Here is a 72,089-nt window from a genome sequence, read left to right as displayed (position 1 = left end):
AGAAGCAGGAAAGAAACATGTTTTTTCTTCCATGCATTTGTTTCTAACGCATTTATAAGATTATCTCTTTGTTGTTTTGTATGTCCCTCCCCCACAGTATAACCCCTGCTTTCACTGTATTTGATGTCAGTATAACTTGTGGAGAAGATGGGGAAAAACAAGTCGTTTAAGGATACAGGTGGACCTGTTGCAACAATGAGAAGTACAAGGTGTCATGTCGAAAATGAGCTTTACAAAGTTGGTGCGGGGGTGGGGGGGGTGGGGGGAGGAGGATTGGGTGGGGGGGTTGGGGGAGGCTGGGAAGGGATGTGAAGGATAAACAAAGGAGGAGGCTGTGATGCTTGATAAGAAATTTACGCATTATCCTGCCCATGTTTTGTAACCCCTCTGTACAGTATGTTCACAAAAAAATAAAAATAAAAGAAACATTATTGACCCATCCGTGGTTCAAATTCAGTTCTCAGGATCCAAGCTCTAGCCCTGTTAGCAGAAAGAACTCCAGTGCAACACTGTATTTGAAGGAGAGAAAACAGTTGCAAAAGCCAGGCTAGGTTCAGAGACCTAGCACTGCAGGATTAGGAGGAAGAATGTACACACTGAACAGGGAAGTGAGCTGCAAAACCACTTCATTTATTCCAGGCATAGCCAGCAATGGGGGGCAAACCTGAAACATTTGTTAGAGGTACACCAGAGTCAGGCTTTTCTCAGACTCTTCAAACAATGACTAATTAACCTTCCTTCCTCAGGTAAAGGGAGCCTCAGGCTATCTTTGGTTACCAATAGAAAGCCAGTTTAATTGGGAGAGGAAAGGAACAGAGTAGAAAAACTCTGCTCTCTGGTCTTAGGGAGTGAGTTTTTGACTCTCCTCTGTCAGATTTGAAGGCCCTTCTATCTCTGCCAGTCCATTCTCCTGCTTTTATTTTCCACATCATTAATGCAAATTCCCAGTCCAAGAAAAGGCAGGGCCCTTTCTCTTCTGTCTCCAAGCACCTGAGTTAGAACCTGGCTCTGCCCTCTTGACTCCGAAGCTCTTGTCTGCCTGAGAAGTGGGACAAAGACACTCTTCCTGCTCTGTGTTTGGGTGAAGGTGATGTTGGTGTCCTGACACACTGCAGAAGGCCTCATGACTGGGAAGTGTTCCTTTCTTTCCTTCTGACGTCAAAGACCAGATTCATCTATCAACTTTGTTTCTTTGTTTCTTTGTTTCTTGGCTTCTTTCTTTCTTCTTTCTTTCTTTCTTTCTTTCTTTCTTTCTTTCTTTCTTTCTTTCTTTCTTTCTTTCTTTCTTTCTTTCTTTCTTTCTTTCTTTCTCACTCTCTCTTCCTTCCTTCCTTCCTTCCTTCCTTCCTTCCTTCCTTCCTTCCTTCCTTCCCTCCTTCCTTCCTTCCGTCCTTCCTTCCTTTCTTTCTTTCCTTCTTCCCCCTCTCCCTCCCTCCCTCCCTCCGTCCCTTCTTTCTTACTTTCTTTTTTCTTTCTCTCTTTCTTTCTTTCTCTCTCTCTCTCTCTTTCTTTCTCTCTCTCTCTTTCTTTCTTTCTTTCTTTCTTTCTTTCTTTCTTTCTTTCTTTCTTTCTTTCTTTCTTTCTTTCTTGCCGTTTCGCTCTTTTGCTCTTTCTTTCCTTCTTTCTCTCTACCTACCTACCTACCTACCTACCTACCTACCTAACTATCTCTTTGCCAGTTGTTGGGTTGAACTCAAGGCCTAGTCACTGCCTCTAGCACACTGCTTCTTGAGCCACAGCACCAATTCTGGCTTTGTCTGTGTACGTGTGCAATTCAAGAACCCAGGGTGTCTTGAATGCTAGGCAAGCACTCTCTCACTAATCCACATTCCCAGCCCCTTCATCTTTTTTAATGGTAGTTTTTACATGAGTATGCTACCATTTTATGTTCTCAAGTTTAATTTTCTGAATAGGAGTTACTTATACGAAACCTGATGTTCTATTCCCCTGCCTGATTATAGACTGTTCCTGCCTTAGCCTCATAATAAAATGTAAATAAAGGCTGCTGAGAGCTTCAGTGTGCATCATATAAGGACACAGGCCTGCAACCCTAGAAGAGAAAAGCTATGGGCCTGAAATGAAGAGAATGATTCAGTATGAGCAACTAGCGTATCTGAAAAATAAACCAGTAAATAAAAGCAGAAGCATTGCATAAGTCTGTTTGCACTCGGGGAGGTAATATAAATACACACATAAGTAGGTAGGGCACTGATACATAAACTTGGCCGTCTCTTTTTGAAATTTTTTGAAGCCATCCCAGGGATTAAACTCAGGGCCTGATGTGTTCCTGAGTTGTTTTGCACAAGGCTGAGGCTTTACCACCACCACAGCTCCACTTCCAGCTATCTGGTCATTAATTGGACATAAGCAACTCCCAGGATTTCCTGCCTGGTCTGGCTTGCATCTCCTGCTCTGCTTTCTCTCTCAAAGCTGGAGCTCTACCCTCTGGGCAACTGTTCCAATTCTGGTTCTCTGGTGGTTTATTGAAGATAAGAGTCTCACAGACTTTCTTGCTCGGCCAGCTTAAATGACGATCTCCTGAGGAGGCTTCAAGTGGCTTTCCTTAGGGATTCACCGAGGAGCCCTCTCCACACAAACCCTACGTATAAATCTCGAGAGGTACTAGAGAAAAAAGGAAACATGAAGATGCTACTAGTGTGTTCTAGATATTAAGGTTGGAGACTCAAAACACTCATAATTATTAGATCATTTTATAGGGAAAAGGAGCAATGCAGACAGTATGAGGATTGCTCCAGTTTTCAGTCCTCTCATCCTGAGACAGTAAATTCACAGCAGCTCAATGCTAAGTGACAGAACTGGCATGTCCTCTGGATATTTGCTCCCAAATCCTGTGACACTCATTTCTCAATTTTGGCCTCAAACCTGTGACCAGATGGTAAGATGAGGAAAGAAAATAAACATTGGGTACTTTACTTATAAATTCTAACCTTTGGAATGACCCTGTTAAGAAGTTAGATTGTCAAGAGTAAAAAATGAAGAAGAAAAGAAAGAAGGTACCAGTGGCTGCTGACTGTAATCCCAGCTCCTCAGGTGGCTAAGATGTAGAGAATCTTAGTTTGATTCCAGCCAATATAGGAAAGTCCATGGCACAGGTATTTCTAAGAGATCACAGAAAAACCCAAAAGTGAGGCTGTCAAGCTTAATGCACTACCATTGAGCAAAAGGAGCTCAGGGACAACACCTAAGCTCATAGTTCAACATCAGAACCTGCCCCCTCAAAAAGAGCCTGTACTTCCATGTCTTTGTCTATGTATGGATATATTCCTATAGGTGAAGCTCCCGAGTAACTATGATGAATGGCACCAACCTAGGAAATTTGTATTCAATATAATGAGTTCATAACACAGAGACTTCCTTCAAGACAGTGCATGTTCTGGGGCTCATCTCACTGTTCCCATGTAGCCTGAGGGTTTCTCTGCATCCCAGGCCTGCTGGAAAAAGTCTCTCTCATTGTGTGGACAGGCAGACAAAAGGCTTCACTCTTGTACAGCTAGGTAACAAACAACTCCAACCGGACTAGTTAGTGAGAATGAGTGTAGGTGGGCTCTGAAGGCCAGGAGAAAAAGTCCTCTTTGTACCCCAAGCTATCCCTCTCACCAGTGCTCTGTTTTAACAAGAAGCCTTCATCTGTGCCACCTTCCATGGCAGGCCAAGTTCTGTGCACTTATCCTGCCTTTGTGGACTATATTCCGGTGTTCAGATACAGTGCTCAATATAATTCAGGAGTCCTTCAGGCAGAGAACTAGGGCACTGAACATAATGAAATGTTTCATTGCTGGCAATGATGGGCCTATGATGCCTCTCCTAGGTTTCTGGAAGCTTTGGAAATCCAAACACATGTCTGATATCACAAAGCTTCTTATCATCTAGGACTGGTGAAGCTCAACAGGTTTTGCAACCTTTGACCTCTCCTAGTTGAAGGCTGGGTGGCTAGGTTTTGGGATTGAACCCAGAGCCTGGGTGCTGACCATGAGCTCAGTGCAGAAGCCCTGTGCTTTACCATTTTGTGTAACAACATCACTTCTGGTCTGTGAATGTGTGTGTATGTGTGTGCGCGCGCGTGTGAATGCTGGTGTGTGTGTATTCATGCACACACATACATGAGTCCTGGAGCTTGGACTCAGGACCTGAGCACTGTACCTAATTTCTCTTGTAGAAAGATATCCCTTTCCCACTTGAGCCACAGAGCCACCTCAGACATTTTCTAGTGATGTGGTCCTAAGAAATCAAGGCCAGGATTTCATATATGTAAAGCACTCTACCCCTAAGGCACATTCCCAGCCCTCTAATTCAGTTTTGTTAGTTTATTTCTGTCTTTTTTATTGTTGTTGTTGTTGTCAGTTGTAAGAGTTGAAGTCTGGGCCTGGGTGTTGTCCCTGAGCTCTTCAGCTCAAGTCTTGCACTCTACCACTTGAGCAAGAGCGCCACTTCAGGTTTTCTGATGGTCCATTGGAGCTAAGTGTCTCAAGGACTTTCCTGCCCAGGCTAGCTTTGAACCATTATCCTCAGATCTCATCCTCCTGAGTAGCTAGGATGACAGGCATGAGCAACAAGCACTCAGCTTCCACTTCAGGTGATTAGTGGTGAATTGGAGATAATAGTCTCATGGGACCTTTCATGTTTGGGATAGTTTAGAACCCAGATCCTCCGATCTCAGCTTCCTGAGAAGGCAGGATGATAGATTTCAGCTACCGACCCCTTGGCCACGACCTTTGCTGGAAGGGTGTCCATGGCTCCACGTTGTGGAGTGCTAGCCATGAGCCCAATAGGTAAGGGTCAGAGCCTAAACCCCACCTTCAAGGTTCATGACCAAGAAAAAACAAAATGAAACAATTGTCTGCAGGAGACAACTCATAGTCTTCAGTAATCCATAATTTTGTCCCTGCCATGGGGGCCTATTGGAGCCCTAATATTCTTGTCTGCATAATCATCGCAGTTGTGGAGCTCTTATAATGACAAGATGTAAAAATGCACCCGGGGAAGGACACAACACATGGCACTCTTTGCACACAGCATCCTATGAAAGACTCAGCACCCAGCACCCAATGTCGGACTCAGCACACTGCATATTCTGAAGGACTCAGCACATAGTACCCTGTGCAGGACTCAGAACGGAGTACCCTATGAAGGACTCAGCACATTGCTCTATTCCACAAGGTGTCATTAGAGTTAGGGTGCTTTCATCAGTATCACCAATCTTTCAGGAACATTTCACAAACCACACAATTTCATATCTAATGGTTTAGTAGGGTGTTTTTATTTGGGGAGGGAGGTTACCCCTGGGGGTTGAGCTCAAAGCATTGGGATACTGTTCTAATAACATTTGCTCAAGGCTAGAGCTCTACCACTTGGACCCACATTTTGCAGTGTCTCACAGACTTCTGTCAGGACTGGGTTTTAAAGCCCCCAAGTAGCTAGGATAATAGGCCTAAGCCACGATGCCATGGGTAACCCATGGAGCTGGATTACAGCAGTTTACATGTGGGTAAGTCATGTTAGGTGGCAGCTGTCAGCACCAGACTCCTAGCTTTCTCTATTATGAAATATTTGAAGTTCTGTCCTTCTATAATTACAGTTAGAACATCCTATTTTTTTTTGGCATCAGTCCTGGGGCTTGAGTAAGAGCTTAGACACACTCCCTAAGCGTTTGTGCTCAAAGCTAGCACTCAATTTATTCAAAGGCAACAGAACTCCTGGGTTTTCTGTTTATGTGGCACTGAGGAATCGAACCCAGGGCTTCATGCTTACTAGGTGAGCACTCAACCACTGAGCTCCAGGAGTGAACGAAGTATAAATATTGTTGTATATAAATAGTATATACACAAAAGAGATTGCTGCATATTATTATATTATAGATATTACTACCAATTATTAGGTATTAAATTATATCTCCATTTAATGATGTGTTCCAGTTAACAATTAATAAAGCATTAATTAATAATTACTCAATATCCTATTATTTTATCACATATGTACATATATCCATACATATTTCGTATTTCATAGAATGAGGATGATATATTATTAAATTCTGCATCATGTGCTACTACCAATTATTAGTTATTTAATTATGTCTCCATGTAATATTTGTTTTGTTAATGCTTAATAAAATATTAATTAAACTTAATGCACATCCTATACTTATTGTGTCTAATTTTTATTCTAGAATAATTCACTACTAATTCAATCTGTTTATCATTTATTGTAGAGACAATTCTTCCACCTATGACATTTTTTACCTTTATTACATCCTATTACATAGTATATAGATTTGCACCCAAATTATACATCCTACCTGACACAGAGCACTGTCACAGAAAAGGAAAATTTATGTGTCATGCTCGAGTCCTCCTTCCACGATTACATATTTGGCAATGCTGGGATCTAAACTCAGGGCCTAGAAGTCTCAGTTTATGAATGGGTGACTGTCAGCGCTGCAGCCTCTAGCCAATTCAGCTGCCAGGCAGTGCCCAAGCCCTGAGATGGAGCCCCATATGTTGACTGCAAATTGTGCTTAGTGTAGTTACTCATTTTATTTTTTGTTTTATTCATTAACCATTTATTTTATTGACTGCTATAACACGTGGATTTTTTTTACTATATTTATTACATAGATTATACATTTGTCTATGCATGAAACTTCACACCTGACACCCAGGACTTTCACAGAAAAGGAAACCATGTGTCACCATGGGCTTCTTACTGCATGATTCAATTTTTATAAGTGCTGGCATCGGAACTCACAGCCTACAAGGCCCAATTCATGAATGGGTGAGTGTCAGCATGCCAGCCTGGGGCATATGGAGCTGAAAAGCAATTCCCAGCACCTGAGATCCAGCCCCAAGGATAGACAAAATAACAGATTGACATGTAGGTGATAGTACACAAATACATGTAGATCTTTATAGAGTGTCAGATATTTCTATATATTACTCAGTTATATTGGCTACATTCCTACCAATTCTTGGGTATTTATTATGCCTCCATGTAATTAATATGATTGTTTTCATCCTTAATGAATTATTAATTAAATCAACCATTGTCCCGAAACTATTGTGTCCAGGTAATTAATAGAATTCTTTCAATGTGTCAAAAATGTTCATTAAATCCATTGGCCTCCTAAAATCACTCTCTAATTTTATCATTAGTATCATTCAGGAACAACTAAGTCAACCTTAACATTCATAACCTTCCATCGGTATTCCTATGAATATGAACTAGAATCTTAGGATCTCCCTCTATTGGTAGGGGTCAAGACCCAGCTTCAAACACAGGGCCTATGTTGCTGTGTTGGCCTATGGCTTCCCTGGAAGCCCATCAGTCTTCAGCACTACCAGGTTACTAACACTTTTCAGCCGTGTCATTCAGACCCAGTATGGTCACTTTGAAAAGAAAACAAATGTAAAATCAGCAGCCATCAGCAAGTTGCCGGATTTTTTTTCTGTGTCATTTTATTTGTTTTTTCCTGTCAGCCTTTGAAGCCCAGATATCCAGGTTCAGCTGTGGGTCCAGTGGCTGCAACCCAGCCTAGAGTGATCAAAGCTGAGGCAGAGTTGCCATGCCCTGAATTCAAACCCTGTGCTTCACAAAATAAAATTACCTACCTACCTACCTACCTACATATATATATATATATATATGTATATATATATATATATACATATATATATACATATATATATATATATATATATGTATATATATATATATATATACATATATATATACATATATATATATATACATACATACATACATACATACGTACATACATACATTAAAAATATTTAAAAAATTATGAGGCTCCTAGGCTTGGAATTCATGCCTTTTTTCTGCCGGGCCTGCGATTTGAACTCAGAGTCTGGATAAATCTGTAGCACTGTGGGGGAAGGGAAAGCTCACAGTGCTGGAAAACAAAAAAGACAGGCCAGTTCCCAGGAGTTGAATTCAAGCCCTAACACTCAACAAAATAATATTCGTATTCACTTTAAATACATGATTTCTATTTATATGCACATGTTTACTGCATTCATTTTATTTTGTGTTTTATTTAATTATTATATATTTTAGAGAGTATGATTACATGTATAATTTTTTTGATATCCTATTACATAGGACATAGATTTGCCTATGTATTATACATTATTCCTGAAACCCAGGACTTTCACTTACAAGGAAAACAAGCGGGACAATTGGCTTCTTCCACCAGGATTAAGTTTTTGGCAGTTCTGTGATTTGAACTCCGGGCCTAGAAGGCCCACTTCATGAATGGGTTAATGTTAGTACACCAGTCTGATGCCAGTGGAGTTGTCGGGAAAATTTGAGGACCTGAGATCAAGCCCTAGGAGTGGCCAATATATAAACAGATAGATGTGTAGATTGCAGTGTGTGTGTATGTGTATTTACATATGTATATGCATCTATAAATAAATTTATAGATTATTCCTATAGATAGGAATGAGTAGGTGGCAGTCCCAGGATCGAACTCAGGGCCTAGGTTTCTGGTTTGGGCTCAGGCTTCACTGACAGCACACCATCCTTCTGCTCTGCAAGGTCACATACAATTTTCAAGCCGATTCATTGAGGCCCAGGATGGTCACAGTACAAAGGAAACAAAGTAAAACTGTTGTGTAAAACTTCCTGGTTTAGTTTTTCCTCCCCCGTCTTGGTTTTTTTTTTTTTTTTTTTTTTTTTGCCAGAGCTGGGAGTTGAACTCAGGTCCTAGGATTCCCGGATAAAAGCTGCACCCCAGCCTAGGGTAACGAAGGCTGAGGCAGAGTTGTGACGACCTGAGTTCAAGCCCTGTGCCTACCCCCGCAAAATGTTAAAGTCCTGGCTAGGAATTTGGGCCATTTTATCAGCCATACCTGGGATTTTAACTCAGGGACTGGATAACTCTATTGTGCTCTGGGTGAAGTGGAAGCTAACCTCCTGGAAGAAAAAAAATTCAGGGTCAATTCCCAGGGCGTGAATTGCAGCCCCAGACCTGGCAAAAATAATATTCATATACATGTATATTATATATCATATATATGTATTTGTATAGATATTACACATTTTACCTAGGACACAATATTTCCACAGAAAGGAAAACAGGTCAACATTGGCTTCTTACTCTACCTATTGCTTTCGGCATTGCTGAGATTTGAACTCTGGGCCTGGAATGCCCAATTCATCAAGGGGTCAGTGTAAGCAAAGCAGCCTCAAACAAATTCACTGCCAGGCAGTTCCCAGGACCTTAATTCTAGCCCCAGGAGTGGCCAATATATAAATAGATAGGTGTGGAAATTGCTACAAATACATATACATCTATATATATATATGTATATTCCACTGTATATATAACTATTTACTTGCACTCTAAATGTTCTTAGAGTTCCTGAGCTATAGAAGAAGGAAAGAAACATCATTGACCCATCCTGGGTTCAAATGAAGTTCACAAGATCCAAGCCCTAGCCCTGTTAGCAGGATGAACTCCAGTGTAACCCTGTATTTGAAGGACAGAAAACAGTTTCAAAAGCCAGGCTAGGTAAGGAGACCAAGGCCTGCAGGATTAGGAGGCAGAATGTACACACTCAACAGGGAAATGAGTTGCAAAACCACTTCATTCATTCCAGGCACAGTCAGCAATGAAGGGAAACCTGAAATATTTGTTAGAGTTACACCAGGGTCAGGCTTTTCTCAGCCTCTTCAAACAATGACTAATTAACCTTCCTTCCTCAGGTGAAGGGAACCTCAGGCTATCTTTAGGTTACCAATAGAGAGCCAGTATAGTGGGGGAGAGGGGAGGAACAGAATAGAAAATCCCTGATCTCTGGTCTTAGGGAGTAGTTTTTTGACTCTCCATCTGTCAGATATGAAGGCTCTTCTTTTAACTTTGCCAGTCTATTCTCCTTCCTTCATTCTCCACATCATTAATGCAAATCCCCAGTTCAAGGAGAGGCACGGTTATTTCTCTTCTGTCTCCAAGCAGCTGAATTAGAGCTTGGCTCTGCCCTCTTGTCTCTGGGGCCTTTGGCTACCTGAAAATTGAGAAAAAGACAGTTTTCCTCCTCTGTGGTTGTGTGAAGGCGATGCTGGTGGTCTGGCACATTGCAGAAGGCCTCGTTACTGGGAATTGGTCCCTTCTTTCCTGCTGATGTCCAAGACCAGATACATCTACCATTTTTCTATCTATCTATCTATCTATCTATCTATCTATCTATCTATCTATCTATCTATCTATCTATCTATCTATCTGTCTGTCTGTCTGTCTGTCTGTCTGTCTGTCTGTCTGTCTGTCTGTCTGTCTGTCTGTCTGTCTGTCTGTCTGTCTGTCTGTCTGTCTATCTATGTATCTATGTATCTATGTATCTATGTATGTATGTATGTATCTATCTATCTATCTATCTATCTATCTATCTATCTATCTATCTGTATCTCTCTCTATCTATCTATCTATGTATCTCTCTCTCTCTCTCTATCTATCTAATCTATCTATGCATCTATGTATCTATGTATCTACGTATCTATGTATCTAGGTATCTATGTATCTCTCTCTCTCTCTATCTATCTCTCTCTCTCTCTCTCTCTCTCTATCCATCTATCTATCTATCTATCTATCTATCTATCTATCTATCTATCTATCTATCTATCTATCTATCTATCTATCTATCTATCTATCTATCTATCTATCTATCTATCTATCTATCTAATCTATCTATGTATCTATGTATCTATGTTTCTATGTATGTATGTATGTATGTATGTATGTATGTATGTATGTATGTATGTATGTATCTATCTATCTATCTATCTATCTATCTATCTATCTATCTATCTATCTATCTATCTATCTATCTATCTATCTACCTACCTATCTATCTATCTGCCTATCTGCCTACCTACCTGCCTAAATAACTACCTACCTACCTACCTACCCACCTACCTACCAACCTACCTACCTACCACCTTAGCTATCTCTTTGACAATTCTTGGGCTGAACTCAAGGCCTGAGCACTGTCTCTAACACTCTACTACTTGAGCCACAGGACCAATTCTGGCTTTTATCTGTGTATGTGCTACTGAGGAATCGAACCCAGGGCTTCTTGCATGCTAGGCAAACACTCTCTCACTAATCCACATTCCCTGCCCCCTCATCTTTTTTCTTAAAGGTAGTTTTACATAAGTATGCTAGCATTTTGCATAACACAGGTTATTCCTATGAACCCTGATCATCTCTTCCCCTGCCTGATTTGTGACGGTTCCTGCATTGGCCTCAATAAAATGTAAATAAAGGCTGCTGAGAGCTTTAGTATGCATCATATAAGGACACAGGCCTGGAATCTGGGAAGAGAAAAATGATGAGGTTGAAATGAACAGAATGATGCAGTACGCGCAATGAGTATATCTGAAAAATAAATCAGTAAATAAAAGCAGAAGCATTGCATACAGCCTGTTTGCACTCAGGGAGGTAGTATACACATGTAAGTAGGATATTAATACATAAACTTGGCCTTTGCTTTTTGAAATTTTTTTGGTGGCCATCCCATGGCTTAAACTCAGGGTGTGATACTTTCCTCAGCTATTTTGCTCAAGGCTGAGGCTCTACCACTGCCACAGCTCCATTGCCAGCCATCAGGTCGTTCACTGAACAAAAGCGCCTCCCAGGCTTTCCTGACTGATCTGGCCTGTATCTCTTATTTGGCCTTCTCTTTCAAAGCTGGAGCTCTACCCTCTAGGCCACTGCTCCACTTCTGGTTTTCTGGTGGTTTATTGGAGACAAGAGTCTCACAGACTTTCCTGGTAGGGCTGGCTTTCAATCATGATCTCCTGAGGAGGCTTCAAGTGGTTTTCCTCAGGGATTCACCTAGGAGCCACTCCACACAAATCTTTCATCTAAATCTCGAGAGGTACTAGAAAAAAACGGAAACAGGAAGATGCTTCTAGTGTGTTCTAGATACTTAAGTTTGGAGACACAAAACACTCATAATTATTAGATCACTTTCTAGGCAAAAGGAGCAATGCAGACAGTATGAGGATTGTTCCAGCTTTCGGTCCTCATACCCTGAGACAGTAAATTAAGTGCATCTCAATGCTAAGTGACAGAACTGGTATGTCTAGTGGACATTTTCTCATGAATCTTGTGACACTCAATTCTCACTTTTGGTTTCAAACCTGTGACCAGAAGGGATCATGAGTAGAGAAAATCCTTTTCAGAGAACGTAGCTATAAAGAACATTGGGTAGTTGACTTATAAGTCCAAACCATTGGAATGACCCTATTAAGAAGTCAGATTGTCCAGATTATAAAACAAAGAAGAAAAGAAAGAAGGTGAGAGTGTCTGCTGACTGTAATCCGTGCTCCTCAGGAGGCTAAGATGTAGAGATTCTGAGTTCGAATCCAGCCAGCATAAGAAAGTCCATGGCACTGTTATTTCAAAGAGATCACAGAAAAATCCAGAAGTGGGATTGTGACTCCACCTTAATGCACTACCCTTGAGCAAAAGGAGCTCAGAGACAAGGCCTAGGCTCATAGTTCAACCCTTGGACCTGTCCCCTCAAAAAGAACCTGCACACCTCCATGTCTTTGTGTATGTATAGATACATTCCTATAAGTGAAGCTCCTGAGTAGCTATGATAAATGGCACCCAAGGTAGGAAATTTGTATTCAATACAATGAGTTCATAACACAGAGATTGCTTTTATGACATTACATGTTCCAGGTCTCCCCTCATTGCTCCCAGTGTAGCCTGAGGGTTTCTCTGCATCCCAGGCCAGCTGGGAGAAGTCTCTTTCATTGCCTGGACAGGCACACAAAAGGCCTCACTCCTGTAGAGCTGTGTATCAAACAGCTCCATCTGGGCCAATTAGTGAGGAGGAGTGTGGGCGGGCTCTGAAGGTCAGGAGAAAAAGTCCTCTTTGTACAACAAGCTATCTCTCTACCCAGTGCTGTTTTTTGACAGGAAGCCTTCATTTGTGCCAACTCCCATGGCAGGCCAGGTTCTGTGCACTCATCTTGTCTTTGTGAGACTATATTCCAGGGCTCATATACAGTGCTCAATATAATTCAGGAGTATTTCTGGCAGACAACTAGGGCACTGAACCTAATGAAATGTTCCACGGAGGGCAATGATGGGTTTATGATGCCTTTTCTAGTTTTCTGGAAGCTTTGGAAATCCAAGCACATGTTGTATATCACAAAGCTTCCAGTCATCTATGGCTGGTGAAACTCATCTGATTTTGAAACCTTTGACCTCTCCTAGTTGGGCTCTGGATGACTAGGTTTTGGGGTTGAACACAGGGCCTGGGTGCTGGCAATGAGCTCAGAACAGAAGTCTAGTGCTTTACCATTTTGTGTCACAGCTTCACTTCTGCTTTCTCTGTGTGTGTGTGTGTGTGTGTGTGTGTGTGTGTGTGTGTGTGTTTGTGTGTGCATATTCTAGTCCTGGCGCTTGAACTCAGGACATGAGCACTGTACCTAGTTTCTCGTCTACAAGGATTGCCCTCTCCTACTTGAACCACAGAGGCACTTTAGGCTTTTTCCTAGTGATGTGGTCCTGAGAAATCATATATGCAAAGCACTCTACCCCTAAGGCACATTCCCAGCCCTCTACTTCAGTTTGTTAGTGTGTATATATATTTTTTTATTATTGTCGGTTGGAGGAGTGGAAAGCTGGGCCTGGGGGCTGTCTCTGAGCTCTTCAGCTCAAATCTTGTTGCTCTACCACTTGAGCCACAGAGCCACTCCTGGTTTTCTTGTGGTTCATTGGAGCTAAGTGTCTCAAGGGCTTTCCTACCCAGGCTAGCGTTGAGCCATGATCCTCAGATCTCATCCTCCTGAGTAGGTAGGATGATCAGCATGAGCCATAAGCACCCAGCTATCACTTCATGTTTCTTAGTGGTGAATTGGATATAATAGTCTCATGGAACCTTTTGTGTCTGAGATAGTTTGGAACCCAGATCCTCAGATCTCAGCTTCCTGAGAAGGCAGGATGACAGACCTGTGCTATAGAACCCTAGGCCGTGACACTCTGTTGCAAGAGGTTCCTTGGCTCCACGTGGTGAAGTGCTATCCATGAGCCCAAGAGGTAAGTGTCAGTGCTTAGGCCCTGAGTTCAAGGTTCATGACTGAGAAAAACAAAACAAAACAAAACAATTGTCTGCAGGAAACAACTCACTAGTCTTCAGTAAAACATAATTTTGCCCCTCCCATGGGGACATATCTGAGTGTCAATATTCTTGTCTGCATAATCATCTCAGTTGTGGAGTTCTTACAAGGACAAGATGAAAGAATACACCCTTTGATGGACAAAACATATAACACTCTTTTTTATTCTGTCGTGAGGCTTGAATTTTTGGCCTGAGCTCTGTCCCTCAGCTCTTCAGCTCAAGGCTAGTGTTCTACCATTTGAGTTACAGCACCACTTCTGGTTTTCTTGTGGTTTATTGGAGATAAGGTTTTCACCGACTTTCCTGCCCGGGCTGGCTTTGAACTGCGATCCTCAGATCTCAGCCTCCTGAGTAGCTAGGATGACATGCATGAGCCACCGGTGCCTGCCTCCACATAACCCTCTTTACAGGGTTCAGCAAAGAGCATCTTGTGAAAGACTCATCATCCAGCACCCAATGCAGGACTCAACACACTGAACTCGGTGAAGGACTCAGCACATATCCTGTGCAGGATTCAGCACACAGCACCCTGTGAGGGACTCAGAACCCCAGAAAGGACTCATCACATAGCTGTATCCCACAAGCTGTCATTAGTATTAGAGTGCTTTCATCAGCATCACCATTCTTTCAGAAACACATCACAAACTGCACAAAGTTCACATCTAATCATTTAGAGGGGTATTTTTTGGCGGGGGAGTCACCCACAGGGATTGCACTAAAATGTTGGGGGTAATATCCTAAGATCTTTTGCTCAAGGCTAGAGCTCTACCATTTTGAGCCACAGCTCAGATTTTCACAGACATCCTGCCAGGGCTGGGTTTTAAACCCACCAGTGTCAGGTCTCAGCCCCCATGTATCTTGGATGACAGGGGTGAACAAGCCAGCAGAATCTGGTTCCATGGTGCTTGGTTGCAGTGGTATACATCTGGCTATTCAGATTAGATTGCAGTTGTCAGCATCAGACACCCAGCTTGCTCTGTGATGAGGTATTTGAAGTCCTATTCTTATAGAGTTGCAGTCACAACATTCAATCTTTTTTGGTGCCCGTCCTGGGTCTTGAGTAAGACTCTAGACACAGTCCCTAAGATTTTATGCTCAAAGCTAGTGCTCGACTGCTTGAGCGACAGCACAACTTCCGGATTTTTATGTGCATGTGGTAGTGAGGAATCGAATCCAGGGCTTTGTATGTGCTAGCCATCACTATAGCACTGAGCCACAGGAGTGATGTGTATAAACAGATAAATGTGTAGATCGGCATATATATATGTCTACATATATATGTAGATGTATAAATATATATATATGTATAAAACAAGAGAAAGATAAGTGTATATTATTAAATTACATAAATTATATTATTGCCAATTATTGAAAAATTATTCCTTCCATTTTTAAGTATCATGGTTGAATACATAATAAAGTATTAATTGAAAATTAGTCAATGTAGTGTAGTTGTTGTGTATAATTTTATAGTATACTCATACACTAACTACTAATTTAATTGTTATTTTTATAACATTTGTATGGATGTATTTTGGAATGCGTTTCTTAGAATCGCCCGCCAATCATTAGTGGCAGTCCCAGGATTTGACCTCCAGGCTTAAGTTGAGGTTTCGGCTATGGCTATCATAATAGCCAGCCAAACATCAGCATGTAAGATCATGTACACATTCTGGGCCTTGTCATTTAGACCCAGGATGGTCACAATGCAAAGCAAAAAAATGTAAAACCACCTTCTTGAACTTCTCTGTTTTATCCTTCTCCTTTTTATTTTTTGCTAACGCCGAGATTTGAACTTGGGTCCTAGGATCCCAAGCTCAGCTGTGGCAGAGATGCCAAGACCTGAGTTCAAGCCCCATGTTTGGCCAAAAAACATAATAAAATAAAGCCCTGGATGGAATTTTTTTGGAATTTTTTGGAATTTTTCTGTCTGGCATGGGATTTGAACTCAGGGTCTGGGTAACTCTGTGGCATTGTGGGTGAAGGGGAAGCTCTCGGTCCTTGAAGACAAGAAATTCAGACCAGTTCCCAGGCTCTGAATTGACGCCACAGCACTGGAAAAAATAATATTCATATATGATCACTATTTACATACATGGGTTTAGTAAGTATGACATTTATTACCCTTATTTATTTATTATTATTACACATATAACATTTCATTTATTACATCCTATCACGAGTATATATTTGCATATGGATTATACATCATACTGAGACCCAGGATTTTTTTTTCAGGAAAAAAATGTGTCAAAAGTGGTTTCTTCCTACATGAATAAATTTTTGGCGATGCTGGGATTTCAACTCACGGCCTATAATGGCTAATCCATAAATGGGGTCACAGTCTTAGCACACCAGCCTCTGGCAATCTGAGCTGCCAGGAAGTTCTAAGGACCTATGATCAAGCCACAGTAGTGCACTATATATATATTGATAGATGTGTAGAAGGCTATGTATATATATATATATACATATACACACACATACACACACACATATATATATATACAGAGAGAGAATGTGAGGATATCATTAAATTATATAAATATAGTCACCCATTATTAGTTATTAAATTATGTCTCCATTTAATGAAGTATCATGGTTGAATACTTATAAAAATTTTAATAAAAATTAGTCAATATCCTTCCATTAGGGGAATCATACCATGGTGCTAGAATGGAAGATATAAATCCAATAATTTTTGTGTGGCATTATAAAATAGAATCACGAATTAACTGCAAAATTAATTGTTATTACACATTCCATTAACATTCACATAAATAGGAACTAGTCTTTTAGGATCTCTCTCCATTTGTGGGTGGCAGTCTTGGCATTCGAACTCCAGGGTTAGGTAGTTTACTTCCAATGAAAACCATTGGAATAATACTGTGAAGGTTTCAGATGGTCACAATGAAAAAAAGAACAACAAGAAGAAAAGAAAGCCAGCTGTCAGTGGTTCCTGCCTGTAATACTAGCTCCTCAGGAGGCTGAGATGTATAGAATGCCAATTTGAATTCAGCAAAGGCAGGAAAGTCCACGACATTCTTATTTCTAAGAGATCACAGGAAAATATCCCCATGGGTTGGTTCTGTGGCTCAAGGGCAGAGGACTACTCTTGTGCAAGAGGAGATCAGACATAGGGCCTGGGCTCATATTTCAACCTCGGACCTGCCAAAGAAAAAAAAAGAAGGCAATAACTCCATGTCTCTGAGTATGGATGGATGATGTATGGATGTCACAAAGGATTTACAATATAATCATCAGTGTGATGTCACATTGTCATTATGACATCAGCTCATTGTGACATCACAAATATGTAATGATATCACACCACTATGATATCACATTGTCATTGTGACATCATATATACATTATGAATGCCAATTATTTGATTTCATTATATTTCAAATGTGGCATGTGGGTTCATATAAAAAACACATTTTGACTTCATAATCATGGTGACATCACAATCCCTTTGTGACATAACATTGCCACTGTGATATCTCTAAACATCTGTGCCAACTCAAACATGTCCTGTCCTCATGTTTTGTGACATGTTGCCACTGTGTTAGGCTCATTGAGAGCTCAATCTATTTTTGACATATTATTTCAGGTATGACATGAAATATTAGCAATATACTGTGACATCATGAACATTGTGACATCACACTACTAGATTTAATGACCATTGTGTCACATTGTCACATCACGAATCTGTTCTGACTTCATCACATTTGTGCCAACAAATGCTTTGGAATCGTCACAAGCCCGTTCTAAATTTATATACTCATTGTGAGTTAATGACAATTGAGGTCTGGAATGCCATTGTCACATCACCAATCTACTGCGACATCACAAAACTAGTTTGAACTCATCTCTATTATGGCATCATCAAATAATTGTGATATAACAACACTATTATGACATTATAATTTGACATCATATTGCAATTGTGATATTACATACTTTCACAAACCTATTATGATCTCATCACATATAAGAAAATTCATGGCCTTTGGGATATCAAGCTCCTTCTGTGAATTGTATCATTGTGAACTTCTAGCAATTCAAATGTGAAATAAGATGTCACATTACAAACTAGTTTGGACATCATTAACTCATTTATTACAAACTAGTTTGGACATCATTAACTCATTTTTATATCAATAATTATATCATTTTTATATCATTAACACTTGAACAAACGAAACCTGTTAGCAACTTTAGCACTTGTAACAAAAAACATGGCCTTTGCATCATCATACTTCATTTGTGTATGCTGTGACTTCAATCTCATATCCTCACCATAAATTAGTGGCAATTAAGATCTGACATGCCATTGTGACATCACAAACCCTTTGTGACGTCATTACCAATGTGAAATCCGACTGTTGTTATGACACCATCAGCTCATTGTGACATCACCAAGCTACAGTGACATCATAGCATTATGACATCACATTGCCATTTTGCTGTCATAGACACATTGTGAATGTATATCCTGTGATTTCATTCTTTTTCAAATGTGGCATATCAGTTGATATCAGAAACACATTGTGACCTCATAACCATTGTAACATTACAAACTCTGTGTGACGTCATAACCAGTGTGACATCAAAATGTTGTTATAACATCTTTAGCTTATGACATTATAGCATTTGCCATTATGACATTATGACATCATAGTCACATTATGAATGCCTAATCATTGTATTTGAAATGTGGGTTGATATCAGAAATTCATTGTGATATCATAACCATTGTCACATCAAAATCCCATTGTGACATCAATTTGGCAATGTGACATCACAATGTCAATGTAAAGCTACTAAGGCATCATGATATCACAATGGTCATGAACTCACAATGGGCTTCTGATATCAACTGACATGCCACATTAAAAATAGAATGAAAAACATAATAGGCAACCACAATGTGTGTATGACATCAGAATGACAATGTGATGTTACAATGCTATGATGTCATTGTAGTTTTACACGTCAAAATGAGCTGATGGTGTCATAATGCCAACATGATGTCACAATTATGATGAAGTCAGAAAGGATTTGTTATGTATCAATGGTATGTCTGTCAGTTGTCATTAGTTCCCCATAAGAATATGGATACAAAAAAGGTTCTCTGATGTCACAGAGGCCATGTGTGTTTTCAAAGGTGGTAAAAGGTCGTAATCTGAATGGCACAATGTGATTCATCATGTCACAATGGAAATGAGATGTCCCATTGTGTTTTTGATGTCACCGTGGTGGGATGAGATCACAACGGTTTTGTGATATCACAATTTGTTTGTAATATCAGAATGATATATCCAATTTCAATTACTTAGAATTCAATATGAGGATACCAGGAGATAGAAGAAGCTTCATAGTATGAGGTCATATTATGAGAAAACCGAATGGGACAGTGATTTCACAAACACAATGTAATGTCTCAATATCTTGTTATAATAATGTTTTGATGTCACAATTGGTGACACCATACTGATGAGGTGGTCGTAATAGATTGGAGATGTCCCAAGGGGTTCATGATGTCACAATGGCATATGGGATCTCAATTGTCATTAACTCACCATGAGTATATGAGTTTGGGAAGGGATTCTGATGTCACTAATGTATATGTAGTCAAAAAGCTGAAGAACTAAAAGATCTGAGATGTCACAAAGTGACACAATGGTTATGATGTCCAGCAGTGTGATATCATTATGTTACACTGGATTTTAGATATCTCATGTCGTATCTGAAATATGAGGTCGAACACAGACTTTCCACTCACAAAGGGCCTAAGACATCACAATAGCATGCCACAAAAGTTGTGAGGAAAGGAGAGGTATTTGATGTCACAGTGAGTTAGTGATATAACAAAGGCAATGTGCTGTGACAAAGAGATTTTGATGTCACAAAAGTTATGAGTTCACAGTGGTTTCCTGATATCAACCCACATGGCACATTTGAAATAGAATGAAATCAAAGAATAGGCATTCACAATGGGTCGATGACATCAAAATGACAAAGTGATGTTAAGACAGCAATGTTTGATAGGATAGGAACTCATTACCTTGCTCATGTAAATGTAATCCCTCTGTACACTGTACTTATAATAAAAAAGACACAGAAGAAAAAAAGAGAAAAATGGTATGGTGTTATTGGGGTTTGGTGATGTCACAATGAGATGATGGTGTTATGATGACAATGTGATTTCACAGTCATAATTATTGCAGAAAGTATTTGTGATGATACAATACTATGTGTGATCACAATTTTCATTAGTTCACTATGAGGATATGGCTACACAAAGGTCTGTGAAGCCACAGAGGTTATGTGTTTCTTTAAAGGTGCTAAGAGCTCACAATAGCTTTGTGATGTCACAATGTGATTGTGAAGGCAAAACAGCAATGTGATGTCACAATGGGGTTGTGATGTCACAGTGGTGATGAGGTCACAATGAGTTTGTGTTGTCAATATGAGTTTGTAATATCACCATGACATGTCCAATTTTAATTTCTATTAGTTCACAATGAGGATACAATTTCAAAGAAAGAATCTTAAGCTCCAAAGACCATGTGTTTTTAGTCATAACTTGTGTAATATGCAGCCATTAAGATATTTTAGTCCTTCAGTAGGCTTAGAATCTGTTTTCAAACTCATAATAATTCAGGTAGGACATATGATATCTATCAGAAATTAACTGACATCATGACCATTGTGACATCATATGGATAGATATTAAGACCATGGTGTCACATTGTGAACTCACAAATCTGTTAGGACTTCAACACATTTGTGCCAACACATGACATTGAAGATAACACGGTCCCTTTGTCAACTCATATCTTCATTGTGAATTAATGACATTTGAGATCCAGCATGCCATTGTGACATTTCCAACCAGTTGTGACACAAACAAGACCACACTAAAGCTACCAGCACGACTATATTTATTTCATGATTATTTACCATATCTAAGATATGGAACCAACCCAGATGCCCCTCAGTAGATGAATGGATCAAGAAAATGTGGCATATATATATATACACACATACATACAATGGAATTCTATGCCTCCATCAGAAAGAATGATATTGCCCCATTTGTTAGGAATTAGAAAGACTTAGAAAAAATTATATTCAGTGAAGTAATCCAGCCCCAAAGAAACATAGGTTCCAGGTTTCCCTTATTTGCAATCACTAGTATATGTCTGAGTCAAGCAGAAAAGGTCAGATAAGTTGATGTTACTGGAATGAACCCTAAGATAAGTATTCCAATTTTTTTTGTTTATTTTCCTTTCATGCAATTTTTTCTATCATATTTATAAGATGATTTCTATGTTGCTTTGTATGTCCCTCCCCCACAGTATAACCCATACTTTCACTGTATTTGATGTTGGTATAGTTTGTGGAGGGGAAGGGAAAAAAATAACAAATCATTTAACTAGGGATACAGGAGGACCCATTGCAACAATGAGATGTACAAGTCGTTTTGTCGAAAAACAAACTTAAAAACTTTGGTGGGGGGTGGGAGGAGGATTGAGTGGGGAGAGAGGAGGAGTATGGGAAGAGTTTGGAAGGGGAAACGAGGAGGCATTAATGCTTGATAAGATATGTACTCGTTATCTTGCCCATGTAATTGTAACTTTTCTGTACGGTATTCTCACAATAAAAAAAAACCACAAGACATTACAAACCCCCTCCCAAAAAAATTGTGACAGCACAAACCTATTATAGTAGAAACACATTATTATCTAATAGCCATTGTGGTAGCACAATACCTTTGTGATCCCACATTTCCATAGTGATATCACTAACCCACTGTGAAATTCCAATCCTCTCACACCCAATCCAGGTATGAAATGTGATACCCGAATCCAGTGTGACATTTAGATCATAGTGACATCACACTGATAGATGTTAAGAGCATTTTGTCACATTCTGACAACACACACCTGTTAGGACTTCATCACTTTTGTGACAACGCATGCCTTTGGAGATACCACAGTCCCTTTATGAGCTCATATACTCATTGTGAGTTAATGACAATTGAGATCACATGTGTCATTTTGATATCACCAACCCATTTTGACATCACACACCTCTTGTAAACATCACTAGTGTGGCATCACCAATTGTGATATGAAAACCTTATTAAGTTATCATATTGCAACATCACATTGCCATTATTATATCACTGTTCCATTGTGTTTTCTAAAACCTAGTATGTCTTCATAGCATTTTAGAAAATTCATGGTCTTTTATACTTCATTCTTCTTCTGTGAACTCATATCCTCATTGTGAAATAGTAGCAACTGAAATTGGACATGTGATTTTGAGGTATGACTTCACAAAACTATTTGATTTCATTACCAATTTGACATCCAAACCCATTGAGAACTTTCATTACCATTTGACATCACTATCACATTTTGACATCCCAAACCGATTAAGACCTCTTAGCACATTTGATAAAAACATAGGACCTTTGTGACATCACAGTCGCTTTGTGTAACTATAACCTCATTATGAACTTCCAATTGGTATCAGACATGCCATTGTAATATCACGAACCCTTTGTGGCATCACCAGTGTGACATAACATTTTCATTATGACAGCGTCAACTACTTTTGATATCACAAAAGTACAATGACAAGATAGCATTATGAGATCACATTGTCATTGTGAAGTTACAGATAGATTGTGAATGTTTATTTTTAATTGTTTTTTTTTCCGGTTGTGGGGCTTGAACTCTGGGCTTGGTTGCTGTTCCTGCTCTTCTGCTCTAGGTGAGCACTCTATCGCTTGAGCCACAGCACCACTTCTGGTTTTCTAGTTGTTTTTATTGGAGATGAGTCTTATGAACTTTCCTGCCTGAGCTGGCTTTGAACTGCGATCCTCAGATCTCAGCCTCCTGAGTAGCTAGGATTACAGGTGTGAGCCACCAGTGCAAAGCTATTTCATTCTATTGCAAATTTGACATATGTGTTGATATCAGAAACATAATGTGACATCATAACCATTGTAACATCATAAATCAGCAGTGACATCAAATTGTCATTATGACACCATCAACTCATTGTGACATCACCAAACAACAATGGCATCATAGCAGTATAAATCACAGTGACATTGTTACATCATAGACGTAACATTGTAAAGGCTTATTGTATGAATTCATTCTATTTCAGAAACCCATTTTGACAATATATAACCATTCTGATATCACAATACATTGTGACATCACATTGCCATTGTGATATCATTAATCTGCTGTGCCATCACAAACCAGTCCTGTACTTACAAGTTTTGTGCCATGCTGCCCTCGTTATATATTAGGTCCTTGTGAGCTCATAATCTGTTTTCAATCTCATATTTCTGGTATGACATGTGATATCAGAAATCCCCTGTGACATCATATTGCCAGATTTCATGAATATTGTGTCACATTGTGACATCACAAAACTGTTAGAACAGCATTACGTTTGTGACAACACATGCTTTTGGAGACATTACAGTCACTTTTTGAACTCATATATTCATTCCCAATTAATGACAATTGAGATCTGCCATGCCACTCTGACATCATGAACTCATTGTGACATCACAAATTTATTGTGCTCATCACGAGAATGGCATCAACAACTAATTGTGGTATTAAATCATTATTTTGACATTATATTGTGGTATTGCCGTCGTGACATCATTGTTCCATTGTGTTTTTACAAACCTACTATGGCGACATCACATCTTAGAAAATTCATGGTCTTTGAGATTTCAAGCTTTTTTCTGTGAACTCATGTACTTATGACCCCTAAAGCAAGGACACAAGCCATTGAGTCAAATTTAATATAATAAAACAATTTACAATAGAAAGAGGATTGTGATTACCTTATCCTGGACTGGATACCCAGGTCCAAGAGCATCCTTGACCAACAAACCTCAGAACTTCAATGGGCATCACCACCCTTTTTAATTGGTCTGCAAACCACCATCCAAAAAATTATGATCTCCAAAGCTCCAAACCTCAATGGGCAAGGCTTTTTACTTTTCCATTCCTCCCTCCTTCACTACAGAGCTGTCCTTCCTTCCTGGTCTTTCCCTTTATCCCTTCCACCACTTCCTTCTTCTCTTCCACTCTCCTCCACTCTCCACAGGCCTGCCCTACTCTGCCCCCGTGACCACTTGCCAACCTTCTGCTCTCCATCAACTTCCTCTCTTCTCAGATTTTTCTCTTTATTCCATCCTGGTAGCACCAATTTTTATTTCCCCTTCCAATGCTCTGAAAATGCAACCTATATATAGGTTTACCTCTCTTTACTCTAACGGGTCTTCTGCCTAACAGTTTTCAACAATCACTTCCCAAACTGCCCAATGCTCAATAACTCCTTGACAGCTCACCATGTGAGGCTTGACACTTCACCTTTGGCGGCATTCCCCACACTCTCCGGTGGGCCAGACCAAGAATTTACAATGATTATCAGCTCAGACAGATAATTCTGGCCCCACTGGTTATTACATTATCCTCATAGTGAATTAGAAGAAATTGAAATTGTATACGTCATTGTTATATTACAAACTTGATGAGACATCACTAAACCATTGTGACCTAATCACCGTGGTGACATCACAAACTCATTGGGATATCACACTGACATTGTGCTACCATGATCACATTGTGACATCCCAAACCTATTATGACCTCAGAAGCTTTGAAAGAAAGCATGGCCTTTGCGAAATCACAGGCCTTTTGGTATCCATACCCTTATTTTGAGCTAATGACAATTGAGATGAGACATGTCATTTTAACATCGCAAAACCTTTATGACATCATCACCAGTGTAATATCACATTGTCATTATGACAACATCAGCCCATCATGACATCATAAAACAATGACATCATAGCATTATTATATCACATGGTCATTGTGATGCCACAGACACATTGGAATGCCTATTCTGTGATTTCATTCTATTTCAAAAGTGCCAGGTTTGTTGATATCAGAAATACATTGTGACCACATAATGTTTATGACATCACAATACCTTGATGACACCATATTGCAATTATGATATCACTAACCCACTGTGACATCACAAACTTTCTTATTCTCATAAATTTTTGACATGCTTCCAGTGTGATCCCTTTGGCCTCTCTGAGTTCATAAATTGTTTAACTCATGATACTTCAGGTATGACATGTGATATCAGAAATCCACTGTGACATCATGACCACTGTGACACACTGCCAGATATCATGACCATTGAGTCACATTGTGACATCACAAACCTGTTAAGACTCATGACACTTGTGCCAACATATGCCTTTGGATACATCATTAACCCTCCTGAACTTATATATTCATTGTCAATTAGAGATCTGGCATAAGATTTTGACATCACCATCTCATTGGGAAATCACAAACCTATGTGACCTCATCACCTGTATGGCATCACCAACAATTTGTGACTTCAAAACAATACTATCCCATGTAATGGTAACATCACATTACCAATGGGATTTTCACCATTGCATTTTCACCAACCAATTATTTCCTCATAATATTTTACAAAATTTATGGCCTTTCTGACTTGTAGCTCCTTATGTGAACTAGTATCTTCATCGTGATCTAGTAGAATGAAATTGGACATGTAATGGTGATATTACAAATTCATTGTGACACCATTATCCAAGTGTGACCTTATCACCACTGTGACATCACAAACCCATTGTGACATCACATTGCCACAGTGATATCTCGGTCACCTTGTGACATCCCAAATCTGTTGTGACCTCTTAGCACTTTTGAAAAAGCACATGGTACTTGTGACATCACAGTCCCTTTGGGTAACCATATCCTCATTGTGAACAAAGGACAACTGACATCAGACATGCCATTGTAACATTACAAACACTTTGTCACATCATCTCCAGAGTGAGATCACATTGTTGTTATGATACCATCAAATCATTGTGACATCCCAAAATGACAATGACGTCATAGCATTATGACATCACATTTTCATTGTTAGGTCATAGAGACAATGTGATTGCCTATTCTGTGGTTTCATTATATCTCTAATGTGACATATAGGTTGATTTCAGAAACCCATTGTGACCACATCACCATTGTGATATTACAATCCCTTTGTGACCTCATATTGACATTGTGATATTATTAATGCAATGTAACATCACAAACCTCTCGTCCTCATAAATTTTGTAACAAGTGTCTACCTTGACCTGGGCTAGATGCCCACAGCTAAATGCAGCTTCAACCATGAACCCTCAGACCTCCAAAGAGCAGCCCAACCATTTGTTATCTGGCCTGTAAATAAGCAACCCCAAAAATAATGATCTCCAAAGCTCCAAACTTCAAAGGACAAGGTTTTTTTCTTTCTATTCATCCTCCTTCTCTACAGACCTGTCCTACCTTTCAGGTCTTTTCATTTTTTTCCTTTCACCATTCCCTTCTTTTCTTCAGGCTTCTCTACTCTTGACAGGCCTGCCCTGCCCTGTCCAGGTGGCCAGTTGCCATCCTTCACCTCTTGGTCTCCCTCAATTTCCTCCCCCAGGTTTTTACCCTCCTGCAGTCTCTTTACTTCTTTCCTTCCAGGCCTTTCCCTCTTTTCTCTCCCCTTCTGTTGCTCTGAACATGCAGCCTATGTATAGGCTGTACCCTTCCCCCACTGCACTATGTTTCCTGCATAACAGTTTTCAATCATCACTTCGCAAAAGTCCATGCCCAATCACTTCATGGCAGCTCACAATGTGGGGCTTGACAACCTATCTCCTTCAGCAGCATGTGCTGCTCCCTTCAGCTGCATGCACCCGCCTCTCCTGTGGTCCAGACCAGGAGGCCATGATGACTATCTGTTCCCATGGATGATAGGGTCACTGCTGGTTATTAAGTGTATCATGGTGATCTAGGAGAAATTGAAATTGGACAAATTTGTGATATTACAAACTCATGATATAACTAACCCATTGTGACCTCACCAACACTGTGACATCACAAACACATTGTAACATCACATTGCTGTTTTTGACACCAGGATCACATTGTGACATCCCAAACCTATTATGACCTCTTATAACCTTTGAAAAAAATACATAGTTTTGTGACATCACAGTCCCTTTGTGTACCCAAATCCCCACCATGAAATATTGACAATTGAGAATCAAACATGACATTTTAACATCAAAAAGTTTGTGAGATCATCACAATTGTGACATCACATTGTAGTTTTGACACCATCTGCTCATTCTGAAATCACAAAAGTAAAATAATATGATAGAATTATAACTTCACATTGTCATTGTGACATCATAGACACATTATGAATGCCTTTTCTGTGATTTCATTGCATTTCAAATGTGGCCTGTAGGTTGATATCATAAACAAATCTTGAAATCATAACCTTTGTGACATCACAACCACTTTGTACATCACATTGTCATTGTGATATCACTAACCTACCATGACATCACAAACCTATCCTGTCATCATAAATGTTGTGACATGCTGCAATTTTTTTAGCCTTTTTGTCCTCATGATCTGTTGTGGACCTCATTAGATTTCACATATGACGTTTGATATCACAAATTCCCAGTGACATCATGACCATGGTAACATCACACTGCCAGATGTCATAACCATTGCGTCAAATTCTGACATCACAAACCTTTTTGGATTTCAATATATTTGTGACAACACATACTTTTGGAAAAACTACAGTCCTTCTGTGAACTCAGATATTCATTGTAAGTTAAAGACAATTGAGAAACATTATGTCATTTTGACATGCCCCACACATTGTGACATCACCAATCTTTTGTGACCTCATCATCAATGTGGCATCATCAATTGTGACACCAAAATAATATTTTGACATGATGCAGTGAGTTGACATTGCCATGGTGATATTAATGTCCCATTGTGTATTCACAAACCTAATATGGCCTCATAACATTTTTAAAAATTCCTGTCCATTAGGACTTCAAGCTCCTTCTGTGAACTTGTATGCACATTGTGAAAAAGCAATTGAAATTGGACATGTGTTTAAGATATTACAAAATCATCATGACATCAAAAACCTATTGTGAACTCATCACAACTGTGTATCATGAAGCTATCATGGCCCCTAAGTACTTTTGAAAACACACATGACATTTGTGACATTTCAGTCCCTTTGTATACCCATATCCTCATTGTGAACACATGACAATTGTATTCATATATGCCATTGTAACATCACAAACCTTTGTTACCCCATCATCAGAGTGACACCATTATCTCCTTGCAACATCACCAATTTACAATGACCTCATAGCATTATGACATTATATTATCATTGTGATGTCATAGTTACCTTGTAAATGTCTATTCTATTTCATTCTCTTTCAAATGATGTGGCCTGTGGGTTGATATCAGAAAACCATTGTGATCTCATAAATGTATGGCATCACAATCACTTTGTGTTATCACAGTGCCATGGTGGTATCACTAACACACTGACATCACAAACTTGACCTGTCCTCATAAGTCTTGTGATGTTCTGCAATTGTGATGTCTTAGGCCCTTTATGAGTTCGTAATCTATTTTCAACCTTATAATATTTCAGTTACGATATGTGATATCAGAAATCCACTGTGACATCATGATCATTGTGACAACATACTGACAGATATCATAAATATTGTGTCACACTGTGACATCACAATCCTCCTAGGGCTTCATCACATTTGTGACAACACATGCCTTTGGAGATAGCACAGTCTGTTTTGGAACTCATATTCTCTGTGATTTCATGATAAATGAGATCCTTTATGCCATTTGGATATCACCAACCAACTGTGACATCATAGACCTACTCTGACCCCTTACCTGTAGGTCATCATCAATTAATTGTGACATCAATACCTTTTGTGATGCCACAATATGACACTATGATCATTACATCTGTCAGTGTGATGTCACAATGGTCATGATGTCACAGTGGATTTCTGGTATCTAATGTCATACATGAAATATGAGGTTGAAAACAAATTATGAGGGCAAAAAGTCTGATATCACAATGTCAGCATGTCACAAATGTTAGGAGGAGAGGAGAAGTTTGTGCTGTCACATTGTGCTAGTGACATCACAATGGCACTGTGATGGCACAAAGTGATTATGATGTCAAAATGGTTATTTAGGCACAAAAATGCGTTTCTGATAGCAACTCTCATGCCACATATTAAATACAATGAAATCACAGAATAGGAATTCACAATGTGTCTATGATGTCAAAATGAGAATTGTTGTCATAATATGATTATGTCATTGAGTTTGATTATGTCACAATGAGGTGATGCGCTTATAATGAAAATGTGATGTCATACTGTTGAGAATGTCACAAACACTTTTTGATGTTATAATGGCATGTCTGCTTTCCATTGTCATTAGTTAACAACAAGGATATGGGTACACAAAGGGACTGATGTTGAAAAGGGCATGTGATTTTTCAAAGAAGGTAAGAGATCATAATAGGTTTGAGATGTCACAAGGGAATCATGTTGTCACAATGACAATGTTGTCACCATGGGTTTGTGATGTCGTGGTGGTGATGATGTCAACATGTGTTTGTGATGTCACAACGAATTTGTAATATCACAATCAAATTTCCAATTTCAATTGCTACTAGTTCACAAGGAGGATACTGTAATAATCAGCAGGGCCCCGATAATCTACAGGCTTAGATAACCAGTGTGGCCCCATCTCCTGGCCAGCTGGAGAGGATGAAGTATGCCACCAAAGACGGTGGGGCATTCTGTGGGAGGGGCTGGGGCATTAATCATCACGTGCTGAGCTGTGGAGAAGTAATTTGACTGTGGGCAGTTTGGGATTTGACAGTTGAAAACTGTTAGGCAGTTGGAGTGAAGAAGGGGTACAGACGTTATATAGGCTTCTGGTTCAGAGCAATAGAAGGAGAGAGAAAAGGGGAAAAGTCCTGTAAGGAAGGAAGTGGTTTGATAGCAGAAGGAGAAAGACCTGGGAGGAGAAGAAGTTGAGGGAGGGCAGGAGGTAAAGGATGGCAACTGACGACCCATTCAAAGCAGTTCATGCCTGTGGAGAGTGAAGAGGCCTGAAGAGAAGAAGGAACTGGTAGAAGGGAGAAAGGGAAAGACCTCAAAGGAAGTATAGTTCTGTAGTGGAAAGACAAAAGAAAGGGTAAAAAAGGCTGGCCCTTTGATGTTTGGAGTTTTGGATTTCATAATTTTGGGGGTTGGTGGTTAGGAGAACATTTATGATATTAAATGTGTCTCTATGGATTCTCTTGAACTATAGAGGTCTTAATTTTTGGAGACCCCCATCGAGATAATCCATTTGGATGGCATCAGGCCTTGGCCTCAGGGAAAAATCCCCATAGGTGAGAGTGTCAGCACTCAGGGTTGAGAGTCTACCTCAAGTGTTTGTCTCCGGAGGAGAATCATGGACAAAAAGTCATTTAAGGTCCTCTAGGGGTGTGTGGGCAAGCTTGCCAGCCTGATTGGGGCTCCCCTCTGGAGGTCATCTGTTGCTTCCTTGGGAAGCCATCTGGGAACTCCTTGAGAGGTCATGCAGGGCTTCTTTGGGAAGCCATCTGGAACCTCCTTGAGAGGTCATGTAGCCCTTCCTTGGGAAGACATCTGGAACCTCATCAAGAGTACATCTGCAACTTCCTTGAGAAGCCATCTGAGACCTACCCTGGAGGTCATCTGGAGCCTTCTCCTGGGGCCATCTTGCACTTTCTCCAGAGGTCATTTGGGGCTTCCTCAGGAGGTCAGCTGTGACCTCTATAAAAGTAGTGATTGGGAAATAAGGGAAACCATGGACCTAAGTTTCTTTGGGCCTGGCTTATTTCACTTAATATAATTTTTTCCAAGTCTTTCCATTTCCTAACAAATGGGGCAAAGTCATTCTTTTTGGTGGAGGCATAGAATTCCATTGTGTATATATACTACATTTTCTTGATCCATTCATCTACTGAGGGGCATCTGGGTTGGGGCTTCCTTAAGAGGCAATCTAGGACCACCTCCTGAGGTCATCTGGAGCTTCTTTTGGAGGTCATCTCAGGTTACCTTGATAAGAAATATATGGCTGTCTTCGGACATCATCTGGAACTTCCTTGAGAAGTCATATAGGATGTCATCTGTGGCTTTCTCAAGAGGGTTATCTTGAACCTTCTCTGGAGTTCATATGTGGCCTCCTTGAGTGGCCATCTGTGAGCTACTGGTGAGGTAATCTCAGCCTCATTGAGAGGACATCTGGGACCTCCTTTGGAAGTCATCTGAACTTCCTTGGGAAGCCATTTGGAACATCCATGAGAGGTCATCTAGGGCTTCCTAAGGAGGACATATGTGACATCCTCCAGAGGTCATCCGCGACCTCCTCAAGAGGCAATCTGGAATGTCCTCTCTGTCATCTGGGACATCCTATAGAGGTCAACATTGAGAGGTTTGGGGCATGTGGGTTAAGTGTCTGTGGCTATTGTTCTGTCTGTGCATGCTGATAGTTCTGTGTCCTGTATGACCCTCTGTTTACTCCTTTTCTCAGGATGGGAGAACAAGGCCTAAATTTGTCATAGCCAAAAAATATTCTCCCCCAGGGTTACAGAATCCCTCAGAGGAAGATGCACTGATGTACTCTTTCTCCTATTCTTTGCCATCAGCACCTCTAATGTTAAGTCCTCCCATGCGAAAATTGGTTACTTGTACCATCCTGAGGTGGTACAGTATGGTATGTTACCCTTATTACCCTTGAGACGGGAACATGGAGGAGATGGTGGGCAGGTCCCCTTTTTAATATATGGTCCCTTTACAACTAGTGACCTGTATTACTGGAAACAGCAAAATCCATCCTTTTCAGAAAAAAACAACAACCAGGGCTCATTACCTCATTAGAGACAGTAATTTTCACACACACGCACAACTGGGATGAGTGCCAGCAAACTTTACAGATGATTTTCACCTGGTAGAAAAGGGAGTGAATACTGCTCAGTAACTTGAATGTGGTCCCTGGACCGGACAGTAGCTCCACTATTGAACCAGACCATTTGGATCAAGTCTTTCCCCAGATTTATCCAAGCTGAGACTAACAGCAATTGAGGTATGGAGGTGCTTACCAATTATTGCCAGGTTTGGTTAGCAGTGATACCGCAGAGGCTGGAAAGCCAGAAAGGTGAGTGAGATGGGAGAGTTCCCCAGTGAGTACCCTAATGCTTTTCTGAAACTTCTCCCAGAAGCCTATAGGACCTATAGGCCTATAGATCTTGAAGCCTTGGAGAATCAAAGAGCCCTAAATATGGCTTTTGTTAGTCAGCCCCATATCTTAGAAGAAAGCTTCAAAAGTTATAAAGTTTTGAGGGAAAGGTGTATTTTGAGTTGGAAGTGGTTGCCCAGTGGGTGTTTGACAACAGAGGTACCCTGGAAAAAAAAAAAGAGTAAGAAGGGAGTTTGAGTTTTGGTAGGAGCACCAGAATAGGGATCAAGAAACCCTTGGCAAAGACAGTACAATTCATTTGCAAATGGCAGTAGGGAACCTCTAGGACTAGATCAGAGTGCTTATTGCAAGAAAAATGGACATTGGAAAAAGGAATGTCCAAGGGGGAGAAAGATTGAAAATGACAGGTTATGTAATCCCATTAACACCTGGAAAATGTGATTATATCTCTGGAGAAACATGCAAAGGAGCTTGAGGCTCTGAATTCCAACTGTGTTCAATTTAAAAACAGCCCTATAATATTAAGAAGAAATGTGGCAAAGAAAAAATTCACACACTTCTATCTCAAAACACAGTTTATAAAATACTGAATCTCCAATATGTGCTAAACAAAACCCACTAAGAGGTTAAAAGCAAATAGAAGAGTACACTGGAGAAACCAGAGAATTATTGACGTGAAGAAAAGCTTTGAAGATATAAATTACGAACTTGTGAGAGTCAAAAATGAGAAGAAAATCCTCAAAAGGAACCTAGAAAACAGTCAGAATTAAATGAAATTCAAGTACATTAGCCTGGGTGAGCATGAGGCAAGTTAGGGGACCACAGGTCAGAGGCCAACAGAAGCACAAGACAGCAATGCTACCATCCTTGCTAACCACAAGTGAGGCCAAGAAGAGATCCTGATGCTTCATTAAGAAATAGTGGACATGTTCAACCACTTTGGAAAGCAGTATGGAGGTTCCTCAAAAGACTCCACATAGAGCTCCCCAATGACCCAGCAATCCCACTTTTGGGCATTTACCCAAATGATCACAAACAAGGCCACACTAAAGCTACCAGCACAACTATGTTTATTGCAGCATTATTTACCATAGCTAAGACATGGAACCAACCCAGATGCCCCTCAGTAGATGAATGGATCAAGAAGATGTGGTATATATACACAATGGAATTCTATGCCTCCATCAGAAAGAATGACATTGCCCCATTTGTTAGGAAATGGAAAGGCTTGGAAAAAATTATATTAAGTGAAGTAAGCCAGGCCCAAAGAAACATAGGTCCCATGGTTTCCCTTATTTGCAATATCTAGTATAGGTATGAGTCAAGCGGAAAAAGTCAGATAATGTGATGTTAGGAAAACGAAACCTCAAGTATGTATTTTAATGTTTTTGTTTCTTTCATGCATGTGTTTCTAATGCATTTATAAGATTATTTCATTGTTGCTTTGTATGTCCCTCCCCCACAGTGTAACCCCCGCTTTCACTATATTTGATGTCAGTATAACATGTGGAGGAGATGGGGACAAACAAGTCTTTTAAGGATTCAGGTGGACCTGTTGCAACAATGAGAAGTACAAAATGTCATGTCAAAATCAGCATTACAATGTCGGTGGGGGGGTATGATTGGGTGGGAGGGAGGGGGGAGGCTGGGAAGGGAGGTGAAGGGTAAACAAAGGAGGAGGCTGCAATGCTTGGTAAGAAATGTATGCATTATCCTGCCCATGTAATTGTAACCCCTCTGTACAGTATGTTCTCAAATAAAATAAAATAAAATTTAAAAAAAAAAAAAAAAAAGAAATAGTGGACATAATAAAAGAGCTGGACCTGATATAAGAATGTATTAGGCTGAAGTACATGTTGATTATAAGCTTTGAAGAGTGTCACCAGATATTCAAAACAACAGAGAAAGAAGATAAGAATAGATATAGAGAAAGACGAGGAAGTGCTATGTCATAGAAGATGAGGCCAAGAAAAGTGAACAGGAAATATCAGGCTCAAGAAAGAGATTGTTACTCTTCAGTAAGAGTTAAAGGACCACATGGTCTGATAAAGAATGCCGGGGAAAGGAAAAGAGCATTGGGAAGAAAAACAGAAGCGCTAAACAAACAGTTGAAAGATCTGTCACAAAAATACGGTGAAGTGGAAAACTAGAAAGAGAAACTACTAGAGTAAAAAGCCAAAAAGACTGCTGAGATCTTCACCATAAATGTAATGCAGAAATATCATGTCCCAATGGAACAGGTGGAGGTGGGAAAATTTACCTCTCAATAGCACCTTTGTGAACTTAAGGAAGGAGCTGAAGAGCAAGCAAAGGGGTTGTGAGAAGGAACAGCAGTTGGCCAGTCAAAGGAACTCTCATGTGACCCTGCCAAAACATTTGCAGGTTAAGGAGCACATTGAGAAGGAGAGTGGGATCATGAAAGCAAGTTTGAGAGAAAAGGAGGAGAATAAAATGGAAGAAGTATCCAAGGTTCAGAGTACTATACAGGAGTTAAAGAAACTAGAGACCCTAAGATACAGAGAAACATCTGAGCTGGTTAGGTAGCTTGGGAGACCACTCTAAAACCAACGGGGTCTCTAGAGCTACTAGTTGTTAACATTAAAGGAAGAAGCAAAAACAGTGGTAATAAGTGTGCAAATTTTGAAACTAAACTTGGGAAAAATGCATAAGGCTTAAGCTGTCAGTTTATATGTATATATTTGCACCAAGGTAAATTGCCCGAGGCTACTGCCTAAGACTGTTCTGAAAACCAGTAGGGCCTCAGCCTACCAATCCTTTGTAATGTGTGTAGGTAATTTCCAACAGGTAAAAGCTGAAAAGCTGGAACATATGGAAAGAATTCATATGTGAGGAACCTCAGATGGTGAATTGGGCAAGTGGACTTCATAGAGGTAAAGCCTGGAAAGTATGGGTATTGGTATCTATTATAATAGTGGACACTTTTTCAGGCTGAGCTGAGGCATGTAATAATTCCTTGATTTGACTTACCCTTAGGTGTGGGGTCTGAAGTTGGCACTGCATTCATGGCCTAAGTTCTCAATTATTAACTAATGCCCTAGGAATAAATTGGAAGTTACAATCCATATATAGACCTCAGAGTTCAAGGCACTAGAAAGAATGAGTATGACCTTAAAGAAACTTTAACTAAATTAAATACAGAGACTGGCCATGGCTACGTAAGTCTCCTTCACTTTGCTCTTCTTCAAGCAAGATGTAGCCATTATGTTAAAGAATTTAATCCCTTTGAAATACTTTAGGATAGACCACCCACTTTGTTCCCTAATCTTGTGAAGGCTATATTAACAGAAATGTCTAACTACAAATTGCTGGCTTTACAACATATTCTTTTATGTACCTATCCTTTGGTAACCAAGGCCCACTTGCCGCCTAAGAAAAATTCCACCTGACAAGGAGGGGCCAAGATGGCAATGGAACAGCAGGGAAACACCACAGCTCTCTCCAACCAAAAACAGTGTTTGGCTTTCAATGCTCTGTTTCACCAAGTGACACCCTCCCACCCCCCAAAAAAATGCAATTGCTCAGAGAGATATAGGAAGTGATAAAAGAAAAGGGAAAAACCTACACAGACAGTAAAGTGGGAAGACCCTTCCCCCACCCCTTGTTGGTGATGGGGCTCTGTGCTGAGCAGCTTAAGTTGTGGGGATTCGTGCCAGGCTGCTTAAGTATCCTGGCTCTGGACCCTCCAAAGACCACACACAGGCAAGCATCCCAAGGCTCCCAGAAGACTCCCAAGGTACAGTGCCAACCCAGAGAATACAAACAGAAATCTCAAATGCAGAGCCGGCATGAAGACTTCCCTCAGTGGCCCTGGCACGGCGCCTCTGCCTGGTTGGTGCAAGCAGCCCAATCCAGTCTGGAACAGCAGCAGCTTTCAGCAGTGGTGAATGACCCTAGACTCACACTGTGGTACTTCTGTCCTGCTGGTGTAAACAGCCTAGCCTAACCTGGAGCAGCAGCAGCAGCAACTGGCAGTGGCAGCAAACCACCAAGACTCCGGGCACGATGCCTCTTGGCACTAGCCCACAGGAACAGCCCAGACGAGCCCAGGGCGGCAGCGGTGGCTAAGGTGACTACAGCTGCAGTGAACAACTCCAGACCCCTGGTGGTTTGTGCCTCTCCATACTGACCCACATAAGCAGCCCAGCCAAGCCAGAGGCAGAGCAGTGTCTAACACCTGACTCGTGGTGGAGTGTCTGGCTTGCATATGTGGCCCAGCTGATCCTGGGGCAGTGGCAGCAGCTCAAGCAGTGCATCAGTTGTGGCAGCAGCAGTGGCATCGACAGCGGCTGTGAACAACTACAGACGTACAGTGGGGTGCAGCATCTCTCCATACTGGCTTGCATAAGCTGCTCAGCCCAGCCCATGCTGGCAAAGGTGGTGAACAGCCACAGAATTGAGGCAGGGTGTGGTGCTGAACTACCCAAGAAAATCCTCATGAACATTCTTGCCTGGGATGGCTTTAAAACTGAATACTCAGATGTGAGCCTCCTGAGTAGCTAGAATTACAGGCATTCCCACCAGCAGGGTCTTATTCTTGCAAACTCCCTAACTTTTTCTCAAATAGATCATTTGTTAGTTCATACAAGGAATTTAAGCAAATACAAGAGGATCGACATAGTACCCTGTATTCTATCTGACCATACTGGAATCAAACTGGTTCTCAATAACAAGGCATAAAGTAGATAAAACTTAAACATATGGAAATTAAACAACGTTCTTGGAACAATACATGGGTTACAGAATAAATTAAAGAAAAAATTAAAAAGTTCCTACAATTCAATGAAAATGAAAATACATCAGAAAGGGACCCAGTGAAAGGAGTCCTGAGGGGCAAATTTATTGCTCTCAGCATGCATATCAAGATCAATAGAAAGCCTACGGATTGGGAGAAGAACTTCACTAGCCATACAACGGACAAGGGTCTCACATTTAAAATATACTTGGAACTCAGAAAATCAAATCCCCCAATAACAAATCCTCAAAGAAACAACTGCCCAATAAATAAGTGAGCTAAAGACTTAAACAGAAACTTCTCTGAAGAAGAAAGATGGATGGCCAATAGACACATGAAGAAATGCTCAACCTCCCTAGCCATAAAAGAAATGCAAATCAAAACAACATTGAGATACCACCTCACCCCAGTTAGAATGGCTAAAATCAAGAACTATAATAATAACAGATGCTGGAGGGGATGTGGACAGAAGGAAACCTTACTTCATTGTTGGTGGGAGTGTAAACTTGTTCAACCAGTTTAGAAGGTAGTATGGAGGTTCCTCAAAAGACTCCACATAGAGCTCCCCTATGCCCCAGCAATCCCAATTCTGGGTGTTTACCCAAATGATCACAAACAAGACCACACTAAAGCTACCAGCACGAGTATGATTATTGCAGCATTATTTACCATAGCTAAGATATGGAACCAACCCAGATGCCCCTCAGTAGATGAATGGATCAAGAAAATATGGTATATATACACAATGGAAGTCTATGCTCCATCAGAAAGAATGACATTGCTCCATTTGTTAGGAAATGGAAACACTTGGAAAAAATTATGTTACGTGAATTAAGCCAGGCCCAAAGAAACATAGGTCCCATGGTTTCCCTTATTTGCAATATCTAGTATATGTCTGAGTCAAGCAGAAAAGGTCAGATAAGGTGATGTTAGGGAAATGAACCCTAAGATATGTATTCAAATGTTTTTTTTTTCTTTCATGCGATTGTTTCTAACACATTTATAAGAATATTTCTTTGTTGCTTTGTATGTCCCTTCCCCACAGTATAACCCCTGCTTTTACTGTATTTGATGTCGGTATAATTTGTGGAGGGGAAGGGGAAAAACAAATTATTTAAGTAAGGATACAGGTGGACCCATTGCAACAATGAGATATACAAGTTGTTATGTCGAAAACTAACTTTACAACTTTGGTGGGGGAAGAGGGGGAGCAGGGGGGATTGGGTGGGGGTTCAGGGGGAGGATGGTAAGGGATGTGAAGGGGAAACAAAGGAGGAGGCTACAATGCTTGATAAGAAATGTACTCATCATCTTGCCCATGTAATTGTAACCCCTCAGTACAGTATTTTCACAATAAAAATAAATTAAAAAATTAAAAAAAAGAAAACATAGACCAAGTAAACAATGTTATGATGCAACTAAAACTGCTAGAGGAGCAAGAAAAATTGAACCTAAAGTTGCTAGACAGAAAAAGATAACTGAAATAAGAGCTGAAATTAATGAGATACAAAGAAAATTATTAATAAAATTAATAAAACAAAAAGCTGTTTAAAAAAATATCAATAAAGCTGACAGACCACTGGCAAGAGTAATGAACAAAATAGAGGAGACCCAAATCAATAATATCAGAGATACCACAGGAAAAATTACAACAATCATCCACTCAAAGCACTAGCTTTGAGCATAAAAGCTTAGGGACTAGACTCTTACTCAAGACCCAGGAATGGCACCAAATAAAGATAGAATATTTTTACTGCAACTATATAATGATAGCACTGCAAATACCTCATCATAGAGCAAGCCAGGAGTCTGTTGCTGACAGCTGCCATCTAACCTGACTTAGCCAGAGGTAAATGGCTCCACAGAACCAGATGCCACTGGCTCATTAACCCCTGTCATCCAAGGTACGTGGGGACTGAGATCTGACCCTGATGGGTTTAAAATCCAGCCCTGGCAGGAAGTCAGCAAAACTCTGAGCTGTGGCTCAAAGTGGTAGAGCTCTAGCCTTGAGCAAAAGATCGTAGGACAGTACCCCCAAACTTTCAATACAATCCCTGTGGCTGACTCCACCTCCTCCAAAAAAACCCCACCCCTCAAAATCATTAGATGTGAACTTCGTATGGTTTGTGATGTGATTCTGAAAGAATGGTGATACTGATGAAAGCACTCTATTTCTAATGACAGTGTGTGGGATACAGCTATTTGATGAGTCCTTTATGATGTGTTGTGTGCTGAGTCCTTTACACTGTGCATTTTTTTCATCTGGTTCTTATAAGAGTTCCACAAGTAAGATGATTGTGCAGATGAGAAATTTGAGGCTCAGATATATCCCCATATCAAGGCCAAAATTATGTATTTCCTAACTCTAGTGAGTTGTCTCCTACAGACAATTGTTTGGGTTTATTTTTCTCAGTCATGAACTTTGAACTCAGGGCCTAGCCACTGACCCTTCCCTGTTGGGCTCATCGCTAGCTCCCTATCATGTGGAGCCAAGAACCCCCTTGCAACAGAGTGTTACAGTCTAGGATCTGCAGCTTAGGTCTGTCATCCTGCCTACTGAGGAAGCTGAGACCTGACGATCTGGGTTCCAAACTATCCCAGACACAAAAGGTCCTAAGAGACTACTATCTCCTATTCACCACTTAGAAACACGAAATGGAAGCTGGGCGCCAGTGATTTGCACCTGTCATCCTAGCTACTCAGGAGCCTGAGAGCTGATGATCACAGCCCAAAACCAGGCTGGGCAGGAAATTCCTTGAAAGGTTTCTCTCCACTGAACTACCAAAAACCTGCAGGGGTGCTGTAGCTCAAGTGATAGATCACTTGGCTTTAGCTGAAGAGCTCAAGGACAGCACCCAGGCCTAGACATCAATTCCTCCAACTTCCAAGAGAAGAAAGAAATAAACCTGAATTTGAGGGCTGGGAATGTGTCTTAGGGGTAGAGTGCTTTGCATGTATGAATCCCTGGGTTTGATTCCTTAGTTCCACATCACTAGAAAAAAGTCTGAAGTGCCTGTGTGGTTTAAGTGGTAGAGTGCTATCCTTGTACTGGAGAAACTCAGGTACAGTGTTCAGGTCTTGATTTCAAGCTCCAGGACAAGTGTATGCACACACACACACACACACACACACACACACACACAGATACCAGAAGTGAAGCTCTGAAACCAACTGTTAAAGCACTGAGCTCCAGTTCTGAGGTCATGCTCAGCACCCAGGCCCTGTATTCAACCCTGAAACCTAGCCATCCAGAGCCTAACTAGGAGAGGTCAAAGGTTTCAAAACCTGATGAGCTTCACCAGCCCTAAATGACAGGAAGCATTGTGATATTAAACATGTGCTTAGATTTAGCAAGCTTCCAGAAACCTAGGAATACACCATTGCAAATAATGAAGCATTTTATTAGGTTAAGCTCCCTTGTTGTCTACCAGAAGTACGCTTGAATTAATTGTAGCAGGTTATTTCAGCACTGGAATATAGTCTAACAAAAAGACAGGATGAGTGCAGGGAACTTGGCCTGCCATGGGAGGTGGCACAAATGAAGGCTTCCTGTGAAAACAGCACTGGGGAGAAGAGATGGCTTGGGGTACAAAGAGGCCTTTTTCTCCTGGCCTTCAGAGCCCGACCACACTCCTCCTCACTAATCGGCCTTGATGGAGTTGCTTGTTACACAACTGTACAAGAGTGAGGCCTTTTGTCTGCCTGTTCCAACAATGAGGCAGAGTTCCTTCAGCAGTCCCTGGTGCCGAGAAAACCTCAGGATACAATGGGAACAGTGAGGGGAGCCCCGGAACATGCACTGTCTTGAAAGCACTGTCTCTGCTATGAAATCATTCTATTCAAAGCAAATTTCCTAGCTGGGTGCCTTTCATCTTAGGGACTCTGGACCTTCACCGATAAAAATACATCCATACATATATGGGGAGACATGGAGTCACTTGATTTTTTTGTTTGTTCTTTTTAGGCAGGTCCGGGGGTTGTATTAGGAGCCTAGCCACTGTGCCTGAGCTCCTTTTGCTCAAGGGTAGAGCTCTGCCCTTGAGCCACAGCTCCATTCATGGAGATTTTTTATTCCTTTGATAACTTCGAATAAGAGTGCTGTGGACTTCCTGTCCAGGCTGAATTCAAACTGGCATTCTCTACCTCACAGATTCCTGAAGAGCTAGGATTAAAGGCAGGAGTAAATAACACCTGGCTTTCGTTTATTCTTGTTCTTTTTTTCATTGTGACAAACTGAAATCTTCACAGTGTCATGCTAATGGTTTGCATTTCGAAGTAAACTACCCAGGCCTGGAATTTGATTGCCAGGACTGCCACCTACAAATGGAGGGAGATCTTGAGAAAATCTTTCCTATTCATGTGAATGCTTAATGGATTGTTATAAAAGTAACAAATAAATTTGCAATTAGTTCATGATTCTCTTATAGAATGCCACATGAAAAATATTTTATTATGTCTTCCATTCTAGCTACTTTGTATGATTCTCCCAATTAAAAAATACTGACTACTTTTACATTAATGCTACTTCATTAAATGGAGGCATAATTTAATAATAATTCATAAAATGTATAATTTCATATCCTCACATTTTCTCTCTCATATATATTGCAAACTACACATCTATCTATCTATCTATCTATCTATCTATCTATCTATTATCTATCTATCTATCTCTCACTCTCTCTCTCTGTCTGTCTATATATCTATATCCACATCTTTATCTATATCTATCAGCCATTACTATGGCTTGTTCCACAGAACTGGCTGGCAGCTCAGTTTGCCAAAGGCTTTTGTAGTACAACTGACCCTTTCATGAATTGGGCATCGTGAGCTGTGAATTAAAATCTCAGCATTGCCAGAAGTTTATATGTGGAGTCAGAAGACAATTTTGACACATGTTTTTCCTTCTCTGTGAAAGTCCTGGGTCTCAGTATGATCTATAATCCTTATGCAAATACATCCATGTGATAAAATGTAATAAATGAAATAAATATTATATATGTAATAATACTAAATAAAATAAAAAACAAGGGTAATAAATATCATATGGAATAAACCCATGTACGTAAATAGATCTCATATACGAATATTTTTTTTTCAGTGCTGGGGCTTGAATTCGGGCCCTGGAAACTGGGCTGAAATTCTTGTCTTCAACGACGGTAAGCTTACTCTCCCCAACAGTGACACAGAGTTACCCAGACCTTGAGTTCAAATCCCAGGCCTGCAAGAAAAATGGTGCAAATTCCAAGCCAGAGCCTTGATTTTTTTGGCCAGGACTGGGGCTTGAACTTAGCTTGTGACAACTCTGCGTCAGCTTCGATCATCCTAGGCTGGGGTGCAGCCTCTGGACACACAGCCCATCCTGAGATCCTACGACCAGAGTTCAAATCTTTGGACTGGCAAAAAAGGAGAAGTGCTGGGAAAGAAACTCAGTAATAGAGTGATTGCCTTGCATGCATAAAGCCCAGGGTTCGATTCCTCAACACCACATAAGCAGAAAAAAGCCAGAAGTAGCGCTATGGCTTAAGTGGTAGAGTGATAGCCTTGAGCTGAAGAGTTGAGGTACAACACCAGAGCCAGAGTTCTGGCCCCTAAACCGAAAAAAAAGAAAAAAAATGCAGAGGGGGAAAAAAAGAAGTACAAAACTGGGAAGTTCCAGAAGGTGGTATTACATTGTTTTATCCTTTGCATTGCAACCATCCTGGGTCTAAATGACACGGCCCAGATAGTGTACATGACCTTGCACTGCTGAAGTTTGGTGGGCTATCAGGGAAGCCATAGCCCAAACCAACAACCTAGGCCTGGGGTGCGAATCCCAGGACTGCCACCTATGAATGGAAGGAGATCCTAAGAAACACATTCTGATATACATCCATACGAATGGAATGTTGTAAAGTAATAATTACATTAGTAGTTAGTTTATGATTATATTATAAAATTATACACAATAATTATAGTACATTGACTAATTTTCAATTAATACTTTGTTATGTATTTAATCGTAATATTTAAATAAGTGAAGGAATAACTTATCAATAATTGGTAGTAATATAGTATATAAAATTAGATAATATACAGACATCTGTGTCTTGTTTTATACATATATATATGTGCTTACATACATATATATATATATATATATATGTAACAATCTACATATGTATTTCTACATTTGTCATTCCTGGGCTCAGTGGTAGAGGGTTTGCCCCATATATATGAAGCCTTGGGTTCAATTCTACACTATCACATGCACAGAAAAATCTGGAAGTCTCATGGCTGCTTGTTTTAAAACCAATACACATTAAAACTTTTAAAATCATATGGAATTTATTCTTAATGCAAGAATTACAATCACAATTCACCACACAACAGAGCACCCAAAATTATGCAAAAAACACTATTTTCCCCCAAATCCCAATATCTCCAAAGACTTGAATTGTTGGGGACGTTAACACACCACTTTCCCCACTAGATAGATAAACTCAGAAAAACTCAACAGAGAAAATGGAGATCTAAAAAACTGCATAGATCAACAAGATTTAACAGACATCTATGGAATATTCCACCCAGCAGCATCAGAATATACGTTTTTCTCAGCAGCACAAGGAATATTTTCCAAAATAAACCACACATTAGGCCACAAAGCAAACTTGTCCAAATTCAGAAACATTGAAGTTATACCTTGCATTCTCTCACACCACAAGGGAATAAAATTAGAACTCAACACCAAAAGCCACCAAAGAAAATCCTGTAACACATGAAGGCTGAACAACACACTGCTGATTCACGAGTGGGTCATGGAAGAGATGAGAAAGGAAATTCAAATGTTCATGATATTCAACAACAATGAACATGCAAATTACCAGCTTCTCTGGGTCACAGCAAAGGCAATACTCAGGGGCAAGTTTATAGCTCTGAGTTCCTACATCAACAAATTGGAGAGATCTGAAACCAACAATTTAATGAGACATCTGAGCTTTCTTGAAAAAGAGGAGCAAGATAAACCCCAATCCAGTAGATGGAAAGAAATAATTAAAATTAAATCAGAATTAAATGAATTAGAATCCAAAAAATATAGAAAGAATCAACAAACCAAAGAGTTGATTCTTCAAAAAAAATTAATAAAATTGACAGACCCTTAGCAAACCTTATCAGAAAAAGAAGAGAACGCACCCAAATAAATAAACGCAGTGATAAGAATGGAAACATCACCACAGAAACAACCAAGATACAGAACATTATAAGGGAATACTTCTCAAAATTTTATGCTAATAAGTTTGAAAACTTGGCAGAAATGGGACTTTTCCTAGCAAATACTGACATGCCAAAAATGAACCAAGATAAGTTAAACCATTTTAACAGGCCCATATCAAGGATTGACATAGAAACAGCAATAAGAGACTTCCCATCTAAGAAAAGCCCAGGACCAGATGGTTTTTTAGTGGAATTCTACAAGGCCCTCAAAACAGAGCCGACACCAATATTTCTCCAACTCTTAAATAAAATTGAAAGAGAAAGTTCATTACTGAACTCATTCTATGAAGCTATGATAACCCTCATCCAAAAACCAGGCAGGGATTCATTAAAGAGAGAGGACTGTAGACCCATTACTTTGATGAACATTGATGCAAAACTTCTCAACAAAATTTTGGCCAGTCGTCTTAAACAATGCATCCAGAAAATCATACACCACGATCAAACAGGATTCATTTCAGGGATGCAAAGCTGGGTCAATATTCGCAAATCAATTAATATAATTCATCACATAAGCAAGAGCAAGGATAAGAACCACATGATTATCTAAATATATGCAAAAAAAAGCATTTGACAAGATCCAGCACCCCTTTATGATGAAGGTTCTGGAAAAATTAGGAATCCATGGAACATTCCTCAATACAATAATGGCTATATATGACAAACCTACAGCCAGCATTATACTTAATGGTGAAAAACTAAAGTCATTTCCTCTTAACTCAGGAACAAGACAAGGATGTCCACTATCACCACTTCTCTTCAATCTAGTATTAGAATTCTTATCTACAGCAATAAGAGAAGATGCAAACATAAAGGTGATCCAAATAGGGAAAAAAGAAATAAAACTCTTCCTCTTTGCAGATGACATGATCTTGTATTTAACAAATCCCATAGACTCCACTCCCAATTTACTCAAGTTGATTTAAAACTTTGGCAAAGTAGCAGGGTATAAAATTAACCCCCCAAAATCAATGGTTTTTCTGTATGCCAACAATGAGTAAAGTGTTGCTGAAATTAGGAAAGCAACTCCATTTGTAATAGCCCCACAAAAAAATAAAATACCTAGGAATTAACTTAACCAAAGAAGTGAAGGACCTCAATGATGAAAACTTTAAAAACGAAAAAGGAAATCAAAACAGAACTTAGAAGTGGCAAAAACTCCCATGCTCCTGGATTGGAAAGATCAACATCGTGAAAATGGCAATACTTCCCAAGGCTATCTACAAATTCAATGCAACACCTATCGAAATTCCCATCTCATTCTTCAAAGAAATAGAAGAGGCAATCCAAAAAGTCATATGGAACAATAAAAGAACCCGAATAGCTAAAACTATCCTCAACAGAAAGAACAGTGCTGGAGGAATATCAATACCAAATTTCAAACTAGACTATAAAGCCATAGTAATCAAAACAGCTTGCTACTGGCACAAGAACAGACCTCAGAAGCAATGAAATAGAATTGAAAACCCAGAAATGAACCTACAGACCTATAGCCATTTAATCTTCAATAAAGGGGCTAAAAAAATAGAATGGAAGAAAGACAGCCTCTTCAGTAAATGGTGCTGGCTTGGTTAACTACTTGTAGAAAACTAAAGCTAGATGCTTATATATCACGCTGCATGAGAATCAAGTCCAAATGGATCAAAGACATCAGAGTCAAAGCAGACACTGAAAACATTACAGGATGGAATAGGAGAAACCCTTTGTCTCCTTGGCACAGGCTGAAATTTTCTTAATAGAGACCCAGAAAGACAACAAATTAAAGAAAGGTTGGACAAAATGGGATTGCATGAAATTGTAGAGCTTCTGCATGGCAAAGGACATAGCTTGCAAGATCAATAGAAAGCCCACGGATTGGGGAAAGATCTTCACTAGCCATACAACAACGGACAAGGGTCTCATATTTAAAACATACCTGGAACTCAAAAAATTAAATCCCCCAACAACAAATCTTCAAAGAAACAATTGCCCAATAAATAAGTGGGCTAAATACTTAAAGAGAAACTTCTCTGAAGAGGAATGAAAAAGGGCCAATACATACTTTAAGAAATGCTCAACCTCCCTAGCCATAAAAGAAATGCAAATCAAAACAACATTGAGATACCACCTCCTCCCAGGTAGAATGGCTATAATCAAGAGCTCTAATAACAACAGATGCTGGAGGAGATGTGGACAGAAGTAAACCCTACTGCACTGTTGGTGGGAGTGTAAACTTGTTCAACCTCTTTGCAAAGGAGTATGGAAGTTCCTCAAAAGACTCCACATAGAGCTCACCTATGACCCAGCAATCCAACTTTTGGGTATTTACACAAATGTTCACAAACAAGACCACACTAAAGGTACCAGCACGATATGTTTATTGCAGCATTATTTACCATAGCTAAGATATGGAATCAACCCTGATGCCCCTCAGTAGATGAATGGATCAAGAAAATGCGACACACACACACACACACACACACACACACACACACACACAATGGAATTCTATGCGTCCATCATAAAGAATGACATTGCCCCATTTGTTAGTACATGGAAAGACTTGGAAAAAATTATATTAAGTGAAGTAAGCCAGGCCCAAAGAAATATAGGTCCCATGGTTTTCCTTATTTCCAATAAATAGTATATGCCTGAATCAAGCAGAAAAGCTCAGATAAATTTATGTTAGGGAAATGAACCCTAAATATGTACTCAAATGCTGTTTTCTTTCATGCGATTGTTTCTAACACATTTATAAGATGATATCTTTGTTGCTTTGTATGTCCCTCCCCCATTGTATAACCCCTGCTTTCACTGTATTTGATGTTAGTATAATTTGTGGAGGGTAAGGGAAAAAACGAATCGTTTAAATAGGGATACAGGTGGAAATATTGCAACAATGAGATGTACAAGTCGTTATGTTGAAAACGAACTTTACAACTTTGGTTGTAAAGTTTGTGGGGGGTGATTGGAGGCTTGAATGGGGGGATAGGGGAAGGATGGGATGGGAAGGGGAAACAAAGGAGGATGTTACAATGCTTGATAAGAAATGTACTCATTATCTTGCCCATGTAATTGTAACTCCTTTGTACAGTATTTTCACAATAAAAACAAATAATAATCTAGAAAAAAAATAATTACAATCACCATTACTCTGCCAAGAAGCTAGGCTTAACACCTTTATAACTTTTAAAAACATCCTAATTGTAGAACATCATTGAAAGCAAGTTACATTATACAAATAAACTTTTTAACCCTCTTTTGAAGGCCATTTTAATTTTAATTTTAACACATACAAGGGGCAGTTTTAGCAATACTAATCAGATCATCACATCACTCATTTTAACCATGTTTTCAGGGTCTATCTGCAGGGAAAAGGGACAGAACAAAGATGGGCAACTCAGCCCCTCCTATGGAATGTGCCTGCACCCAATCTGACTCTTTAAGGTTAGATGAACTGCGTTTGTGCCAGCTTGCCCTCTTTTACCATGTGTGGACTCCTCCCAGGGCCAGTCCCACCATCTATGAAGCACCCCCCCCAGGTCGGTCCCACCACGCATGACCAGCTTAACTACACTTCTGCCTATTCAGCCTCACCCCTAAATATAGATCTTAGGTAGTCTTCTAAATTTTCCCTTTTTTGGGGGGTAGGGAGGTTTGAATAAAATACAGTTTTAGACAGACAGAACATGTCATGTTTTGTAACAGTGCTAAATTGACCTTTCCATTTAAATTTTTAATATTTATCCTGAAATTTTAGCCAAGGGAACTAAATCCCAAACTGCCAAAGCATTTAAAAATATTAAAATTTAAAATAACAGATTTTCTAATTTTTATGTTAAAGAATCCTTAAAAAGCCATTTAAAACAGTGTGAAAGTTTTTTAAATTTTTAGTAATGTCTAAACCTCTTAACCTTTTACATTTTAAACTTAAATTCACCCAATTTTTACAGCATGTTGACAATTTTTATCTTGAACATGTTTACAAACACATAGAAAACACACAGATCTTAAAGCGTGCATAAATCAAAATCAGTTTTACATAGATTTTTTCAAAGTTTTTTTAACAAAAATTTAAGACAGTATTTTTTTAAACTAAGTACCTTTGTTAAGCTTCATTTTCCCAGGGCTCGCTTGTTTAGCAAGGCAATTCATCAACGGATCTTTTGAATCCCACCTGTTGGAGAAGGGCTGGTTGAAGGGGTCACCTAAAACTAAACTGGCCTGAATTTTATCCAATTTTAGACAAGAGCACTTTACAAATTGTTACATTGTCAGGACTCGCTGAAAAATCCAAACCAGGTACATAGCCTTCCACACTCTCTGCTCAGGCAGCCTCCACAAGGAGAAAATTCAGCCCAAGACCTGAAAGGAACCAGACTAGTCCAGCAACCTTACATATCTCACAGTGACGCGAGCCTAGCAGGTCTGTGGCTGAGCCCAGCCAGAGGCTAGAACTTTTATTTCCTCAGAGATGTTCAAATAAATAACAAAAATATAAATAAACACAAAAACCAAGAATCCACACTTAAAACAGGTACCAATTCTAAAACAGAACTAGACAATAGCCAAAAGCTGAGTTGGGGACTAGTGGGCCCTCAGTTCATTCCGACTAGAACTGCGCCATTCTCAATCAGCAAGCTGAATTCAGAATCTGTTGAGTGAGCTGGCCACCCTCACCCAGAATTTCCCCACCTCAAAAATAGAACAGAAACGACACCAAAGTAAACAAGACAGACAAGTGGGGACAAAGACAAAATCAGATCTCCATGAATTGGGCAACATCTTACCACCAGAGGATTTCTTTTTTTCTTTTTTTTTTTTAGATTCCTGCAAATGTTGATCCAGAGGCCTTCCAAGGTGGAGGAGAATTCTCAGTCATCTTGGGGCAAGGGAAAAAAGACCCTGGAAGCCATCCCCTCAGACTGACAGTCTCCTCCCCATACTCAGACCCTCTGGGCCAAGGCCCGAGGCTAAGATCTTGCTGGTGGCACTTGGTGGTCAGTGGCAGATTCATCTGGCTTAGAGTTTTCCCTGCAGGCCCCTTTCAAAGTTATTGCTAGATCCTGCAGGTTCTCCCTTCCCCCACTGCCTCCTCTTCTAGAGAATAAGTCAACCTTTGATGTCATCCTAAAATTCCAAAAGTATTAAAACGGGAGAGCGGCTGAGGTGAAAGGAGCGTCTGGCCACCCCATTCGGGGGGCTCCAGGATGCCCGCTGATCCGAAAATGAAAGTTAAATGAACAAGGAAAGGAATTAAAATGGCAACTACAAATGAGACAAAGAGAGCATGCATGTTGATCTCGAGCTCGAATCCACCTCTAAGCCATGGTTGTGGAGGCCAGACGAGTTCCTGTCCCATAGGATGGTGGAGGCCAATGAGTCCCTACCCGGGAGGTGGATAATCTACCCTTAACCCAGAGTAGCAGAGGCCGGACAAGTCATGGTCCAAAAGATGACAGAGTGAAGCGAGACTCCACTGGGGAAGGCTTCCCCAAGGGCCCAGGGAATTTCTTCAACTCGCCTGCTGGCTACCTTGTAGCACATCTACCAACGTTTCTTGCCAGCTCTAAAACCCTACTTGCAAATCAAACACATAACACGCAACATAAAGCAGCTGCACCCCCTCTTACCGGCTAGCTGGATGACTCGCTGATCAGGTATCTGTGTGGCTTATGGGGGGGCTATCCCGGACAAGCTCCCACATAAAGTGGTCAGATTTCGGACGCCCCCTCTCAGACCACCAGAGACCATGATCAATGCAAACAGCAAAGAGTCATTTATTGCAAGCTGGAGCTTGGTCCTATGTGTACTTGGTAACTGGTGATGCTAAGAGGCCCCAAGCATAAAATTGACACAGCTTTTATAGTATCAAACAAACAAGTTTAGGGGGTTTCCACACAAGCAAGTTCACAAGTTCAGGGGGTTTATGTCCACCCTGATCACACTTCCCTTTTTCAGCTGGAACACCTGGGCAACTGTTCTGTTCTTTAAAGGTGGGCAGGGTTGGTGGCAACCTGCGGTTTTTCTGAGAACTATTTTTCTCTTTGGCAGCACAGCTCTCTTTGGGGGTTACTTTGAGGGCAGCACAGCTCAGGGGGCTTGAACTTAAAATGGAATTACTTTAGCTCTTCAGTTAGGTCCTGAGTTCAAACACCAGGAATGGTGTATGCACACACACACACACACACACACACACACACACACACACACACCCCACATGGAGGCACCTTTGCCAATAATATATCATTCCATTATGTTCAGCTCCCTAATTGTCTGCCAGAAGGACTCTTGAATTAATTGTAGCAGTTTGTTTCAACACGGAAATATAGTCTTACAAAGACAGGATGAGTGCAGGGAACTTGGCCTGCCACAGAAGGTGGCATAAATGAAGGTTTCCTATCAAAACAGACCACTGGGGAGAGAGAGAGCTTGGGGTACAAACAGGCCTTTTTCTCCTGACCTTCAGAACCTGCGCACATTCATCCTCATTAATTTGCCCGGATGAATTGTTTGTTATGCAGCTTTACAGAAGTGAAACTTTTTGTCTGCCTGTTCCAACAATGAAGCCGACTTCCTCCGGCAGCCTGGGGTATGGAGACCCCTGAGGCTACACTGGGAACACTGAGGGAGCCCCGAAACATGGATTGTCTTGAAAGCACTCTGTGCTATGAAATCATTCTATTCAAAGCAAATTTCCTAGCTGGGTGCCGTTCTTCATAGCAACTCTGGATCTTCACTGACACAAATGCATGCATACATACACAGACACATGGAGTTACTGGCTCTTTTTTTTTGTGGCAGGTCCTGGGCTTGAATTGTGAGCCTAGACATTTTCCCTGAGCTCCTTTTGCTCAAGGAAACATTTTATTGTGTCTTAAACCATGATTACCCTAGGCTGTGGTGCAACTTTTACACCCACAGATGATCCAGGGATCCTAGGACCAGAGTTCAACTCCCAGCACTGGCAAAAATACATTAAACCAACAAAAATGGAGGAGGAAAAACCAGGAAATGTTACACAACAGTTTTTTCTTTTGTTTCCTTAGCACTGTGACCCTCCTGAGTCTCAATGACTTGGCTTGAAAATTGTATGTGACCTTGCATGGATGATGGCTGAGGGGCTGTCAGTGAAGCCTGAGCCAAACCAGACACCTAGGCCCTGAGATCGATCCTAGGACTGCCACCTACACACAGCTGAAGATCCTAGGAAACTCATTCCTATCTATAGGAACATTAATAGAATATTTGAAATTTATTAATTGAATTACTAACTAGCTAGTCATTCCAGTATAAGATTGTATGCAATAAATATAGGTCATTGATTAATTAATACTTTGTTAATTCTTCTACCATGATAATTGGAAGCATAATTTTATACCAAATAATTGGTAGTAATAGAATATATAAAAATAAGGTACAGACAACACTCTTTATATTGGGTTATACGTTAGATTCTACATAAATGTCTATCTGTCTCTCTCTGTATATATTTATAGATGCATATACATATGTAAATACACACACACATGCACGCACACACACAAACAAACACACACACACACTGCAATCTAAACATCTACCTGTTTATATATTGGCCATTCCTAGGGCTTGATCTCAGGTTCTCAAATTGGCCTGCCAACTTCACTTGCATCAGACTGGTGTGCTAACATTTAACCATTCATGAAGTGGGCCTGCTAGGCCCTGAGTTCAAGTCAGAGAATTGCCAAAAACTTAATCCTGTTCGAAAAGCCAATTGTTCCACTTGTTTTCTGTATCAATGAAAGTCCTGGGTCTCAGGAATGATGTAGAATACATAGGCAAAGCTATGTCTTATGTAATAGGATGCAAAATGTTATATGTGTAATCATGCTCACTCTCAAATACATAAGAAATAAAACACAAAATAAAATGAATACACTAACTGCAATATGCAATAAACATGTGTATGTAAGTATGAATCATGTATTTCAAATATATAAGAATATTATTTTTTCAAGTGCTAGGATTTGAATTCAGGCCCTGGGAACAGGCCTGACTTTCTTGTCTTCCAGCCCGGTGATCTTTCCATCCCCCACAGTGCTACAGATTTACCCACATCCTGAGTTCAAATCCCAGGCCTGGCAAAAACAATGGCCTGAATTCCAGGCTAAGGAGCCTCATAATATTTTAAATATTAAAATATTTTAAATATGTATGTATGCATGTATTTTTATTTTCTCAAGCACAGGGCTTGATCTCAGGTAGTGGCAATTTTGCCTCAGCATTGATCACTCTAGGCTGGGGTGCAACCACTGGACCCAAAGCCAAACCTGGGTTCCTGGGCCTCAAATGCTGACAGGAAAACAATAATAAATAATGCGACACAGAAAAATAAAAACTGGCAACTTACCAGATTTACATTTGTTTTCTTTGCAAAGTGACCATTCTGGGACTGAATGACACGGCTGCAAAATGTTGGTAACCTGGCATTGCTGAAGGCTGGGCCACCAGGGAAGCCTTAGGCCAACACAGCAACATAGGCCATGTGTTTGAAGCACAGTCCTGACCCCTACCAATGGAGGGAGATACTAAGAGTCTCGTTCCTATTCATAGGATTACCGATGGAAGATTATGAATGGCAAAGTTGAATTAGTTGTTTCTGAATACTACTATACAATTACATGGAGTGATTTTAGGTGACCAATGGATTTTAATGAATATTTTTGACACATTCAAAGAATAGTATTAATTACATGGATGCAATAGTTTTGGGACAGTTGTTGCTTTATTAATAATTCATTAAGGATGAAAACAAGAATACTAATTACATGGAGGCATAATAAATACCCAAGAATTGGTAGGAATGCAGTCTATATACAGGAATAATGTATAGACATCACTGGCACTCTATAAAGATCTATATTTACTTGTGTACTACCATCTGCATGTCAATCTGTTCTTATTTTGTCAACCCCTGGGGCTCAATCTCAGGTGCTAGAAATGCTTGTTAGCTCAATATGCCCCAGGCTGGCGTGCTGACACTCACCCATTCATGAATTGGGACTTATAGGCTTTGAGTTCTAATGCCAGCACTCACAAAAATTGAATCGTGGAGTAAGAATCCCATGGTGACACATGTTTTCTGATTCTTTGAAAGTCCTGGGTGTAAGGTATGAAGTTTCATACATAGGCAAATCTATATCTTATGTAATATATGGAGTAAATATTTCATGTGTAATAACAGCCAATAAAATAAATAGTAAATAAATTAATAAAAAAAATAAAACGAATAACTACACTAAGTGCAATATGTGGTCAACATATGGGGCTCGATCTCAGGGCCTGGGAACTGCCTGGCCGATGAATTGGCTAGAGGCTTCTGTGCTGACAGTCACCCATTCATGAATTGAGCCTTCTAGGCCCTGAATTTAGATCCCAGTACTGCCAAAAATGTAATCGAGGAGGAAGAAGCCGAGCGTGACACATGTTTTCTTTTCTTTTAAAGTGCTCAGTGACAGGATGTATAATTCAGATGCAAATATATATGCTAGCAATAGGATGCCATAAATGTAAAAAATGTCATTGGTGGAAGAATTGTCACTACAATAAATGAAAAACAGATTGAATTAGTAGTGAATCATTCTAGGATAAAATCAGACACACTAATTATAGGACATGGATTAAGTTTAATATTTTGTTAAGCATTAATAGAAAGAAAATTGCTTGGAAACATAAATACCTAATAATTGGTAGTAACACATGATGCATAATTTAATTATATAGACATCTGTCGCATTCTATAAAATATGTAATTAATGTACAGATGTATGTACTTATAATTTTAATTAATGCTTTATTAATTGTTAACTGAGACAAATGATTAAATGGAGACATAACTTAATACCTAAAAATTGGTAGTAATATTATCTACAAATTAATAATGTACAGACATCTTTTGTGTATAGAAAATTATACACAGCAACCTCTATCTATTTATAACTCTTTCACTCCTGGGGCTTGTTGGTTAAGTGCTTGACTAGTAAGCACGAAACCCTGGGTTCGAACCCACAGTGTCACATAAAAAGTAAATCTAGAAGTTCTGCTGTCTTTCAATCAACTGAGTGCTAGCCTTGAGCACAAACACTTAGGGACAGTGTCAAAGCCCTTACTCAAGTCCCAGGACTGCCAAAAGATAAAAAAAAAAAAGGTAGAATATACTCACTGCAACTATAGAAGGATAGGACATCAAATACCTCATCACAGAGAAAGCTATGAGTCTGGTGCTGACAGCTGTCACCTAACCTGACTTAGCCAGATGTAACCTGCTGTAACCCAGCTCCATGGGTTACCCCCATCATTTTGGCTTACCCTGGCTTACCCCAGACATCTTGGCTGCTTGGGGGCTTTAAATCCTGGCAGGAAGTCTGCTAGAATCTTTGAAATATGGCTTGAAATGGTAGAGCACTAGCCTTGAGCAAATGTTATTAGAATAGTATCCCCGTGTTTTGAGCTCAAGCGGCATAAAACCTCCCCCAAAATAAAAACACCCCACTAAACCAATAGATATGAAATGATCCTCGAAGAATGTGAAACCACCTTAATTCTAATTATAGCTTGTGGAACAGAGCTTTGTGCTGAGTCCTCCATAGGGTGATCTGTGCTGAGTCCTGCACATGCCATGGTGCTATATGCTGAGTCCTTCACAAGGTGAAGTGTGCTGAGTCCTGCATTGGGTGCTGGGTGCTGAGACTCTCACAAGATGCTGTGTGCTGAGTCATGCAAAGAATGCCATGTGCAGTGTCTTTCACAGGGTACATTCTTTCAACTTGTCCTTGTAAGAGCTCCATAACTGAGATGATTATGCAGACAAGAATATTGAGGCTCAGATAGGTCCCCATGGCAGGAACAAAATTATCTATTACTGAAGACTAGTGAGTTGTCTCCTGCGGACAATTGTTTTGTTTTGTATTTTCTCAGTCATGAACCTTGAACTAGGGGCCTAGGCATTGACCCTTACCTCTTCGGCTCATGGCTAGCACTCCACCATGTGGAGCCAAGGAGCCCCTTGCACCAGAAGCCATGGCCTAGGGGTCTATAGCTGAAGTCTGTCATCCTTCCTTCTCAGGATGCTGAGATCTGAGGATCTGGGTTCCAAACTATCCCAGGCAAAAAGGTACCATGAGACTATCTCCAATTCGCCACTAAGAAACCTGAAGTGGAAGCTGAGTGCTTGACGCTCATGTTTGTCATCCTAGCTACTCAGGAGGATGAGATCTGAGGTTCATGGTTCAAAGCTAGCCTGGGCAGGAAAGTCCTTGAGACACTTTGCTCCAATGGACCACCAGAAAAGCTGAAATGGCGCTTTGGCTCAAGTAGTAGAGCACAAGACTTGAGCTGAATAGCTCAAGGACAGCACCCATGCCTAGATATCAACTACTACAACAATAAAAAATGATAGAAAGAAACTAACAAACCTGAAATAGAGGGCTGGGAATGTGCCTTAGGGGTAGAGTGCTTTGCATATATGAAACTCTGGGTTTGATTTCTCAGGACCACATCAATAAAAAAAAAAAAAAAGCCTGAAGTGGTTCTGTGGCTCAAGTAAGAGAGGACTATCTTTGTACAAGAGAATCTAGGTACAGTGCTCAGGTCCTGAGTTCAACTTCCAAGAATGGTGAATGGGCCCACATGCATGCGCACGCGCGTATACACACACACACACACACACACACACACACACAGATTATGAGTGATGCTGTTACACAAAATGGTAAGGTACCAGGCTTCTTCACTGAGATCATGGTCAACAGCTTAGCCCAGTGTCCCCAAGAGCTAGCCACCCAGGGCCCAACTAGGAGAGGTCAAAAGTTTCAAAACCTGATGAGATTCACCAGCCCTAGAAGACAGGAAGCTTTGTGATGTCAGATATGTGCTTGGATTTCCCAAGCTTGCAAAAACCTAGGAAATGCATCGTAGGCCCAACATTGCCGTCAATGAAACATTTCATGAGCTTCAGTGCCCTAGTTGTCTGCCAGAAGGACTTTTAAGTTACATTGAGAACTGTATCTGAACACTGGTATATAGTCTCACAAAGGCAGGATAAGTTCACAGTATTTGGCCTGCCATGGGAGGTGGCACAAATGAAAGCTTCCTGTCAAAACAGAGCACTGTGGAGAGAGATAGTTGCGAGTACATAGTGACCTTTCTCTCCTGACCTTCGGAGCCCGCCTGCACTCCTTCTCACTATCTGACCCGGATGCAGTTGTTTGTTACACAACAGTACAGGAATGAGGCCTTTTTTCTGCCTGTCCAGGAAATGAGATTTCGTCCACAAGGCCTGGGATGCAGAGAAACCCACAGGTTTACTGGGACCAGAGAAGGGAGCCCTGGAATATGCAGTGTCATGAAAGCAGTCTCTGTTATGAAATCATTTTATTGAATACAAATTTCCTAGCTTGGTGCCGTTCATCATAGCTACTCTGGAGCTTCACCTATAGGAATACGTCCATACATACACAAAGATATGCAGGTACAGGCTTGATGGGGCAGTTCCTGGGGTTGAACTATGAGTCTAGGCATTGTCCCTGAGCTCCTTTTGCTCAAGGATAGTGCATTAACCTTGAATCACAGCCCCACTTTGGTTTTTTCTGTGATCTCTTAGAAATAACAGTGTCATGGACTTTCCTATGCTGGCTGGATTCAAACTAAGATTCTCTACATCTCAGCCTCCTAAGGAGCTGGGATTACAGTCAGCAGCCATTGGTACCTTCTTTCTTCTTCATTTTTTAATCTGGACAATCTGACTTCTTAACAGGGTCATTCCAATGTCTTGAATTTATAAGTTAACTACCCAATGATCTTTATGGCTGTTTTCACTGAGAAGGATTTTCTCGCCTCATCTTCCCCTCTGGTCACAGGTTTGAATCCAAAAGTGAGAAATGAGTGTCACAGGAATTGGGAGAAAATATCCGCAGGACATGCCAGTTGTGTCACTTAGCATTGAGTTGCAGTGAATTTACTGTCTCAGGATGAGAGGACTGAAAGCTGCAATGATTCTCATAATGTCTGCATTGTTCCTTTTGCCAATAAAATGATCTAATAATTATGAGTGTTTTGTGTCTCCAATCTTAAGTATCTAGAACACCCTAGAAGCATCTTCATGTATCTCTTTTCCTCTAGTGCCTCTTGAGATTTACAATAAGGTTTTGTGTGGAGCAGCTTCTCTGTGTATCCTTGAGAAAAGCTGCTTGAAGCCTCTTCAGGAAATCGCCATTCAAAGTCAGCCTGAGCAGGAAGTCTGTGAGACTCTTATCTCAAATAAACCACCAGAAAACTAGAAGTGGAGCAGTGGTCCAGAGGGAAGAGTTCCAGCTTTGAGAGAGAAAGCCAAGCAGGAAACACAGGCTAGAACTGGCAGGAAAGCCTGGGAGGTGCTTATGTCCAATTAATGACCAGATGGCTGGAGGTGGAGCTGTGGTGGTGGTAACACCTCAGCCTTGGGAAAAACTGCCAAGGAACGCATCGGGCCCTGAGTTTCAGCCCTGGGATGACCACAAAAAATTTTCAAAAGAGAAGGCCAAGTTTATTTATCAATGCCCTACCTACTAATGTGTGTATATTACCTCCATGAGTACAAACAGACTGTATGCAATGCTTTTTCTTTTATTTACTCATTCATTTTTTCAAATATGCTCCTAGTGCATACTGCACCATTTTCTTCATTTCAGACCCATGGCTTTTCTCTTCCAGGTTTCCAGTCCTGTGTCATTATATGATGCACACAGCAGCTCTTAGCAGCCTTTATTTACATTAATTATGAGGCCAATGCAGGACCAGTCACAAATCAGGCAGGGGAAAAGAATATCAGGTATTGTAGAAGTAACCAGTATTCAGAAAACTAACCTAGGGGACTTAAAATGGTAGCATACTTATGTTTAAAAACTACCATTAAGGAAAATATGAAGGGGCTGGGAATGTGGATTAGTGAGAGAGTGCTTGCCTAGCATGCAAGAAGTCCTGGGTACGATTCCTCGGTATCACATACAGAGAAAAAGCCAGAATTAGTGCTGTGGCTTAAGCAGTAGAGTGCTACAGACAGTGCCCAGACCTTGAGTTCAAGCCAAAAACTGGCAAAGAGATACCTAAATAGGTAGGTAGGTAGATCAGATAGATAGATAGATGATAGATAGATAGATAGATAGATAGATAGATAGATAGATAGATAGATAGATAGATAGATAGATAGATAGATAGATAGAAAGTTGATAGATAAATCTGGTCTTGGATATCAGGAGGAAAGAAGGGAACACTTCCCATTCATGAGGCCTTCTGCAGTGTACTAGGCCACCAGCATCACCTTCACACAATTACAGAGCAGGAACACTGTCTCTTTCCCACTTCTAAGGTAGCCAAAGGTCCCAGAGCCACGAGGGCAGAGCTAGGTTCTAATTCAGGGGCTTGGAGACAGAAGAGAAACAGCCCTGCCTCTAGTTGGTCTGGGGATTTGCATTAAGTGGAGAATGAAGTAAGGAGAATAGACTGGCAGAGGTAGAAGAAGGGCTTCAAATCTGACAGATGGAGAGTCAAAAACCAACTCCCTTAGACGAGAGAGCAGGGTTTCTCTACTCTGTTCCTCCCCTCTCTCCCACTAAACTGGTTCTCTATTGGTAACCTAAAGATAGCCTGAGGCTCCCTTCATCTGAGGAAGGAAGGTTAATTAGTCATTGTTTGAAGAGGCTGAGAAAAGCCTGACCCTGGTGTAACTCTAACAAATATTTCAAGTTTCCCTTCATTGCTGGTTGTTCCTGGAATGAATGAAGTGGTTTTGCAGCTCACTTCCCTGTTTAGTGTGTACATTCTGCCTCCTAATCCTGCAGGCCTAGGTCTCTGCACCTAGCCTGGCTTTTGCAACTGTTTTCTGTCCTTCAGATACAGTGTTACACTGGAGTTCATCCTGCTAACAGGGCTAGAGCTTGGATCCTGAGAACTTCATTTGAACCCCAGATGGGTCATTGATATTTCTTTCCTTCTTCTAAAGCTCAGGAACTCTAAGAACATTTAGAGTGCAAGTAAATTCTCATCACCAAGGGAAACACAAGAAGCTCTTGAACATCTGACCTTTCAGAAGTGGAAGTCAGAGTGTCATAGACTTCCCTGCCCTGATTGGCTTCACCCTGTGTTCCTGAGACCTCAACCTCTGGAGCTAGGGTGATGGGCATGAGCTACTGGTGCTCTGGTAGGTTCAGAACTGTAATGACATTGACAATGGAAGTCAAATGCTTATCGCAAAGTGTTTGGCGAGCATATTATGCCTTTCAACAATGGACCGTTCAGAACCCTGTAGGACACATGGTTACAATGCTGGAGTCTGAGAGGCTGGGTATATGGATCTGCTACACTTGAACCTGGAGCTCTAACTCCAATTCTGGTGTACATCAGTGTTCATTTTCCAGAGAATGTTCTCCTAATTAGTAATTAGGAAAAGTACTTTGATAAACCCTCATTTTTTTTTTCCAGGTGTATTTCTCGAACTCAAGCCTGGGCACTATCCCTGATCCCTTCAGCTCAAGGCTAACACTCTATCACCTTAGCCACAGCACCACATGGGGTCTTTTGGTGGTTCACTGGAGATAAGAGTCTAACAGGCTTTTCCTTGCCTAGGTTGTCTTTGAACTTTGGTCTTCAGCTCTCAGTCTACTGAGAAACTAGGGTTCCAGGTGTGAGCCACTGTCATCTGGCCTATTGTTTTAGACACTTCTGGGGCTTTATCTTAGGGCCTGGGTACTGTCCCTGAGCTTCTTTTTCTCAAGTCTAGCCATTTGAGCCACTCCACAGCTTCTGGCTTTTTCTGAGTATGTGGCACTGAGGATTCAAACCCAGTCATTCATACATGTTGAGCAAGCTCTTTATCACTAAGCCACATTTCTAAGCCACCCTCCCAATTTTATCCCTCACCTGCCTATCCTCAAGAAAAGGTTTCTGACTATAAACGTTCTAAAGAAATCCCAATGGGAAGATGTCCAAAGATAAGACAAAGCTCATACTTGGGGCAGACTCTAAACATGTGAAGACTGTGACAAATGCTTCCATTTAATTATGTACTGTGTTTCAACACTTAATAAAATATTAATGAAAAATGAGTCAATATCCTAAATTATTGTTTAATATTATAATATATGTGCAAAATGTAAAAAACAATATGTATATAATAATACTAAATACAATAATCAATAAATGAATCAAAGAAAAATAAAATACAAAATCAATAATAAAAATCATAATATGAAATTAACATATATATGTAAATATATATCATATATTACATATGTATAGAAATATTTTTTCTCTTGCAGGACCTTCATTCAGGACATGGCAATTCTAGCCTGAATTTCTTTTCCTCAAGGACAGTGAGCTCTGCCTTCACCCATGCTGCAAAGAGTTACCTAGATGGTGAGCTCAAATCCTAGCAATGGCAGAAATACTGGCCCCAGTTCCAAGATAGTGACTTAATTTTTATTAATGGAAGCAGTTATGTTTTTTCAGTTCCATACTGAACATTTAAAAAAAAAGCAGTGTAGAATTTTGTACAGCTATTCAGACATCCTTCCCTGAGTGCTTCTTTGAGAATTACATTGTTTCCCTTTTTTAAATACGTTTTTTATTGTAAAAATGTTGTACAGATAGGTTACAGTTACAGGAGCAAGGTAATGAGTACATTTTCTATTGAGCATTGTTGACTCCTGCTTTGTTTTCCCCATACTATCCTTTCCTTCCCATCTCCATAACTACCTCCCCCTGCGAAGGTCAGTGACTTAGTTTTCCATTTTTGGTTGGCACAGGCTTTGAACTCATGTAGTGGCAACTCTTCCCTCACATTGCTAAAGATTTACCAAGACCCTGATTCTAAATCCCAGGCTAGGAAAGAAAACTGGCAGAAATTACAAACCAGGGAGCTTTATTTTTTAAAATTTAGTTAAATGATTAATTAATTAATTAATTTTTGGCCAAACATGGGGCTTGAACTCAGGTCGTGGAAACTCTGCCTCAGCTTGGATCTCCCTAGGCTGGGGTGCAGTCTCCAGACCCATAGCCGATCCTGAGATCCTAGGCCCAGAGGGATTTTAGGAAGAAAAAAAAGCTGGAAAGCACAAAAAGTGGCGAGGTGCAGAGTGCTGGCGTTTTACTTGTTTTTTTCTTTGCATGTTGACCATCATAGGTCTGAATGATATGGCTGCAAAGTATACTTGACCTGTCATTGCTGATGGCTGGTGGGATATCAAGGAAGCCATAGGCCAACCTGTCAACATGGCCCTGGATTCAAATCCCAGTCCTGACACCAATGGCAGGAGATTACAAGAGAGTCATTCCTATTCATAGGAATACTGACTGAAAGTGTAGTTCATGCACCGGTCTAGTCTAAAATTGGATGCAATAATCGTAGAATACTGATTGATCTTAATTAATAGTTTATTAAGCATGAAAAGAATAATATTCCTTCAATGGCGGTATAATAAATATCTAAGATTTGGTAGGAAAGTTGTAGGTGCCATTTAATCATAGATAGACAGCCCTGACACTCTTTACCAATATATAATTATTTGTATACCACCATCTGCCTATCCATGTATCACTGTTTTGGCCAAACCTGGGGGTTGATCTGGGAACCACCTGACAGCCTTATTGGCTAGAGGCTGCCATTCTCAAACTCACTCATTCTTGAATTGAGCCTGCTAGGCACTGAGTTCAGATCCTAGCACTGCCAGGCTTGATGGAGAACACATCTAAAATCTAGATGCTTTGTGATGGGATGTAAACAATGTAATAAATGGTACATGTATCATCAGAGTCAATAAAATAAATGGTAAATAAATGAGTAAAACAAGAAATAAAATGAATAACCACAGCAAACACAATATGGACTGAACATCTCTACGGAATTACAAATCCTAACTTTAAAATGTATGTAAGATGAACTTTTCCAGGTCTGAGGCTTGAAGTCAGCCCTCCCCCTACAAGGAGGGATTTGTGGGAGACCCTGAGATACTATGTTGTGAACCTATGAGGAGTCATGGAAAGCAATCGATCTCATCCCTGAATGAGTAGTTCCTGCATGATGTGAGTAGGAAATGATAGGCAAGACTCATGGAGTATTGATTATTTGTAGAGAAGAGCTGATGAAGCATGATAATTATCATCACAGTCATGAAATGGAGGCATCCAGAAAGATCCAAGAAACGGTAGTCACACAGAATGGATTCCATTACAAGTCACCATCTCTCCTACTCTACACAAATATGTACTTATTTGCATACTACCTTCAGCTTATGAGTGGGTGACTATTATCCTCCCCAGTTTCCCCCTGCCGGGGGCCTCAATCTCAGGTCCTGGGAATGGCCTAGGTCCTTCGTGGCTCACAGGCTGGTGTGCTCATGTGGACCCATTCACCAGTTGGGCCTGCTAGGTCCCGAGTTCAGATCCCAGGCCTGCCGAAAGATTCATCTTGATGTCAAAAGCCAATCGTTGCACCTGTTTTTCTTTCCTGTGCAAGTCATGGGTCTCAGCTAGGATGGAGAATAAATGGGCCACCTTGTGGCTATGGGAATAAGTTGTTATCCATGTCAGTGAAGGTATACTTGTCATTATATACTCAAGAAAATACACAATATATCCACGAATAGCATGCAAAATAAAGAGAATAACTACACTCAATGCACGATGAAGTCCACACACAGATGTGAATATACGTCCCTTGTTTCAATGATGCATTGAGGACTATTGAGGCCTCCCTGGGGCTCGAACTCAGTTCCAGGGAATGACACAGCTCCTTAGTGGCTCACAGTCTGGTGTGATCATGTGAACCCATTGGGAAGTTGGGCCTCGTAGGCTCTGAGTTCGAATCCCAGCACTGCCAAAAGTTCACCCTGATGTGAGAGGCCAGTTGTTGCATCTGTTTTCCTAGGCTGTGCAAGTTCTGTGTCTCAGCTAGGATGGAGAATGTATAGGCAAGTCAATACTCATGGGAATAGGTTGTCATCCAGTTCACCAAAGTTATATCTGTCATCCTATACTCAAGAAAATACACAATACATCAATGAATAAGACACAAAATAAAGAGAATGACTACACCGAACACAAGATGCCGCCCACCAATGTTTAGAAACATAGATCCTCTGTTTAATTATGAATTTATGGCTATATTGGCCCCCACCAGGGCTGGATCTCAGATCCTGGGAATGGCCTAGCTCCTTAGTGGCTCACAGGCTGGTGTTCTCAACATGTCCCTTTCACTGATTGGGCCTGCTGGCCCTTGAGTTCAAATCCCAGCACTGACAAAATATTCAACCTGATGTGAGAATCCAATTGATCCACCTTTTTTCCTGTCCTGCGAAAGTCCTGGGTCTCAGCACAGATGGAGAATGCTATAGAGGCAACTGTATAGCCATGGAAATAGGTTGTCATCCATGTCAGCACAGTTATATCTGTCACCATACTCAATAAAATACACAATACATCCATGAATAAGACACAAATTAAAAAGAATAACTACAATGAACTCAAGATGCATACCTCTCCTGTAGGTAAAGAGAGATCTTATGTTTAAAAAAGGTGGGCTTATTATTTTGTCCAGTGCTGAGCCTTCAAATCAGGCCCTGGACCATGACTGACATTCTAGTCTTCAAGGATGGCGAGCATCAATTCTCCCACAGTGCAAAAGAGCTACCCAGACCTGAGTTCAAATCCCAGCACTGACAAAAGATTCATTCTGATGTCAGAAGCCAGTTGTTGCACACGTTTTCCTCTCCTGTGAAAGAAGAGGATGGAGAATGCATAGGCAACCCTATAACCATGGGAACAGGTTGTCGTCCATGTCAGCACAGTTATACCTGTCACCATTCTTAGTAAAATAAACAATACCTCCATGAATTAGAGACAAAATAAGGAGAAGTGGACCAAACACAAGATGTTGTCCACACATGTATGTCAATGTTGATCCTATGCTTAAATTATGAACTTAGGAAATTATGAACTTATACTGGACCACCCTGGGGATCAATGTCAGATCCTGGGAATGACCTAGCTCCTTGGTTGCTCACAGGTTGGTGTGTTCACCTTGATTTATTGGCCAATTGTTCCTTCTAGGACCTGAGTGCAGATCCCAGCAATATTAACAAGTGGATCGTTGAGTAAGAAGCTGAATGCGAAACTTGTTTTCCTTTTCTCTGAGAATTCTAGGTGTCAAGCATGATGGAGTACATTTCTACAAACCTAGTGCTCTGTGATAGGATGTCATCAATGTAATAAACAAAATGGGTTTCATATAGTAAAATCAATGGTAAATAAATGAATAAAACAAAAAATATAAGGAACAACCACACCAAACATGTATGGACTGAACATCTATAGGTAAGTATAAATCCTATCTTTACAATGTATATAAATAGTATGTTTTCCAGGGATGGGGCTTGAATTCAGGACTAGTGAACAGGCTTGACTTTCTTTTCTTCAAGTACGGTGATCTTCCCCTTCATCCACATTGCTGCAGATTTACCCTGATCCTTAGTTCAAATCCAACACCTGGCAGAATAAATAGCTGGAATTGCAAGCCAGGGAGCTAATTTTTTTAAAACTTTTTCTCAGCACGGGGTTTGAACTCAGGTCGTGGTAACTCTGCCTCAGCTTCGATCACCCTAGGCTGGGGTGCAGCCACTGGACTCACAGCTGTTCCTGGGATCCTCGACCCCCAGGCCTTTCAGGGAAAACAATGTACAGAAAAACTGTGGCCTTTTTAGGTTTTCTTCCTTTGCACGTGACCCTCCTGAGTCTGAATTACACTGTTGCAAAGAGTACTTCACCTTGCATTGCTGAAGGCTGGCAGACTATTGGGGAAGCTTTAGGCCCACGTGGCAATATAGGCCCTGACCATCCAATGGCAGGAGATACTAAGAAATAGGTTTCCAACCATAGGAATAACAATGGAATGTTGTCAGTGTCACAGAATGAGTTGTTCATGAATAGTGCTCCTATAAAATTAGACAGCATGATTTCAGAAGGCTGATTGATTTTATTTAATATATATGAAGCATTAAAAGATTATTATTACTTACAGGAACACAATAATTTCAGGACACTGATTTCTTTTAAGAAAGAAAACAATTACATTACTTACATGGACACATAATAAATACCCAAGAATTGGTAGCAATGTAGTCTATATAACTAAATAATATATAGACATCTCTGGCACTCTATAAAGATATATATTTATTTGCTTACTGACATCTGCATGTCAATCTGTTCCTATTTTGTTAACTCCTGGGCTCAATCTCAAGTCCTGTGAACAGTCTGTCAGCTCAATTTGCCCCAGGAGGGCATGCTGACACTCACCCATTCATGAATTTGGCCTTGTAGGCCATGAGTTCAGATGCCAGTAAGAAGCTGATGGTAACACATGTTTTCCTTTTCTGTGAATGTCCTGGGTGTCAGGTATGAAGTGGAATATATATGCAGACCTATATCCTTATGTAATCAATGTTCTATGTGCCATAATAGTCAATAAAATAAATGGTAAATACATGAACAAAACAAAAAAATAAAATAACTCCACTGAGTGCAATATAGTCAACATATGTATGTAAATATAAATCATATATGTAAATTGTACATGAATAGAATGTTTTCTAGTGCCGAGGATCGATATCAGGTCTAAGGAACAGACTTGAATTTCTTGACTTGAATTTCAAGGAGGCAAACTTCCACTTCCCACACAGTGCAACATAGTTACCAGACCATGAGTTCAAATCCCAGTCCTGGCAGAAAAATAATGGAACCTTTATAGTATGTGTGGCCCAATTCTTAGGTATTTCATTATGTCACCATTTTATGAATTTGATTGTTTAAATGCTTAATAAAGTATTAACTAAAATTGATTAGTGTCCTATAATATAATTGTGTATAATTTTATCATAGAAGCATTCAAGAACTGCCCATTCAATCATGACATACATAATATTCCATTGGGTATCATATAGATAGGAATAAGTTTCTTAGGATCTCCTGCCATTTGGAGGTGGCAGGATCAGGATTCAAACTGTGGGCCCCAGCTCCCACCACTTCACCACGAGAATTGGGTACTCACCAGTCTGTCCAAGAACATCAGCAAGACCAATGATTAGGCAGGCACCAGTGGCTCTCAGCAGTCCTCCTTGATACTTACAAGACTGTGAAAGGAGGATCATGGTCAAAGTCACCCAAGCCAAGAAAGTCCTTGAGACCCCTTTCCAACTTCAGTGCCAACATATCAAGTGTGGAGGGCCAGCCTTGAGCAAAAGCAGCTCACAGACTGTGTCCAGATCTTGAGTTCATGGTCCAGGACTGGCAACAAACAGGCATACACAACAATCTGTGCAGCCATCCAGCTAAAGCATGTTACCCTTTTGTCCCCAACTGCATTGGACAGAGTTCCCTGGGGAAAAGGCTAGGGGAGCCGCTGTCATCTTGCTCTGCCCATACTGCTTGCATCACTGGATTCCAGCCACACCCCCATTCTTTCATGTTCCTTTCTGACCAATGGGATACAAGAATGGTGACCACGCCCACATTCCATGATGCTGGGGAGCACCAGGATTCCCTCTGTTTGTTTACAACACTACCAGAAGTTGAGGAAGGTAGAGGTGGTTGAGTGATCAGCAAGAGACTCGAGGAGAGTTTGGAGTATAGTAGGAAATTGATGCTCCCACCAGCGCCCCAGCTCCCTCCCCGCTTCTTGCGTTGCTGGGATTCAAACCTCTCTGCCCCTGGTCTTCTGCTCTGTGCCCACGTGTCCACAATGCCACCTCCATCACTGCTCTTCCCACCTGGAACAGCTGCCAACAGCTTCTCTGAGCAGCACAGGTGAGTGGCTGACCCAACACTACCCCTGCCGCTGGTCAGACACTCTGCTGGGGTCCCCATGACCCCCTGCTTGTTTCCTCTCCCTGGCTCTGAGGAGCCACCTTTCTGTCTTGGACATTTCTGAGAAAGAGACTCAATACTCAGGCTGTGCTGGATCGGGATCCTCCTATCTGGGACAGGTATGCTCCACCAAGCATGGTCCTCTCTAGTTGGGATGGTAGACATGTAGTGCCATGCTCAGTTATTGGTTTAGATAGATTATCCCAAACTTTTAGTCCATGCCAGCAGATTCTTGACCACAGTTGAAGTTCTGGATAGTGCCGAAACCATCAGACCTCAGTCTCCTCAGAGGGCAGTTGTGAGGAAACAAGCGATTTATACAGAGGGTTCTGTGGAGCATGGCTAGGCAGAGAGGGAGCATACCTCAGATAAGGGTATCAGCAATTCTGTGAGCATATGACAGGAAGATACCCAGAAAGGGCTCAGGTGGGGTCTGTTATTAATTGTGCAACAGGTGTGGGATTATGAAACAAAACATGGCTCTCATCATTACCCTATCCCCATGAGGAAGGGGATCCTTCACTCTGTTGACTTTTGCAGCTGAGAAACAGATGCATGGAGAAGCTGGGTGACCTACTTATGACCTCAAGGTCACAGGAAGCTCAGCCTAACTTCTCTACCATGCTCCTTGGGACAATGGGTGCTATTCAGTCCACTTCATGTGAGAATCCACTTCTTGTTAGTTGTGGGTCTTGAACTCTAGGCCTGGGCGCCGTTCCTGAGCTCTTCAGCTCAAGGCTAGTGCTCTACCACTTGAGCGCACTTCCGGTTTTCTGGTGGTTGTTTGAAGATAAGAGTCTCACAGACGTTTCTGCCCGGACTGGCTATGAACCGTGATCCTCATATCTCAGCCTCCTGTGTAGCTAGAATTAGAGTTCTGAGCCACTGGCACCCAACTTAAGCATAATTCTGATTTTCTTTCTTCGTCTCTCGCATAGTAACTGGTTGAATGTTTTCTGGATGAGGTGGCCCAGTGTCCCTATGTGCCTGGAACCCAAGGTAGCCTTCTCATTCAGGAGGTGGGCTGTGGGTCAGGAGCTGTCTAGCTCAGACTATTGAAACAGTTCCATGACGTAAGCCCCTCTGTGCCCTGGGTAGACCATGACGGTTATTCATTTTCCATCTAACCTTCCTGAACTTATTGTATTGTATTGTTTTTACATCATTTCTAGCACCTGTCCAAAATTATGATATGGTTATGGAATGAAAATATAATGCCATCTTAAGAAAGTCATTTAGGGCTTTGTGAATGTGGCTTCATGGTTAGGTGATTGCCTAGCATGCATGAAACCCTGGGTTCAATTCCCCATTACCACATAAACAAAAAGACACTGGAAGTGGTGCTGTGCCTCAAGTTGTAGAATGCTAGCCTTGAGCAAAAAAAGAAAGACAGAAAGACAGAAAGAAAGAAAAAGAGAGAAAGAAAGAAAGAAAGAAAGAAAGAAAGCAAGAAAGAAAGAAAGAAAGAAAGAAAGCAAGAAAGAAAGAAAGAAAGAAAGAAAGAAAGAAAGAAAGAAAGAAAGAAAGAAAGAAAGAAAGAAAGAAAGAAAGAAAGAAAGAAAGAAAAAGGGAGAAAGAAAGAAAGAAAAAGAGAGAAAGAAAGAAAGAAAGGAAGGAAGGAAGGAAGGAAGGAAGGAAGAAAGCCCTGGGTTTCCCTTATTTGCAATAGTGTATGTCTGAGTCAAGCAGAAAAGATCAGATAAGTTGCTGTTAGGGAAATGAACCCTAAGATATGTATTTAAATGTTTTTTTTTCCTGTGATTCTTTCTAACACATTTATAAAATTATTTCTTTGTTGTTTTGTATGCCCCTCACCCAGAGTATAACCCTTGCTTTCACTGTAATTGATAATGTTATAATTTGTGGAGGGGAAGGGAAAAAACACGTCATTTAAATAGGGATAGAGGTGGACCCATTGCATCAATGAGATATGCAAGTCGTTATGTCAAAAACGAACTTTACAACTTTGGTGGGGGGGTTGGGAAGGAGGATTGGGTCTGGGGGCAGGTGGAGGATGGGAGGGGGTCAGAAGGGGAACCAAAGGAGGAGGATACAATGCTTGATAAGAAATGTACTCATCTTGCCCCTGTAATTGTAACCATTCTGTACAGTATTTTCACAGTATAAAAAGAAAAAATTAGTAAATGCAAAATAAAGAATCCCTACTTTGAATATATAATTGCTCCTTCCAAACTGAAACCTGACAATAGTCCCTAATTCATGTATTTTACTTATAATACTGTGCTGAAAAAAAAGTTTTGGTCATTAGGTCACAGCAATTAATGCCAGTAATGTGCTTAGATGTCAGGTGAAGATTAATTCTGGAAATTCAAAGATTCCAGGATTTTGTGTGGTCACTGCTAATCACAAAGAGAAGGGTAATCTAAGTGACATTTGGAAACCTTTATGGTCAATGACTGCAACAAAAAGGCAGAGGCTAATTAACAGTTGTGACACAAGAGAAAAAATAACTCCAGATGGAAGGAATAAATGATAGTAACTAGGGTATACCAGAAATTGTTCTAGAAAACAATTTTGGTTATTGAAGAACTAGTTTTCAACTAGGGTTATTCCTCATTGCCTTTAGCATTCTAAATCTCTTAGGCTAGTTCTTAATCTTTGTGTGATAAATGTATCTCTCTCTATGCTGTTCTTTCATACTCGATATCCTTTGCTTTCTAAAAATCTGTCTTTCTATATTTTCCTATGAACATTTCCTGATACTAAATACACCTATACAGACGGTAGAGGATGCTAATGGAGGGATCCCATAGCTAATGAGTCATATTATGAGGACATATTATTGCTACCTCAATTTTTCTGAAAAGCTGCAATGGCATCATTTGGTTCAAATTTCCATTGCTTGTCTACATAGTGTCATTCAGAGCACATAAATGCAAATATGAGCCAGGTGCTGGTGGTTCACGCCTGTAATACTAGCTACTCAGGATGTTGAGACCAGAGGATTGTGGTTGAAAGCCAGCCTGGTCAGGAAAGCCTATGAGACCCTTATCTTCAATTAAGCACAGGAAACCCGGAAGTGGTGCTGCAGAAAAAGTAGTAGAGCACTCAACTTGACCTGAAGAGCTGAGGGACAGCACCCAGGATCAGAGTTCAAGCCCCATGATAAACAAAGTGAAATATGACTTTGTTTCCCCCAAAGGAATGACAAGATTAATAATCTTCCCAAGCATTAAAATAAATTCCAAAATGATTCAGTGCACCTACTTTTGCTGAATTATTTACTTTATGGCTTCTTTGCTGGACATATTCTCTACTTTTAAAAATAGTCAAATATTACCTTTACAAAAAATTTCATCAAATATTAGTTGTTTCAAAAGAGAAGTCTATTCAGTTGATGTCACTTAGCTTTCTTACTATCTTAGTTCAAAGCTAACCCAGGCAGGTTAGTCTGTCAAACTCATTTCTAATTAAACACCAAAAAAGCACAAGTAGAGTTTTGGCTCAAGCAGTTGAGTACTAGCTTTGGGGATAGGTGGGCAGGAAAGAAAATTGTTCAGGGACAGGGTCCAGCATCTGGGTTCAAGCCCCAGAACCAGCACAAACTAAACAAACAAGCAAACAAAATAACCCAGATATTTCTTTGGGACTCTCCTTAAAGGAGTACTCATTTGACAAGAGGTTCCTTTGGGGGATCATACTCACTGGATCCTGCTTTTTTGGAATCCGTATTGCTCTGGAGAACTCAGGACCAGACTAAAGGAATTGATAACTGACTCCTGCAAATAGAGATTCCTCTCAGGGGTGAAATAACCATCCATAAGGCACTTTAAACCTCCGTGTCTTTGTTTCTTTGCAGTAGAACACTTTTAAAACAACATTATTTCCTTTTGTTCTATGATGGCTTTCAAATGGCACATTATTTCTTTTTGTAATACTCTCAACTAGAACTTTACAGAAAAGTTTTATATGAGTAAAGAACATACTCGAAAAAGTCCAAGACAGAGTTTTCTTCAAGCCTTGGGATTCTTTTCTTGTACAGTAAAAACGAAAGCACAAGTTAACTTGAACTTTGTCATTCTTCTATTTTCCATTCCTCTCCTGGGATCAGTTTTCACATCCAGTTACCGTTACTTCCAGTAGCAATCGATGGTGTTGTTTGAGGTATAATAAATGTTTTCTGGCTTTACTGAAATAACACAAGGACACCTTTGGACATGAGGTAACACGTGTTTCAGAAAAAACTTAGTAAAGAGAAAATATGAAATTTATATTGCTTATAAATATATTATCCATGAGTATATTGAGTTCAAACTTTTTATGGTCTCTGTAAATTAAAGTGAATTGTAAATGGGAAGAAGGTTCTCAGATCATTCTTTTTGTGAGTGTATGTACAGCACATTATTTCCCAAGTGTATATGAGTTAACAGTAAGGGAAACTATAGCAATAATAGGAGAAAGAGACGTTCTGTGTTAAAGTATATGGGTTCAGTACACTATAGAAGACTCTACAAATAAGACAGCATTGAAACAATAAAGCCAAGTCCAGTGTGTAGATTTATGGGAGTGATATAGAGAAAGCATTACTCCTAGGTGGAACACGAGTATGAGGCCACTCCTCTTCTAATCACACTTGCTAATGACACAACTCTGTAGAAAGTAGAATGGAAGTATAATTCTGGTTCCAATGCACGTCAGATATAAGAGCATGGACTTAACTGGAAAAAAATCCATCTTGAGAGAACAGGGCTTATACTAACAATGAACTGCTGGCTAAGATGATATTTC

The 72,089-nt window shown here is 40.4% G+C and overlaps 1 long non-coding RNA gene across 4 annotated transcripts; it reads right to left on the bottom strand.

Annotated features, from left to right (window-relative positions):
* Positions 1–16,200: 16,200 nt before the first annotated feature.
* LOC122095059 lies at positions 16,201–50,243 on the bottom strand. Of its 4 annotated transcripts, XR_006145008.1 has the most exons (4): positions 50,042–50,243; positions 48,512–48,585; positions 32,096–32,170; positions 17,205–17,339 (listed from the first exon to the last, which is right to left on the bottom strand). It is a non-coding gene; the product is annotated as an uncharacterized LOC122095059 (long non-coding RNA). The 4 variants fall into 4 exon arrangements; XR_006145012.1 differs by lacking the exons at positions 17,205–17,339; positions 50,042–50,243 and adding an exon at positions 16,201–16,225 and having other exon boundaries at positions 48,512–48,801; XR_006145009.1 differs by lacking the exon at positions 50,042–50,243 and having other exon boundaries at positions 48,512–48,801.
* Positions 50,244–72,089: the final 21,846 nt, after the last annotated feature.

Source organism: Dipodomys spectabilis, unplaced genomic scaffold, assembly GCF_019054845.1.
Source record: "Dipodomys spectabilis isolate Male_0828 unplaced genomic scaffold, ASM1905484v1 ptg000333l, whole genome shotgun sequence".
NCBI lineage: Eukaryota > Metazoa > Chordata > Mammalia > Rodentia > Heteromyidae > Dipodomys > Dipodomys spectabilis.
Note: the sequence above shows the minus strand (reverse complement) of the source record. Positions and strands in the feature narration are given on the sequence as shown.